General features: G+C 46.7%; 2 protein-coding genes across 3 annotated transcripts; one reads left to right on the top strand and one right to left on the bottom strand.

Moving 5' to 3' along the window:
* Positions 1–1,458: 1,458 nt before the first annotated feature.
* ebp (EBP cholestenol delta-isomerase) lies at positions 1,459–19,164 on the bottom strand. 2 transcript variants are annotated; one of them, XM_021617037.3, is made up of 5 exons: positions 18,929–19,164; positions 12,948–13,275; positions 12,702–12,738; positions 2,295–2,425; positions 1,459–1,948 (listed from the first exon to the last, which is right to left on the bottom strand). In XM_021617037.3, exons 2-5 carry the CDS (start codon positions 13,273–13,275, stop codon positions 1,734–1,736), a joined length of 711 nt encoding a protein of 236 aa, XP_021472712.2. In that variant the 5' UTR covers positions 18,929–19,164; the 3' UTR covers positions 1,459–1,733. The 2 variants fall into 2 exon arrangements, with proteins under 2 accessions (XP_021472712.2, XP_036845052.1); XM_036989157.2 differs by lacking the exon at positions 1,459–1,948 and adding an exon at positions 2,025–2,161 and having other exon boundaries at positions 18,929–19,148.
* Positions 19,165–37,384: 18,220 nt separating this feature from the next.
* On the top strand, positions 37,385–56,694 carry LOC110531303 (E3 SUMO-protein ligase ZBED1). The gene is made up of 6 exons (XM_036989156.2): positions 37,385–37,972; positions 45,461–45,703; positions 51,664–51,935; positions 52,747–53,305; positions 53,403–53,561; positions 55,314–56,694. The coding sequence occupies exons 1-6, from the start codon at positions 37,823–37,825 to the stop codon at positions 55,992–55,994; spliced, it is 2,064 nt and encodes a 687-aa protein (XP_036845051.2). The 5' UTR covers positions 37,385–37,822; the 3' UTR covers positions 55,995–56,694.
* The last annotated feature ends 4,254 nt before the right edge of the window (positions 56,695–60,948 follow it).

Genomic DNA, 60,948 nt, shown 5'->3' with positions numbered 1-60,948 from the left:
GGGGGGCGTTGCTGCACAGCTATTTTCAGGTCTCTCCAGAGATGTTCTTTCGCGTTCAAGTCCGGTCTCTGGCTGGGCCACTCAAGGACATTCAGAGACTTGTCCCGAAGCCACTCCTGCGTTGTCTTGGCTGTGTGCTTAGGGTCATTGTCTTGTTGGAACGTGAACCTTCGCCCCAGTCTGAGGTCCTGAGCGATATGAAGCAGGTTTTCATCAAGGATGTACTTTGCTCCATTCATCTTTCCCTTGATCCTGACTAGTCTTCCAGTCCCTGCAGCTAAAAAACATCCCCACAGCATGATGCAGCCACCACCATGCTTCACCATCATGGTGCCAGGTTTCCTACAGATGTGACACTTGGCATTAAGGCCAAAGAGTTAAAAATGTATTTCTTCAGACCATTGAATCTTGTTTCTCATGGACTTAAGAGTCCTTTAGGTGCATTTTGGCAAACTCCAAGTGGGCTGTCATGTGCCTTTTACTGAGGAGTGGTTTCCGCCTGGCCACTCTACCATAAAGGTATTGGTAGTTTATTAGGATCCCCATTAACTGTTGCAAAAGCAGCAGCTACTCTTCCTGGGATCCACACAAAACACTAAAACATGACATAATACAGAACATTAATAGACAAGAACAGAACTACATTATTATTATTATTTTTTAAGGCACACGTAGCCTACATATCAATATATACACAACCTATCTAGACCATAAAGGCCTGATTAGTGGAGTGCTGCAGAGATGGTTGTCTTTCTGGGAGATTTTCCCATCTCCACAGAGGAACTCTGGAGCTGTCAGTCATCATCAGGTTCTTGGTCACCTCCCTGACCAATGCCCTTCACCCCGATTGCGCAGTTTGGCCAGGCAACCAGCTCTAGGAATAGTCTGGGTGGCTCCAAACTTCTTCCACTTAAGAATGATGGAGGCCACCGTGTTCTTGGGGACCCACAATGCTGCAGACATTTTTTGGCACTCTTCCACAGATCTGTGCCTCGACACAATCCTGTCACTGAGCTCTACGGACAATTCCTTCAACCTCATGGCTTGGTTTTTACTCTGCCATGCACTGTCAACTGTGAGACCTTATATAGACTGGTGCCTTTCCAAATCATGTCCAAATAATTGAATTTACCACAGGTGGACTCCAATCAAGTTGTAGAAACATCAAGGATGATCAATGGAAACAGGATGCACCTGAGCTCAATTTCAAGTCTCATAGCAAAGGGTCTGAATACTTGTAAATAAGGTATTTCAGTTTTTTTAAATGTATACATTTCCAAACATTTCTAAAAACCTGTTTTCGCTTTGTCATTATGGGGTAGTGTATGTAGATTGATGAGGAAAACAATTAATTCAAGCCATTTTAGAATAAGGGTGTAATATAAACAAAATGTTGAGAAAGTGAAGGGGTCTGAATACTTTCTGAATGCATTGTACACAACAGATAAGAGTCAAGCACCACGTCGTCATGTGTTTAATCAGTTTAGAAAAAGGGAAAATTCACATTGCATAATGCCACCAAATTATGAAAAATATTCAATACAAACCACACATACATGATACAGCGTATATATATATATCAACATTATTTTGTTTGGTCAGTTCACAAACACTACTATTATTAATAATCAGAGTTAAAAGTATCAACCTTCCTCCGTCTAGCTACTTTGATTTTTATTTATTTTTTTAATAGCCCCCCACCCCTCTGCTGCTCTCCCACCCACCCCTGCTCATCAGTTGGTCTTCTCCTTCTGGGCCAGGTCAGTGTGTGTCTGGGCCTGCTGCAGGTGTCTCCATGCATCCAGTATGAGGACCAGAGGAATGATGATCCACAGGATGTTCATGAAGACAAAATAGAACCAAAAGTACAGAGGATGACCCATCTGACTGTGGCTGTACCCATCACGGTGCTCAGTGTAGAAATACAGCACCGCCCCATACAGCTGACCTGGAGACAGAGGACAGGGGTTAAGACACACAGAACTGTGTAGAAATACAGCACCACCCCATACAGCTGACCTGGAGACAGAGGACAGGGGTTAAGACACACAGAACTGTGTAGAAATACAGCACCACCCCATACAGCTGACCTGGAGACAGAGGACAGGGGGTAAGACACACAGAACTGTGTAGAAATATAGTGCCACCCCATACAGCTGACCTGGAGACAGGGGACAGGGGTTACCTGACCTGGAATAAGATAATATAATGTCAGCCTTAAAAACACACAGATCAGAATCAGCTCATAGGGTTTCCACCCCCCCCCCCCCCCGGTACTGTATCAGTGTACCTACCAAGAGAGACCATGAGTTGCAGGACAAAGCGGCATGGTTTGTTGGCCAGGAAGGCAAACACCGTCCACAAACTCAATGGACCCCAGAACCAGGCTGTTACTGTCTCCATACACACCGTGAAGTTATCAGCTCTACACAGAGAGGGAGGAGATGAGGGAGGAGGAGAGTGATTGAACAGGAGGAGAGAGAGAACACTCAGCAGTTGATTGAATTGTTCTCAGACTACAGTTACTAAACAAAAATATAAACACACAAAATGTAACAATTTCAAAGATTTTACTGAGTCACAGTCCATATGAGGAAATCAGTCAATTGAAAGAAATTCATTAGGCCCTAATCCATGGATTTTGGGAATACAGATATACATCTGTTGGTCAGACACCGTAGCTTAATAAAAAAAAAAAAGTAGGGGTGTGGATTTAAAAAAAAAAAAAAAAAAAAAAAAAAAAAAAAGTGTCAGTAGTGCTTTGAAAGGCTGGTCAAAGATCATATCACCTCCTCGACACACTCCACTCTCTCCAGTCACCTCCTCGACACACTCCACTCTCTCCAGTCACCTCCTCGACACACTCCACTCTCTCCAGTCACCTCCTCGACACACTCCACTCTCTCCAGTCACCTCCTCGACACACTCCACTCACCTCCTCGACACACTCCACTCACCTCCTCGACACACTCCACTCTCTCCAGTCACCTCCTCGACACACTCCACTCTCTCCAGTCACCTCCTCGACACACTCCACTCTCTCCAGTCACCTCCTCGACACACTCCACTCTCTCCAGTCACCTCCTCGACACACTCCACTCTCTCCAGTCACCTCCTCGACACACTCCACTCTCTCCAGTCACCTCCTCGACACACTCCACTCTCTCCAGTCACCTCCTCGACACACTCCACTCTCTCCAGTCACCTCCTCGACACACTCCACTCTCTCCAGTCACCTCCTCGACACACTCCACTCTCTCCAGTCACCTCCTCGACACACTCCACTCTCTCCAGTCACCTCCTCGACACACTCCACTCTCTCCAGTCACCTCCTCGACACACTCCACTCTCCTCCAGTCACCTCCTCGACACACTCCACTCACCTCCTCGACACACTCCACTCTCTCCAATCACCTCCTCGACACACTCCACTCTCTCCAGTCACCTCCTCGACACACTCCACTCACCTCCTCGACACACTCCACTCACCTCCTCGACACACTCCACTCTCTCCAGTCACCTCCTCGACACACTCCACTCTCTCCAGTCACCTCCTCGACACACTCCACTCTCTCCAGTCACCTCCTCGACACACTCCACTCTCTCCAGTCACCTCCTCGACACACTCCACTCTCTCCAGTCACCTCCTCGACACACTCCACTCTCTCCAGTCACCTCCTCGACACACTCCACTCTCTCCAGTCATCTCCTCGACACACTCCACTCTCCTCCAGTCACCTCCTCGACACACTCCACTCACCTCCTCGACACACTCCACTCTCTCCAGTCACCTCCTCGACACACTCCACCCTCTCCAGTCACCTCCTCGACACACTTCACTCTCTCCACTCACCTCCTCGACACACTCCACTCTCTCCAGTCACCTCCTCGACACACTCCACTCACCTCCTCGACACACTCCACTCTCTCCAATCACCTCCTCGACACACTCCACTCTCTCCAGTCACCTCCTCGACACACTCCACTCACCTCCTCGACACACTCCACTCACCTCCTCGACACACTCCACTCTCTCCAGTCACCTCCTCGACACACTCCACTCTCTCCAGTCACCTCCTCGACACACTCCACTCTCTCCAGTCACCTCCTCGACACACTCCACTCTCTCCAGTCACCTCCTCGACACACTCCACTCTCTCCAGTCACCTCCTCGACACACTCCACTCTCCTCCAGTCACCTCCTCGACACACTCCACTCACCTCCTCGACACACTCCACTCTCTCCAGTCACCTCCTCGACACACTCCACCCTCTCCAGTCACCTCCTCGACACACTCCACTCTCTCCACTCACCTCCTCGACACACTCCACTCTCTCCAGTCACCTCCTCGACACACTCCACTCACCTCCTCGACACACTCCACTCTCTCCAATCACCTCCTCGACACACTCCACTCTCTCCAGTCACCTCCTCGACACACTCCACTCACCTCCTCGACACACTCCAGTCACCTCCTCGACACACTCCACTCTCTCCAGTCACCTCCTCGACACACTCCACTCTCTCCAGTCACCTCCTCGACACACTCCACTCTCTCCAGTCACCTCCTCGACACACTCCACTCTCTCCAGTCACCTCCTCGACACACTCCACTCTCTCCAGTCACCTCCTCGACACACTCCACTCTCTCCAGTCACCTCCTCGACACACTCCACTCTCTCCAGTCACCTCCTCGACACACTCCACTCTCTCCAGTCACCTCCTCGACACACTCCACTCTCTCCAGTCACCTCCTCGACACACTCCACTCTCTCCAGTCACCTCCTCGACACACTCCACTCTCTCCAGTCACCTCCTCGACACACTCCACTCTCTCCAGTCACCTCCTCGACACACTCCACTCTCTCCAGTCACCTCCTCGACACACTCCACTCTCTCCAGTCACCTCCTCGACACACTCCACTCTCCTCCAGTCACCTCCTCGACACACTCCACTCACCTCCTCGACACACTCCACTCTCTCCAGTCACCTCCTCGACACACTCCACCCACTCCAGTCACCTCCTCGACACACTCCACTCACCTCCTCGACACACTCCACTCTCTCCACTCACCTCCTCGACACACTCCACTCTCTCCAGTCACCTCCTCGACACACTCCAGTCACCTCCTCGACACACTCCACTCACCTCCTCGACACACTCCAGTCACCTCCTCGACACACTCCACTCTCTCCAGTCACCTCCTCGACACACTCCACTCTCTCCAGTCACCTCCTCGACACACTCCACTCTCTCCAGTCACCTCCTCGACACACTCCACTCTCTCCAGTCACCTCCTCGACACACTCCACTCTCTCCAGTCACCTCCTCGACACACTCCACTCTCTCCAGTCACCTCCTCGACACACTCCACTCACCTCCTCGACACACTCCACTCACCTCCTCGACACACTCCACTCACCTCCTCGACACACTCCACTCTCTCCAGTCACCTCCTCGACACACTCCACTCTCTCCAGTCACCTCCTCGACACACTCCACTCTCTCCAGTCACCTCCTCGACACACTCCACTCTCTCCAGTCACCTCCTCGACACACTCCACTCTCTCCAGTCACCTCCTCGACACACTCCACTCACCTCCGACACACTCCACTCTCTCCAGTCACCTCCTCGACACACTCCACCCTCTCCAGTCACCTCCTCGACACACTCCACTCTCTCCACTCACCTCCTCGACACACTCCACTCACCTCCTCGACACACTCCACTCTCTCCAATCACCTCCTCGACACACTCCACTCTCTCCAGTCACCTCCTCGACACACTCCACTCACCTCCTCGACACACTCCACTCACCTCCTCGACACACTCCACTCTCTCCAGTCACCTCCTCGACACACTCCACTCTCTCCAGTCACCTCCTCGACACACTCCACTCTCTCCAGTCACCTCCTCGACACACTCCACTCTCTCCAGTCACCTCCTCGACACACTCCACTCTCTCCAGTCACCTCCTCGACACACTCCACTCTCTCCAGTCACCTCCTCGACACACTCCACTCTCTCCAGTCACCTCCTCGACACACTCCACTCTCTCCAGTCACCTCCTCGACACACTCCACTCTCTCCAGTCACCTCCTCGACACACTCCACTCTCTCCAGTCACCTCCTCGACACACTCCACTCTCTCCAGTCACCTCCTCGACACACTCCACTCTCTCCAGTCACCACCTCGACACACTCCACTCTCTCCAGTCATCTCCTCGACACACTCCACTCTCCTCCAGTCACCTCCTCGACACACTCCACTCACCTCCTCGACACACTCCACTCTCTCCAGTCACCTCCTCGACACACTCCACCCTCTCCAGTCACCTCCTCGACACACTTCACTCTCTCCACTCACCTCCTCGACACACTCCACCCTCTCCAGTCACCTCCTCGACACACTTCACTCTCTCCACTCACCTCCTCGACACACTCCACTCTCTCCAGTCACCTCCTCGACACACTCCACTCACCTCCTCGACACACTCCACTCTCTCCAATCACCTCCTCGACACACTCCACTCTCTCCAGTCACCTCCTCGACACACTCCACTCACCTCCTCGACACACTCCACTCACCTCCTCGACACACTCCACTCTCTCCAGTCACCTCCTCGACACACTCCACTCTCTCCAGTCACCTCCTCGACACACTCCACTCTCTCCAGTCACCTCCTCGACACACTCCACTCTCTCCAGTCACCTCCTCGACACACTCCACTCTCTCCAGTCACCTCCTCGACACACTCCACTCTCTCCAGTCACCTCCTCGACACACTCCACTCTCCTCCAGTCACCTCCTCGACACACTCCACTCACCTCCTCGACACACTCCACTCTCTCCAGTCACCTCCTCGACACACTCCACCCTCTCCAGTCACCTCCTCGACACACTCCACCCTCTCCAGTCACCTCCTCGACACACTCCACTCTCTCCACTCACCTCCTCGACACACTCCACTCACCTCCTCGACACACTCCACTCTCTCCAATCACCTCCTCGACACACTCCACTCTCTCCAGTCACCTCCTCGACACACTCCACTCACCTCCTCGACACACTCCACTCACCTCCTCGACACACTCCACTCACCTCCTCGACACACTCCACTCACCTCCTCGACACACTCCACTCTCTCAAGTCACCTCCTCGACACACTCCACTCTCCTCCAGTCACCTCCTCGACACACTCCACTCTCTCCAGTCACCTCCTCGACACACTCCACTCACCTCCTCGACACACTCCACTCACCTCCTCGACACACTCCACTCACCTCCTCGACACACTCCACTCACCTCCTCGACACACTCCACTCACCTCCTCGACACACTCCACTCACCTCCTCGACACACTCCACTCACCTCCTCGACACACTCCACTCACCTCCTCGACACACTCCACTCACCTCCTCGACACACTCCACTCACCTCCTCGACACACTCCACTCACCTCCTCGACACACTCCACTCTCTCCAGTCACCTCCTCGACACACTCCACTCATCTCCTCGACACACTCCACTCATCTCCTCGACACACTCCACTCTCTCCAGTCACCTCCTCGACACACTCCACTCTCTCCAATCATCTCCTCGACACATTCCACTCTCTCCAGTCACCTCCTCGACACACTCCACTCTCTCCAGTCACCTCGACACACTCCACTCTCTCCAGTCACCTCCTCGACACACTCCACTCTCTCCAGTCACCTCCTCGACACACTCCACTCTCTCCAGTCACCTCCTCGACACACTCCACTCCTCGACACACTCCACTCTCTCCAGTCACCTCCTCGACACATTCCACCCTCTCCAATCACCTACCACACCGACAGATCACCTGACAACGCACTGAACAATGCCCTTACCCACCTGGACAAAAAAAAAATGCATGTGTGAGGATGTTGTTCATCGACTATAGCTCAGCCTTCAATACCATAGTGTCCTATAGGCTCATTACAAAGCTCACAGCCCTGGGTCTGAACTCCTTCCTATGCAACTGGGTTCTGGACTTCCTGACGGGCCGCCCCCAGGTGGTGAACGTAGGCAACATTACCCCCTCCACAACACTGGAGCCCCACAAGGGTGCGTCCTCTGTCCCCTCCTGTACTCCCTGTATACCCATGACTGTGTGGCCTCACACAGTTCCAACTCCATCAAGTTAGCTGACGACATGACAGTAGGTCTGATCACCTCCATTTGTTTTTACACTGCTGCTACTCGCTGTTTATCTATACAGTCACTTCACCCCTAAATACATGTACAAATTACCACTAACCTGTACCCCCACACACTGACTCTGTACCGGAATCCCCTGTATATACCCCCACACACTGACTCTGTACCGGTACCCCCTGTATATACCCCCACACACTGACTCTGTACCGGTACCCCCTGTATGTACCCCCACACACTGACTCTGTACCGGAATCCCCTGTATATACCCCCACACACTGACTCTGTACCGGTACCCCCTGTATATACCCCCACACACTGACTCTGTACCGGAATCCCCTGTATGTACCCCCACACACTGACTCTGTACCGGAATCCCCTGTATGTACCCCCACACACTGACTCTGTACCGGAATCCCCTGTATATACCCCCACACACTGACTCTGTACTGGTACCCCCTGTATGTACCCCCACACACTGACTCTGTACCGGAATCCCCTGTATATACCCCCACACACACTGACTCTGTACTGGTACCCCCTGTATGTACCCCCACACACTGACTCTGTACCGGTACCCCCTGTATGTACCCCCACACACTGACTATGTACCGGTACCCCCTGTATGTACCCCCACACACTGACTCTGTACCGGTACCCCCTGTATGTACCCCCACACACTGACTCTGTACCGGTACCCCCTGTATGTACCCCCACACACTGACTCTGTACCGGTACCCCCTGTATGTACCCCCACACACTGACTCTGTACCGGTACCCCTGTATATACCCCCACACACTGACTCTGTACCGGAATCCCCTGTATATACCCCCACACACTGACTCTGTACCGGTACCCCCTGTATATACCCCCACACACTGACTCTGTACCGGAATCCCCTGTATATAGCCTCCACACTGACTCTGTACCGGTACCCCCTGTATGTACCCCCACACACTGACTCTGTACCAGAATCCCCTGTATGTACCCCCACACACTGACTCTGTACCGGAATCCCCTGTATATAGCCTCCACACTGACTCTGTACCGGTACCCCCTGTATGTACCCCCACACACTGACTCTGTACCGGAATCCCCTGTATATACCCCCACACACTGACTCTGTACCGGTACCCACTGTATGTACCCCCACACACTGACTCTGTACCGGTACCCCCTGTATGTACCCCCACACACTGACTCTGTACCGGAATCCCCTGTATAAAGCCTCGTTATTGTCATTTTATGGTCTTACTTTTTATTTTATTTTACTTTATTTGGTAAATATTTTCTTAACTCTTCTTGAACTGCACTGTTGGTTAAGGGTGTGTGAGTAAGCATTTAACAGACTACATGTATTCAGGGCATGTGACAAATAAAGTTTGATTTAAAGACCATTACAGACCCCCCAATGTTCACAAAAGTCAGTATCTGGTGTGGCCACCAGCACTGCAGTACTTAATGCAGCATCTCCTCCTCATGGACTGCACCAGATTTGCCAGTTCTTGCTGTGAGATGTTACCCCACACTTCCACCAAGGCACCTGCAAGTTCCCAGACATTTCTGGGGGGGGGGGGGGGGGGTGGCCCTAGCCCGCATCCTCCGATCCAACAGGTCCTAGATGTGCTCAATGGGATTGGGATCCGGGCTCTTCGCTGGCCATGGCAGAACACTGACATTTCTGTCTTGCAGGAAATCATGCACAGAACGAGCAGTATGGCTGGTGGCAATGTCATGCTGGAGGGTCATGTCAGGATGAGCCTGCAGGAAGGGTACCACATGAGGGAGGAGGTCTTCCCTGTAACGCGCAGCGTTGAGATTGCCTGCAATGACAACAAGCTCAGGCCGATGATGCTGTGACACACCACCCCATACGATGACAGACCCTCCACCTCCAAATCGATCCCGCTCCAGAGTACAGGCCTCGGTGTAAAGCTCATTCCATCGACGATAAACGCGAATCCGACCATCACTCCTGGTGAGACGAAACCGCGACACCTGTGATGTCTGGTGAGGACCTGACATCCATAAACATCAATGCCATTCTTAAAATCAACACACAAGTATATATTTTAACCTGCATATTTAGTTAAAAGAAATTGTTAGCCGGCAATATTAACTCAGGAAATTGTGTCACTTCTCTTGCGTTCTGTGCAAGCAGAGTCAGGGTATATGCAGCAGTTTGGGCCGCCTGGCTCGTTGCGAACTGTGTGAAGCCCATTTCTCCCTAACAAAGACCTTAATTAACTTGCCAGAATTGTACATAATTATGACATAACATTGAAGATTGCACAATGTAACAGCAATATTAAGATGTAGGGATGCCACCCGGTACCGTTCCGTATTTCACTGAAAGAATAAACGTTTTGTTTCCGGATTTGAACATATTAATGTCCTACGGCTCGTATTTCTGTGTGTTATTATATTATAATTAAGTCTATGATTTGATATTTGAGAGAGCAGTCTGCCTGAGCGGTGGTAGGCAGCAGCAGGCTCGTAAGCATTCATTCAAACAGCACTTTCCTGCATTTGCCAGCAGCTCTTCGCTGTGCTTCAAGCATTGAGAGGCTTTATGTCATAAACAGCGCAACTCCCGAGTTTAGGCTGGCAATACTATAGTGCCTATAAGAACATCCAATAGTCAAAAGGTATATGAAATACAAATGGAAAAGAGAGAAATAGTCCTATAATAACCACAACCTAAAACTTCTTACCTGGGAATATTGAAGACTCATGTTAAAAGGAACCACCAGCTTTAATATGTTCTCATGTTCTGAGCAAGGAACTTAAACGTTAGCTTTCTTACATGGCACATATTGCACTTTTACTTTCTTTTCCAACACTTTGTTTTTGCATTATTTAAACATGTTCCATTATTTATTTGAGACTAAATAGATTTTATTGATGTATTATATTAAGTTAAAAAAATAAAAAAAATAAAAGTGTTCATTCAGTATTGTTGTGTCATTGTTTTTTTAAAATAAAAAGTTGTCCAATAAATCAGTATCTGCGTTGAAAAAAAATCAGAATCGGTCAAGAAGCTCTTTTTGTACATAAGAGACGGTAGCAGCAACATTGTAGAAAATAAGTTGTAAAAAAGCGAAAAAAAAATAAAAACAAATAGCACAGTTGGTTAAGAGCCCATTAAATGGCAGACATCCTCTCCGGCAGTCATTCCCCCACTCAATGGTCACGCCGATCCCCCATGGTCATTCCACCTGCTACAGTGCTCTCTCTATTATAGTTTTTATATAACCATTTTCACACTTTTATTTCCTGTATGTTAGAGCTCGGAGCCTAAGATTTTCACTGTACCCTGCAATCACGCCTGCAACCCTGTAGAAGTGATTATTAAAACAGTCTGAATCTGAGAATCTCAGTATCTGGTGTGGCCACCATTTGCCTCACGCAGTGCAACATCTCCTTTGCATAGAGTTGATCAGGCTGTTGATTCTGGAATGTCCCACTCTTCAAAAGGCTGTGCTGGGTATTGGTGGGAACTGGAGCACACGGTTGTACACTTCGATCCAGAGCATCCCGAACATGCTCAATGGCCATTATCATGCTGAAACATGAGGTGATGGCGACAGATGAATGGTATGACAATGGGCTTCAGGATTTCGTCACGGTATCTGTGCATTCAAATTGCCATTTATAAAATGCAATTGCGTTCGTTGTCCGTAACTTATGCCTGCCCAGACCATAACTCCACCATGGGGAACTTTGTTCACAACGTTGACATCAGCAAACCGCTCGCCCACACGACACCATACACTCTGTCTGCCATCCGCCCGGTAGAGTTGAAACCGGGATTAATCCATCTAGAGTACACTTCTCCAGTGTGCCAGCGGCCATCGAAGGTGAGCATTTGCCCAATGAAGTCTGTAACGACCCTGAACTGCAGTCAGGTCAAGACGACGAGCATGCAGTTGAGCTTCCCGGAGACTGTTTCTGACAGTTTGTGCAGAAATGCTTCAGTTGTGCAAACCCACAGTTGTATCAGCTGCCCGGGTGGCTCGTCTCAGACCATCCCACAGGTGAAGAAGCTGGATGTGGAGATCCTGGGCTAGCATGGTTATACATGGTCTGCGGTTGCGAGGCCAGTTGGACATACTGACAAATTCTCTAAAATAAACATTAGCTTACGGTAGAGAGATGAACATGAAATGCTCTGGTGGACATTCCTGCAGTCAGCATGACAATTGCACGCTCCCTCAACTTGTGGCATTGTGTTGCGTGACAAAACTGCACAATTTAGAGTTGCCTTTCATTGTCCCCCACACAAGGTGCACTTGTGTAATGATCATGTTGTTTAATCAGCTTATTGATATGCCACACCACAAATGTGTGCACAAAATTTGAGAGCAATACATTGCGCGTATGGATGATTTCTAGGATTTTTTATCTCAGCTAAAACAGATCAACACTTGACATGTTTTATTTATATTTTTGTACAGTATAAAAAAAGAAAACGACAGTAAATAAATCAAATAAAACAATTTAAAACACTTACATGACATATCGGCTGTCTCCTCTGGAGTACTCCTTCCCTGAGGACAATGAGAGAAGACAACGTTCTGTTAGTTACATTCTGCTTGTTGTGGGTTCTCATTTCCGTTTTCTTGCAGTAGGAGGGTTCTAGAAGAGAATTGAGGTTCTACTGGAGGGTTCTAGTACTACTAGGTTCTACTAGAGAGTCCAAGGTCCTAGTAGTGAATGGAAGTTCTACCATAGGGTTCCAGCACTAGGTTCTACTTACACAGCTGAGACAGGAAGCTCTGGTCTGAGGGGATGACGTCATAGTACAGAGAGAACCATCCCTCAACGACCCCGTGGATGAACCCACAGACAGCAAACCAGCAGATAGCCAGCCGCCTGGCCACCCCGAACTCCTGACCACGGCCATCCCTGGCCCACTTCCTGCCCGTCAGGACCCAGGTGGACAGCAGGAAGAGACCCGACACAGAGAAGAGGAAGGACAGGATCTCATGCATTGACCTATCGTTCGCCACGTAGCCTGGGATGGACAGGTTCCGCGGCCAATAGGGGTGGGGGACGCCAGCGGCTCGGACGGGGCTTTTCGCCATCTGCCAATCAGTGAGACATGTTACCAGCTGCCCCTTCATAGAGGCTAGGGCTGTGTTCCAATTCTCGATCCTTCTACTGAAGTGTGCACTCATTCACTGCCTTACATTACATTTAAAACACTGGATTGGTGAAAACGTAACTGGAGAGATTTTCCAACATATTGTTCACACACCAGTTTCAACAGTGAAGAAGCGACTTCGGGATGCTGCAAAGAAAAACCCATATCTCAGACTGGCCAATAAAAATAAAATATTAATATGGGCAAAAGAACAGACACTGGACAGAGATATGGCTTTTTCTTTGCAACTCTAATTAGAAGGCCAGCATCCCGGAGTCACCTCTTCACGGTTGACGTTGAGACTGGTGTTTTGCGGGTACTATTTCATGAAGCTGCCAGTTGAGGACTTGTGAGGCATCTGTTTCTCAAACTAGACACGAATGTACTTGTCCTCTTGCTCAGTTGTGCAACGGGGCCTCGCACTCCAATTTCTATTCTGGTTAGAGCCAGATTGCGCTAATCTGTGAAGGGAGTAGTACACAGCGTTGTACGAGATCGTCAGTTTCTTGGAAATTTAATCGCATGGAATAGCCTTAATTTCTCAGAACAAAAATAGACTGACGAGTTTCAGAAGAAAGTTATTTGTTTCTGGCCATTTTGAGCCTGTAATCAAACCCACAAATGCTGATGCTCCAGATACACAACTAGTCTAAAGAAACCCAGTTTTATTGCTTCTTTAAAATCAGCACAACAGTTTTCAGCTGTGCTAACATTTTCAAAAGGGTTTTCTAATGATTAATTAGCCTTTTAAAATTATAAACTTGGATTAGCAAACACAATGTGCCATTGGAACACAGGAGTGGTGGTTGCGGATAATGGGCCTCTATACGACTGGGTAGATTCCATAAAAATATATATTTTAAAATCAGCCGTTTCCAGCTACAATAGTCATTTACAACATGAACAATATTGTACACTGTATTTCTGATCAATTTGATGTTATTTCAAATGGACAATTTTTTTTTGATTTTCTTTCAAGAACAAGGACATTTCTAAGTGACCCCAAACTTTTGAACAATAGTGTAGGTCCTGGATGTCAGGAAGCTTGGCCACCATAATCTACTGGGCGGACTACCCTCTGTAGCACCTTATGACGAGCAGTCTGATGCCGAGCAGTTGCCATACCAGGCGGTGATGCAAACGTTCAGGACGCTCTCGATAGTGCAATTGTATAATTGTTTGTGGATATGAGGACCCATGCCAAATCTTTTCAGTCTCCTGAGGGGGAAAAGGTGTTGTCGTGACCCCCCTCACGACTGTCTTGGTGTGTTTGGACCATGATAGTTTGTTGGTGATGTGGACACCAATGAACTTGAAACTCTCGACCCGCTCCACTTCAGCTCCGTCGATGTTAATGGGGGCCTGTTCGGACGGGGCTGTAGTCCACGATCAGCTCCTTTGTCTTGATCACGTTGAGGGAGAGGTTGTTGTCCTGGCACCACACTGTCAGGTCTCTGACCTCCTCCCTATAGGCCGTCTCATCGTTGTCTGATCACTGTTGTGTAATCAGCTAACTTAATGATGGTGTTGGAGTCGTGCCTAGCTATGCAGTCGTGGGTGAACAGGTAGTACAGGAGGGTACTGAGCACACACCCCTAAGGAGCCCCAGTGATGAAGATCAGCGTGGCAGATGTGTTGTTGCCTACCCTCACCACCTGGGGCGGCACATCAGGAAGTCCAGGATCTAGTTGCAGAAGGAGGTGTTTAGTCCCAGGGTCCTTAGCTCAGTGATGGGCTTTGAGGGCACTATGGTGTTGAACGCTGAGCTATAGTCAATAACTCCCAAGTTGCACAGCGGTCTAAGGCACTGCATCTCCGTGCTAGAGGCGTCACTACATACCCAGTTTCGATTCCAGGCTGTATCACAACCGGCCGTGATTGAGAGTTCCATAGGGCGGCGCACAATTGGCCTAGCGTCGCCCGGGTCAGGGTTTGGCCTGGGTAGGCTGTCAATGTAAATAAGAATTTGTTCTCAACTGACTTCGCTAGTTAAATAAAGGTTAAATAAAATAAAAATAACAGCATTCTCACATAGGTGTTCCTTTTGTCCAAGTGGGAAAGGGCTAAACTTGTCATTGCACATCTCACACTACAAGAGCATTGCAGATTGTGCCGATAAAATCAAAAGTTTGGAAATATCTGGACTGCTTAAAGACGAGATCGGTAGCACCCAGATTGCATCTCAGTCCCGCTTACATTAAACAAGCGCCGGAGACGGTTGCGTGCCCCGAGTAAACAGACATTGGGATTTTGTCTCCGATCTCAAACTTGTCTGGGACAGAAACTCTACCAAAATCTTATAGTGAAAGTAGATTTTTTTTGTTTTACTACAGAAATTACAGGGTAGCCTACTCAACTGACACTGCCAAACAGATCAATAAAAACGACGTTGTCTGATCCATATAATAGGCCTACGAGAAAGGGAGACAAATAGAAAATGACTTCCATCTAACCTGGAGGAGGAATGTATTGTCCAAAAACAAAAACAAAAAATGGCACCGACCCAATGATAAAGACCTTGAACATGCACACCTACTGGGGATATGGCCAATGTTCTCCGCTGGTGCCAATACAACAGGCTACTAGTTTGCTCAATTAAGTTAAGAAATTTGATCACATAAAGACAGATTGGAGTCTTTTCGTCATCTCTTTACAGCAACAGTAATTTGCTTTCCGCCATTGTATTGTAAAGAAACAGCAGGGAGCAGGTCTCGAACCCTCGACCTTCTGGCCCCGAGGTCCGGTGCGCTAAAGCATGCTCGTGCAGCAGAGTAGATTTCCGCGAATATAAACCCAGGGTCATTACACTACTCCCCCCTTTCAAAGAGCACGTCCTCGCGCTAGCTTGTGACTCTACGTCTTACAGGAACGCGCTCACCGGCCAAGCACACGCACTGTCGTGGATGGGAGGTCCAATCACTTCTGACACCAATGTAATGACCTGACTAGATCATAAAGGAACAATTGTCCAGACAAAGGGTTGAGTTTACGAATTGACGGTTTAGTAACCCAGCTATACACAGGCTACTGTTTGGCCATAGCACCACGTCAAATAAACGAAAGATACCCTACAAGCCAACCGTGACCTTCTCTTGTGAAGCCCAGACGTAAGAGAGAGAACAAAGGCTAAACCTGGTCTTAACTTCCAATGCACCATCCCCCTGCCCAACCCCCCTCCACTCCACTCAGCCAACTGCCAGGATGCCCGGCATCAGAACATTCCAGGCATTCCCGTGATTGCAGATAGCAGGTTTATTGGCATGTCGGACCCCGCGGACACAGGGTACTGATAAGTACACTGCTCAAAAAAATAAAAGGGAACACTTAAACAACACAATGTAACTCCAAGTCAATCACACTTCTGTGAAATCAAACTGTCCACTTAGGAAGCAACACTGATTGACAATACATTTCACATGATGTTGTGCAAATGGAATAGACAACAGGTGGAAATTATAGGCAATTAGCAAGACACCCCCATTAAAGGAGTGGTTCTGCAGGTGGTGACCACAGACCACTTCTCAGTTCCTATGCTTTCTGGCTGATGTTTTGGTCACTTTTGAATGCTGGCGGTGCTTTCACTCTAGTGGTAGCATGAGACGGAGTCTACAACCCACACAAGTGGCTCAGGTAGTGCAGCTCATCCAGGATGGCACATCAATGCGAGCTGTGGCAAGAAGGTTTGCTGTGTCTGTCAGCGTAGTGTCCAGAGCATGGAGGCGCTACCAGGAGGCCAGTACATCAGGAGACGTGGAGGAGGCCGTAGGAGGGCAACAACCCAGCAGCAGGACCGCTACCTCCGCCTTTGTGCAAGGAGGAGCACTGCCAGAGCCCTGAAAAATGACCTTCAGCAGGCCACAAATGTGCATGTGTCTGCTCAAACGGTCAGAAACAGACTCCATGAGGGTGGTATGAGGGCCCGACGTCCACAGGTGGGGGTTGTGCTTACAGCCCAACACCGTGCAGGACGTTTGGCATTTGCCAGAGAACACCAAGATTGGCAAATTCGCCACTGGCGCCCTGTGCTCTTCACAGATGAAAGCAGGTTCACACTGAGCACATGTGACAGACGTGACAGAGTCTGGAGACGCCGTGGAGAACGTTCTGCTGCCTGCAACATCCTCCAGCATGACTGGTTTGGAGGTGGGTCAGTCATGGTGTGGGGTGGCATTTCTTTGGGGGGCTGCACAGCCCTCCATGTGCTCGCCAGAGGTAGCCTGACTGCCATTAGGTACAGAGATGAGATCCTCAGACCCCTTGTGAGACCATATGCTGGTGCGCTTGGCCCTGGGTTCCTCCTAATGCAAGACAATGTTAGACCTCATGTGGCTGGAGTGTGTCAGCAGTTCCTGCAAGAGGAAGGCATTGATGCTATGGACCACGTTGCACCACAGACTGTCCAGGAGTTGGCAGATAATTTAGTCCAGGTCTGGGAGGAGATCCCTCAGGAGACCATCCGCCACCTCATCAGGAGCATGCCCAGGCGTTGTAGGGAGGTCATCCAGGCACGTGGAGGCCACACACACAACTGAGCCTCATTTTGACTTGTTTTAAGGACATTACATGAAAGTTGGATCAGCCTGTATTGTGGTTTTCCTTTAATTTTGAGTATGACTCCAAATCCAGACCTCCATGGGTTGATCAATTTGATTTCCATTGAGAATTTGTGTGATTTTGTTGTCAGCACATTCAACTATGTAAAGAAAAAAGTATTTAATAAGAAGATTTCATTCATTCAGATCTAGGATGTGTTATTTTAGTGTTCCCTTTATTTTTTTGAGCAGTGTACAACACAACCACCTGCTAGCCTAACACATAACACACAGCTGTCTGTGTGGGTCGCTACAGTATTTTTTAAATATTGCAATATGCTAGGCTGGGTCTCTCTGCTTTTCACTGACAGTCCCAACTCAATGATCTATTTTGGTATTTACTTTCTGGTGTAGTAGCCGATTGAATGATTATACATAAATAAAGACTATTTTTGGCAATTTAATTGACTTAATGGACACACCGCCTATGCCTTTTAATGTGGCATAAACACAACCAGTCATCTGCTGGTCAAACAATCACTAAATAAAGCAGCTCCTGTAGACTACCCGCGCACGTTAGTCCACTCACAAAATAATTTCAACATCCAAACCCCAACAGTGCACTATGCACCCGCAATTGGATAAATGGGGAAAAAAACATGATACAAAACACCTACGTGTATTGTAACATTACCCGCCTTGACAAAATGTAAGCGGTCTCCTCAAACCACAACGCAATGTGGGGTTTATACCACCCGGTTTCCAGTCAACTCGCACATTTTTCATGCGGCTAACATGCAGTTGTTTAAATAATGGTATAATAGCCTATATATTTTTGTTGTATTAAATTGTGATAGGCTCACGCTTTACCGGAATCGCGTACTCTAACATTTTATTTTTTGTTGCCGGGACGCCATACCGGACCGCATTACCTCTGAGTGTCCACTCGGCTTTACTGGCACATCCATTTTAACCGCTAAACTCATCATCATTCCGACAGTGAAAGCTGTCTTGAGTAATTTAATTTTCTATCATTTCTCTGTGTAACGTTAGCCAACTTACTGTGAAGGTAGAGATGAAGACGCTAGCTAAAGCTGAATAGAGAAGCCAAGTTCCTCAAACCTCGATTTCCAATGGGACGAAAGATCTGACAGCAATATGAGATAGATATTCCTACAGGTTCCACTCAGCTACCTTATTCTTACTCCAATCAAGTGGATACATAGAAAATCATTCAGACTTCGGCACCTCCATTTGTGGCTCGGGAATAAGGGGTTAAAAGTAGGCGGACCCTTGTGATAACAATAGCCAATCAAACAGCTAACATTATGTGCCGAAGCCACACACGTGAGATTTTAGAAACTGTCGATTGGTTAGCCGTCTCGGAACATGGATGTTGTCACAAGTCGTCGGCCAATGAAATGTATCACAAAGATCACACACGGAAGTGTGACAAGTTACCGTCAACGAATGAATCAAATGAACAAAGCTGATGTGTGAATGTCCTAAAGTACTAAAACCATATTGATAAACTATTTTGCTAAATGCTGTAGTTTCAAAGAATATGATACGGTCGTTTATGAAAAATACATCTCCAAATCGTGTCAGGGATTATAGAACGGTGGTCTATTCCACAAATTACCACCTGCTAAATCTATGAATTGAAATGCCTATTTACTCTGTTCCATCTCACTGCTCAATCCACTGTTTTATCAGCCCAGCTAGAAAAGTTATACACTTCATTTCCACGAAAAAAGCATCTAGACATTGTCTCTTAAGACTATTTCTTTAAGACTCGTAATTGCTTTTCAACAGTGGAATTTTGAATAGGTGTTGCTGTCTGTCTCTCCGACATTTGCAACATTGTTTTAATGTTGAAATTCGATCTCCACCTGCACTATTGTAAGGGATAAATCTATATTTACTGAAGTGTTACCTGGAGGAAAATGGGGGAGGTCATGCTTTTTCAGTTTCTGTCAATTGGAGGTTTTACTATTTTTTTAATCTATTCCAGGGGAGGGTCATGTAATTTGTGACATTTCTACATTTGTCAGTGTTTTAGACTTAGATGTTTATTAGGCTATATATTGATGTGTGCCCGATGCCGCACCTCGTCTCTGAATCTCTGCTGGGCGTGCAATATCAAGTGTGCCTATAGGCTTTGTAGAGTGGTCTCAATCAAATGATCCATAGCCTATAGGCTATAGACTACAAAGTGTATGCTCGGATAAGCAGAGAGAAAAGTTATATTTCTAAGATAGCTGCTGGGATGGTGAAAATAAAACTAGGCATCATTACACACCGCAATGGATATTCCAAGTCTGAGCCTGGCATGCTCTGCTCTTGCTGATCAAAAACGTGTTTGTGTGCTGCCTAACCAATGGCTGTTCTGTGTAGGCTTAAGGTGGAAGTTCAGGAGGAGAGTCAAAGGCTTCTTCCGGGAAAAAAATTTAGTAGGCCCTCTCCAAAAAATGCACTATCTTCAGTGTGGACTAGCCTTTAGTACAGCCTATGTTCTGTTCAATTTTAGAAGTAAAGTGCAAAGATAAGAACGAGGACCGTAATGATGGTGCCAGGTTTCCTCCAGGTTTCCTCCAGAGGTCAATATTGGTATCATCAGACCAGAGTATCTTGTTTCGTATGGCCTGAGAGTCATTTTGCTTTGTCATTATGGGGTATTGTGTATAGATTGATGTGTAATAATAACAATTTAATCAATTTTAGAATGAGGCTGTAACTTAACAAAAAAGGGTCTGAATACTTTCTGAATGCACTGCACACTAAATCATATGTTTACATATGATTTATTTAGAATTCAAGGCACACTTAACCAGCATGGCTCCCACAGCAATCAACAGTGATACGCCATCCAATCTGGTTTGTGCTTAGAGGGACTATCATTTGTTTTTTCAACAGGACAATGACCCAAATCACTTCCAGGCTTTGTATGGGCTATTTAACCAAGAAGGAAAGTGATGGAGTGCTGCATCAGATGACCTGGCCTCCACAATCAACCGACCTCAACCCAATTGCGATGGTTTGGGATGAGTTGGACCGCAGAGTGAAGGAACAGCAGTGCTCAGCATGTGTGCAAACTCCTTCAAGACTGTTGGAAAAGCATTCCAGGTGAAGTTAGTTGAGAGAATGCCAAGAGTGTGCAAAGCTGTCATCAAGGCAAAGGGTGGATACTGGAGAATCTCAAATCTAAAATATATTTGATTTGTTTAACACTTTATTGGTTACTACATGATTCCATATGTGTTCTTTCATAGTTTTGATGTCTTCACTATTATTCTACAATGTAGAAAATGTAAAAAAAGAAAGAAAAACCCTTGATTGAGTTGGTGTGTCCAAACCTTTGACGGGTACTGTAGGACAGAATTTTTTTAACAAACTACCTTTAGATTTTGTGGGGGGACTATCTGTTGTTCAATGTGAATCAAATCAAATTTTATTGGTCACATACACGTGGTTAGCAGATGTTATTGCGGGTGTAGCGAAATGCTTGTGCTTCTAGCTCCGACAGTGCAGTAATATCTAACAAGTAATATCTAACAAATTACACAACATATACCCAATACACACAAATCCAAGTAGGAATGAATTAAGACTATGTACATATGGACGGGCGATGTCAGAGCAGAACGGACTAAGATACAGTAGAATAGTATAGAATACAGTATATACATATGAGATGAGTAATGCGAGATATGTAAACATTATTAAGTGACTAAGATATTGTAGAATAGTATAGAGCGTTTTCAGCTATACCTTTCGTGGCTGTTTATTTACCACCACAGACAGATGCTGGCACTAAGACCGCACTCAGTCAACTGTATAAGGAAATAAGCAAACAGGAAACCACTCACCCAGAGGTGGCGCTCCTAGTGGCCGAGACTTTAATGCAGGGAAACTTAAATCAGTTCTACCAAATTTCCATCAACTCCCTCGCCCTCCATTTGGTAAAACCGACCACAACTCTATCCTCCTGATTCTTGCTTACAAGCAAAAATTAAAGCAGGAAGCACCAGTGACTCGGTCTATAAAAAAGTGGTCAGATGAAGCAGATGCTAAACTACAGGACTGTTTTGCTAGCACTGACTGGAACATGTTCCGGGATTCTTCCGAGCTGTAGTCCACAGCTTTGATGCACATGTACTGACCTCGCCTTCTGGATGATAGCGGGGTGAACAGGCAGTGGCTGGGGTGGTTGATGTCCTTGATGATCTTCTTGGTCTTCCTGTGACGTCGGGTGCTGTAGGTGTCCCGGAGGGCAGGTAGTTTGCCCCCAGTAATGCATTGGGCAGACCGCACCACCGTCTGGAGAGCCTTGCGGTTGTGGGCGGTACAGTTGCCGTACCAGGCGGTGATACAGCCCGACATGATGCTTTCAATTGTGCATCTGTAAACATTTGGGAGGGTTTTAGGTGACAAACCAAATTTCTTCAGCCTCCTGAGGTTGAAGAGGCACTGCTGCCCCTTCTTCACCACACTGTCTGTGTGGGTGGACCATTTCAGTTTGTTTGTGATGTGTATGCTGAGAAACTTGCTGCTTTCTACCTTCTCCACTGCGGACCTGTCGATGTGGATAGGGGGGTGCAATATACAGGGACTACCAGTACTGAGTGGATGTGCAGGGGTACGAGATAATTGAGGTAGCTATGTATATATAGGTAGGGGTAAAGTGACTAGGCAACAGCATATATCATAAACAGTAGAAGCAGTGTATGTGGTGAGTGTGAAAGTGTGTGAGTGTGTGTGGCATCAGTATGCATGTGTGCGTGTGTTATGTGTGGGCATGTGTAGTTTGTGTATGTGTGCGTTGGGGTTTAAGTATGTGTTAGTGTGTGGGTAGAGTCCAGTGTTTTTGCATAGAGTCAGTGCAAGAGAAGTCCAGGGAGCTATGCTTAGCCACAGATTCTGAACCATTTCTACTTAGCTATAGTCTTCTGAGATGAGACAGGTGGAGGACAATGGACCTAAAGACTAGGAGGGTCTGAAGTCTCCTGAGGAGAGACAGGTGGAGGACAATGGACATAAAGACAAGGAGGGTGTGATGTCTCCTGAAGAGAGACAGGTGGAACAACGGACCTAAAGACAAGGAGGGTCTGAAGTCTCCTGAAGAGAGAAAGGTGGAGGACAACCTCCAGCCGAGCTTCAACGCCATACAACTCTCCTTCCGTGGCCTCCAACTGCTCTTAAACGCAGGGGAAACTCAATGCTTGCTATTCAACCGATCACTGCCCGCACCTGCCCGCACGTCCAGGATCACTACTCTGGACGGCTCTGACTTAGAATACGTGGATAACTACAAATACCTAGGTGTCTGATTAGACTGTAAACTCTCCTTCCAGACTCACATTAAGCATCTCCAATCCAAAATTAAATCTAGAATTGGCTTCCTATATCGCAACAAAGCATCCTTCACTCATGCTGCCAAACATACCCTCGTAAAACTGACCATCCTACCGATCCTCGACTTCGGTGATGTCATCTATAAAATAGCCTCCAACACTCTACTCAGCAAACTGGATGCAGTCTATCACAGTGCCATCCATTATGTCACCAACGCCCCATACACTACCCACCATTGCGACCTGTACACTCTCGTTGGTTGGCCCTCGCTTCATACTCGTCGCCAAACCCACTGGCTCCAGGTTATCTACAAGTCTCTGCTAGGTAAAGCCCCGCCTTATCTCAGCTCACTGGTCACCATAGCAGCACCGACTCGTAGCACGCGCTCCAGCAGGTATATCTCACTGGTCACCCCCAAAGCCAATTCCTCCTTTGGTCGTCTTTCCTTACAGTTCTCTGCTGCCAATGACTGGAACAAACTGCAAAAATCTCTGAAGCTGGAGACTCATATCTCCCTCACTAGCTTTAAGCACCAGCTGTCAGAGCAGCTCACAGAACACTGCACCTGTACATAGCCCATCTATCTACCTCATCCCCATACTGTATTTATTTATGTATCTTTCTCCTTTGCACCCCAGTATCTCTACTTGCACATTCATCTTCTGCACATCTACCATTTCAGTGTTTATTTTCTATATTGTAATTACTTCGCCACCATGGCCTATTTATTTCCTTAACTCCCTTATCTTACCTCATTTGCACTCACTGTATATAGACTTTTTGTTTCCTTTTGTTCTACTGTATTATTGACTATGTTTTGTTTATTCCATGTGTAACTCTGTGTTGTTCTATGTGTCGAACTGCTTTGCTTTGTCTTGGCCAGGTCACAGTTGTAAATGAGAACTTGTTCTCAACTGGCCTACACAAATAAATAAATAAATAAATAAAGGTGAAAAAAAGCACAAAAAAACAACGGACCTAAAGACAAGGAGGGTGTGATGTCTCCTTTTGTTTACTGGCCCAACGCTCTAAACTCTAGACTATCTGTGCTATGTAATGTACATTATGGATTTTATTTGTTGTTTCCTGTTTGGAACCCAGGAAGAGTTTCCCCCTAACCCTAAGGCTAGTGCTATGTAATGTACATTATGGATTTTATTTGTCGTTTCCTGTTTGGACCCCAGGAAGAGTAGCCACTGCCTTGGCAACAGCTATTTGGGGATCCTAATACATTCCTGGAGGAGGAATGTATTGTCCAAAAACAAAAACTGGCACCGACCCAATGATAAAGACCTTGAACATGCACACCTACTGGGGATATGGCCAATGTTCTCCGCTGGTGCCAATACAACAGGCTACTAGTTTGCTCAATTAAGTTAAGAAATTTGATCACATAAAGACAGATTGGAGTCTTTTCGTCATCTCTTTACAGCAACAGTAATTTGCTTTCCGCCATTGTATTGTAAAGAAACAGCAGGGAGCAGGTCTCGAACCCTCGACCTTCTGGCCCCGAGGTCCGGTGCGCTAAAGCATGCTCGTGCAGCAGAGTAGATTTCCGCGAATATAAACCCAGGGTCATTACACTACTCCCCCCTTTCAAAGAGCACGTCCTCGCGCTAGCTTGTGACTCTACGTCTTACAGGAACGCGCTCACCGGCCAAGCACACGCACTGTCGTGGATGGGAGGTCCAATCACTTCTGACACCAATGTAATGACCTGACTAGATCATAAAGGAACAATTGTCCAGACAAAGGGTTGAGTTTACGAATTGACGGTTTAGTAACCCAGCTATACACAGGCTACTGTTTGGCCATAGCACCACGTCAAATAAACGAAAGATACCCTACAAGCCAACCGTGACCTTCTCTTGTGAAGCCCAGACGTAAGAGAGAGAACAAAGGCTAAACCTGGTCTTAACTTCCAATGCACCATCCCCCTGCCCAACCCCCCTCCACTCCACTCAGCCAACTGCCAGGATGCCCGGCATCAGAACATTCCAGGCATTCCCGTGATTGCAGATAGCAGGTTTATTGGCATGTCGGACCCCGCGGACACAGGGTACTGATAAGTACACTGCTCAAAAAAATAAAAGGGAACACTTAAACAACACAATGTAACTCCAAGTCAATCACACTTCTGTGAAATCAAACTGTCCACTTAGGAAGCAACACTGATTGACAATACATTTCACATGATGTTGTGCAAATGGAATAGACAACAGGTGGAAATTATAGGCAATTAGCAAGACACCCCCATTAAAGGAGTGGTTCTGCAGGTGGTGACCACAGACCACTTCTCAGTTCCTATGCTTTCTGGCTGATGTTTTGGTCACTTTTGAATGCTGGCGGTGCTTTCACTCTAGTGGTAGCATGAGACGGAGTCTACAACCCACACAAGTGGCTCAGGTAGTGCAGCTCATCCAGGATGGCACATCAATGCGAGCTGTGGCAAGAAGGTTTGCTGTGTCTGTCAGCGTAGTGTCCAGAGCATGGAGGCGCTACCAGGAGGCCAGTACATCAGGAGACGTGGAGGAGGCCGTAGGAGGGCAACAACCCAGCAGCAGGACCGCTACCTCCGCCTTTGTGCAAGGAGGAGCACTGCCAGAGCCCTGAAAAATGACCTTCAGCAGGCCACAAATGTGCATGTGTCTGCTCAAACGGTCAGAAACAGACTCCATGAGGGTGGTATGAGGGCCCGACGTCCACAGGTGGGGGTTGTGCTTACAGCCCAACACCGTGCAGGACGTTTGGCATTTGCCAGAGAACACCAAGATTGGCAAATTCGCCACTGGCGCCCTGTGCTCTTCACAGATGAAAGCAGGTTCACACTGAGCACATGTGACAGACGTGACAGAGTCTGGAGACGCCGTGGAGAACGTTCTGCTGCCTGCAACATCCTCCAGCATGACTGGTTTGGAGGTGGGTCAGTCATGGTGTGGGGTGGCATTTCTTTGGGGGGCTGCACAGCCCTCCATGTGCTCGCCAGAGGTAGCCTGACTGCCATTAGGTACAGAGATGAGATCCTCAGACCCCTTGTGAGACCATATGCTGGTGCGCTTGGCCCTGGGTTCCTCCTAATGCAAGACAATGTTAGACCTCATGTGGCTGGAGTGTGTCAGCAGTTCCTGCAAGAGGAAGGCATTGATGCTATGGACCACGTTGCACCACAGACTGTCCAGGAGTTGGCAGATAATTTAGTCCAGGTCTGGGAGGAGATCCCTCAGGAGACCATCCGCCACCTCATCAGGAGCATGCCCAGGCGTTGTAGGGAGGTCATCCAGGCACGTGGAGGCCACACACACAACTGAGCCTCATTTTGACTTGTTTTAAGGACATTACATGAAAGTTGGATCAGCCTGTATTGTGGTTTTCCTTTAATTTTGAGTATGACTCCAAATCCAGACCTCCATGGGTTGATCAATTTGATTTCCATTGAGAATTTGTGTGATTTTGTTGTCAGCACATTCAACTATGTAAAGAAAAAAGTATTTAATAAGAAGATTTCATTCATTCAGATCTAGGATGTGTTATTTTAGTGTTCCCTTTATTTTTTTGAGCAGTGTACAACACAACCACCTGCTAGCCTAACACATAACACACAGCTGTCTGTGTGGGTCGCTACAGTATTTTTTAAATATTGCAATATGCTAGGCTGGGTCTCTCTGCTTTTCACTGACAGTCCCAACTCAATGATCTATTTTGGTATTTACTTTCTGGTGTAGTAGCCGATTGAATGATTATACATAAATAAAGACTATTTTTGGCAATTTAATTGACTTAATGGACACACCGCCTATGCCTTTTAATGTGGCATAAACACAACCAGTCATCTGCTGGTCAAACAATCACTAAATAAAGCAGCTCCTGTAGACTACCCGCGCACGTTAGTCCACTCACAAAATAATTTCAACATCCAAACCCCAACAGTGCACTATGCACCCGCAATTGGATAAATGGGGAAAAAAACATGATACAAAACACCTACGTGTATTGTAACATTACCCGCCTTGACAAAATGTAAGCGGTCTCCTCAAACCACAACGCAATGTGGGGTTTATACCACCCGGTTTCCAGTCAACTCGCACATTTTTCATGCGGCTAACATGCAGTTGTTTAAATAATGGTATAATAGCCTATATATTTTTGTTGTATTAAATTGTGATAGGCTCACGCTTTACCGGAATCGCGTACTCTAACATTTTATTTTTTGTTGCCGGGACGCCATACCGGACCGCATTACCTCTGAGTGTCCACTCGGCTTTACTGGCACATCCATTTTAACCGCTAAACTCATCATCATTCCGACAGTGAAAGCTGTCTTGAGTAATTTAATTTTCTATCATTTCTCTGTGTAACGTTAGCCAACTTACTGTGAAGGTAGAGATGAAGACGCTAGCTAAAGCTGAATAGAGAAGCCAAGTTCCTCAAACCTCGATTTCCAATGGGACGAAAGATCTGACAGCAATATGAGATAGATATTCCTACAGGTTCCACTCAGCTACCTTATTCTTACTCCAATCAAGTGGATACATAGAAAATCATTCAGACTTCGGCACCTCCATTTGTGGCTCGGGAATAAGGGGTTAAAAGTAGGCGGACCCTTGTGATAACAATAGCCAATCAAACAGCTAACATTATGTGCCGAAGCCACACACGTGAGATTTTAGAAACTGTCGATTGGTTAGCCGTCTCGGAACATGGATGTTGTCACAAGTCGTCGGCCAATGAAATGTATCACAAAGATCACACACGGAAGTGTGACAAGTTACCGTCAACGAATGAATCAAATGAACAAAGCTGATGTGTGAATGTCCTAAAGTACTAAAACCATATTGATAAACTATTTTGCTAAATGCTGTAGTTTCAAAGAATATGATACGGTCGTTTATGAAAAATACATCTCCAAATCGTGTCAGGGATTATAGAACGGTGGTCTATTCCACAAATTACCACCTGCTAAATCTATGAATTGAAATGCCTATTTACTCTGTTCCATCTCACTGCTCAATCCACTGTTTTATCAGCCCAGCTAGAAAAGTTATACACTTCATTTCCACGAAAAAAGCATCTAGACATTGTCTCTTAAGACTATTTCTTTAAGACTCGTAATTGCTTTTCAACAGTGGAATTTTGAATAGGTGTTGCTGTCTGTCTCTCCGACATTTGCAACATTGTTTTAATGTTGAAATTCGATCTCCACCTGCACTATTGTAAGGGATAAATCTATATTTACTGAAGTGTTACCTGGAGGAAAATGGGGGAGGTCATGCTTTTTCAGTTTCTGTCAATTGGAGGTTTTACTATTTTTTTAATCTATTCCAGGGGAGGGTCATGTAATTTGTGACATTTCTACATTTGTCAGTGTTTTAGACTTAGATGTTTATTAGGCTATATATTGATGTGTGCCCGATGCCGCACCTCGTCTCTGAATCTCTGCTGGGCGTGCAATATCAAGTGTGCCTATAGGCTTTGTAGAGTGGTCTCAATCAAATGATCCATAGCCTATAGGCTATAGACTACAAAGTGTATGCTCGGATAAGCAGAGAGAAAAGTTATATTTCTAAGATAGCTGCTGGGATGGTGAAAATAAAACTAGGCATCATTACACACCGCAATGGATATTCCAAGTCTGAGCCTGGCATGCTCTGCTCTTGCTGATCAAAAACGTGTTTGTGTGCTGCCTAACCAATGGCTGTTCTGTGTAGGCTTAAGGTGGAAGTTCAGGAGGAGAGTCAAAGGCTTCTTCCGGGAAAAAAATTTAGTAGGCCCTCTCCAAAAAATGCACTATCTTCAGTGTGGACTAGCCTTTAGTACAGCCTATGTTCTGTTCAATTTTAGAAGTAAAGTGCAAAGATAAGAACGAGGACCGTAATGATGGTGCCAGGTTTCCTCCAGGTTTCCTCCAGAGGTCAATATTGGTATCATCAGACCAGAGTATCTTGTTTCGTATGGCCTGAGAGTCATTTTGCTTTGTCATTATGGGGTATTGTGTATAGATTGATGTGTAATAATAACAATTTAATCAATTTTAGAATGAGGCTGTAACTTAACAAAAAAGGGTCTGAATACTTTCTGAATGCACTGCACACTAAATCATATGTTTACATATGATTTATTTAGAATTCAAGGCACACTTAACCAGCATGGCTCCCACAGCAATCAACAGTGATACGCCATCCAATCTGGTTTGTGCTTAGAGGGACTATCATTTGTTTTTTCAACAGGACAATGACCCAAATCACTTCCAGGCTTTGTATGGGCTATTTAACCAAGAAGGAAAGTGATGGAGTGCTGCATCAGATGACCTGGCCTCCACAATCAACCGACCTCAACCCAATTGCGATGGTTTGGGATGAGTTGGACCGCAGAGTGAAGGAACAGCAGTGCTCAGCATGTGTGCAAACTCCTTCAAGACTGTTGGAAAAGCATTCCAGGTGAAGTTAGTTGAGAGAATGCCAAGAGTGTGCAAAGCTGTCATCAAGGCAAAGGGTGGATACTGGAGAATCTCAAATCTAAAATATATTTGATTTGTTTAACACTTTATTGGTTACTACATGATTCCATATGTGTTCTTTCATAGTTTTGATGTCTTCACTATTATTCTACAATGTAGAAAATGTAAAAAAAGAAAGAAAAACCCTTGATTGAGTTGGTGTGTCCAAACCTTTGACGGGTACTGTAGGACAGAATTTTTTTAACAAACTACCTTTAGATTTTGTGGGGGGACTATCTGTTGTTCAATGTGAATCAAATCAAATTTTATTGGTCACATACACGTGGTTAGCAGATGTTATTGCGGGTGTAGCGAAATGCTTGTGCTTCTAGCTCCGACAGTGCAGTAATATCTAACAAGTAATATCTAACAAATTACACAACATATACCCAATACACACAAATCCAAGTAGGAATGAATTAAGACTATGTACATATGGACGGGCGATGTCAGAGCGGAACGGACTAAGATACAGTAGAATAGTATAGAATACAGTATATACATATGAGATGAGTAATGCGAGATATGTAAACATTATTAAGTGACTAAGATATTGTAGAATAGTATAGAGCGTTTTCAGCTATACCTTTCGTGGCTGTTTATTTACCACCACAGACAGATGCTGGCACTAAGACCGCACTCAGTCAACTGTATAAGGAAATAAGCAAACAGGAAACCACTCACCCAGAGGTGGCGCTCCTAGTGGCCGAGACTTTAATGCAGGGAAACTTAAATCAGTTCTACCAAATTTCCATCAACTCCCTCGCCCTCCATTTGGTAAAACCGACCACAACTCTATCCTCCTGATTCTTGCTTACAAGCAAAAATTAAAGCAGGAAGCACCAGTGACTCGGTCTATAAAAAAGTGGTCAGATGAAGCAGATGCTAAACTACAGGACTGTTTTGCTAGCACTGACTGGAACATGTTCCGGGATTCTTCCGAGCTGTAGTCCACAGCTTTGATGCACATGTACTGACCTCGCCTTCTGGATGATAGCGGGGTGAACAGGCAGTGGCTGGGGTGGTTGATGTCCTTGATGATCTTCTTGGTCTTCCTGTGACGTCGGGTGCTGTAGGTGTCCCGGAGGGCAGGTAGTTTGCCCCCAGTAATGCATTGGGCAGACCGCACCACCGTCTGGAGAGCCTTGCGGTTGTGGGCGGTACAGTTGCCGTACCAGGCGGTGATACAGCCCGACATGATGCTTTCAATTGTGCATCTGTAAACATTTGGGAGGGTTTTAGGTGACAAACCAAATTTCTTCAGCCTCCTGAGGTTGAAGAGGCACTGCTGCCCCTTCTTCACCACACTGTCTGTGTGGGTGGACCATTTCAGTTTGTTTGTGATGTGTATGCTGAGAAACTTGCTGCTTTCTACCTTCTCCACTGCGGACCTGTCGATGTGGATAGGGGGGTGCAATATACAGGGACTACCAGTACTGAGTGGATGTGCAGGGGTACGAGATAATTGAGGTAGCTATGTATATATAGGTAGGGGTAAAGTGACTAGGCAACAGCATATATCATAAACAGTAGAAGCAGTGTATGTGGTGAGTGTGAAAGTGTGTGAGTGTGTGTGGCATCAGTATGCATGTGTGCGTGTGTTATGTGTGGGCATGTGTAGTTTGTGTATGTGTGCGTTGGGGTTTAAGTATGTGTTAGTGTGTGGGTAGAGTCCAGTGTTTTTGCATAGAGTCAGTGCAAGAGAAGTCCAGGGAGCTATGCTTAGCCACAGATTCTGAACCATTTCTACTTAGCTATAGTCTTCTGAGATGAGACAGGTGGAGGACAATGGACCTAAAGACTAGGAGGGTCTGAAGTCTCCTGAGGAGAGACAGGTGGAGGACAATGGACATAAAGACAAGGAGGGTGTGATGTCTCCTGAAGAGAGACAGGTGGAACAACGGACCTAAAGACAAGGAGGGTCTGAAGTCTCCTGAAGAGAGAAAGGTGGAGGACAACCTCCAGCCGAGCTTCAACGCCATACAACTCTCCTTCCGTGGCCTCCAACTGCTCTTAAACGCAGGGGAAACTCAATGCTTGCTATTCAACCGATCACTGCCCGCACCTGCCCGCACGTCCAGGATCACTACTCTGGACGGCTCTGACTTAGAATACGTGGATAACTACAAATACCTAGGTGTCTGATTAGACTGTAAACTCTCCTTCCAGACTCACATTAAGCATCTCCAATCCAAAATTAAATCTAGAATTGGCTTCCTATATCGCAACAAAGCATCCTTCACTCATGCTGCCAAACATACCCTCGTAAAACTGACCATCCTACCGATCCTCGACTTCGGTGATGTCATCTATAAAATAGCCTCCAACACTCTACTCAGCAAACTGGATGCAGTCTATCACAGTGCCATCCATTATGTCACCAACGCCCCATACACTACCCACCATTGCGACCTGTACACTCTCGTTGGTTGGCCCTCGCTTCATACTCGTCGCCAAACCCACTGGCTCCAGGTTATCTACAAGTCTCTGCTAGGTAAAGCCCCGCCTTATCTCAGCTCACTGGTCACCATAGCAGCACCGACTCGTAGCACGCGCTCCAGCAGGTATATCTCACTGGTCACCCCCAAAGCCAATTCCTCCTTTGGTCGTCTTTCCTTACAGTTCTCTGCTGCCAATGACTGGAACAAACTGCAAAAATCTCTGAAGCTGGAGACTCATATCTCCCTCACTGTCACGTTCTGACCTCTATTTCCTTTGTTTTGTATGTAGTTAGTATGGTCAGGGCGTGAGTTGGGTGGGCAGTCTGTTTGTTTTTCTATGATTTGGGTATTTCTATGTTTCGGCCTAGTATGGTTCTCAATCAGAGGCAGGTGTCATTAGTTGTCTCTGATTGAGAATCATACTTAGGTAGCCTGGGTTTCACTGTGTGTTTGTGGGTGATTGTTCCTGTCACTGTGTTTGTTGTCACAGGATAGGACTGTTTTGCGTTTGCACATTTCTTGTTTTTGTTAGTTTGTTCATGTGTAGGGATTTATTAAAACATGAATAACCACCACGCTGCGCTTTGGTCCGCTTCTCTTCCTCCTACAGACGAACGCCCTTACAGAATCACCCACCACCAACGGACCAAGCAGCGTGTTAACAGACAGGAGCCACAGGAGAGGCAACAGAGGCAGCAGCAGCAGGAGCAGCAGCAGCTGCAGTGGGAGAGGCTGCACCACCTGGAGAAATGGACATGGGAGGAAGAACTGGACGGTAAAGGACCCTGGGCTCAGCCCGGAGAATATCGCCGCCCCAAGGAAGAACTGGAGGCGGCGAAAGCTGAGAGGCGCAGATATGAGGAGGCAGCACGGCGTAGCGGATGGAAGCCCGGGAGTCAGCCCCAAAAATTTCTTGGGGGGGGGCTAACAGGGAGTATGGCTACGCCAGGTAGGAGACCTGAGCCAACTTCCTGTGGTTACCGGGGGGCTAGAGAGACCGGGCAGGCACCGTGTTATGCTGTGGAGCGCACGGTGTCCCCAGTGCGGGTGCACAGCCCGGTGCGGTACATTCCAGCTCCGCGTATCGGCCGGGCTAGAGTGGGCATCGAGCCAAGTGCCATGAAGCCGGCTCTACGCATCTGGTCTCCAGTGCGTCTCCTTGGGCCGGCTTACATGGCACCAGCCTTGCGCACGGTGTCCCCGGTTCGCCTGCATAGCCCAGTGCGGGCTATTCCACCTCGCCGCACTGGCAGGGCGACCGGGACCATTCAACCGGGTAAGGTTGGGCAGGCTCGGTGCTCAAGAGCTCCAGTGCGCCTGCACGGCCCGGTCTATCCGTCACCACCTCCACACCCCAGCCCTCCGGTGGCAGCTCCCCGTACCAGGCTGTCTCTCCGGCCCATCCGTCCAGAGCCTTCCTCCTCTCCAGCGCTGCCGGAGTCTCCCGCCTCTCCGGCGCTACCAGAGCCTTCCTCCTCTCCAGCGCTGCCGGAGCCTCCCGCCTGTCCGGCGCCTCTGCCGGAGCCTCCCGCCTGTCCGGCGCCTCTGCCGGAGCCTCCCGCCTGCCCGGCGCCGCTGCCGGAGTCTCCCGCCTCTCCGGCGCTACCAGGGCCTTCCTTTTCTCCAGCGTTGCCGGAGCTTCCCGTCTGCCCAGCGCCAGCTGAGCTTCCCGTCTGCCCAGCGCCGCCAACGCCGCCCGTCTGCCCAGCGCCGCCAACGCCGCCCGTCTGCCCAGCGCCGCCAACGCCGCCCGTCTGCCAGGAGCCGCCAGTGCCGCCCGTCTGCCAGGAGCCGCCAGTGCCGCCCGTCTGCCAGGAGCCGCCAGTGCCGCCCGTCTGCCAGGGGCCGCCAGTGCCGCCAGTCAGCCAGGGGCCGCCAGTGCCGCCAGTCAGCCAGGGGCCGCCAGTGCCGCCAGTCAGCCAGGGGCCGCCAGTGCCGCCAGTCAGCCAGGGGCCGCCAGTGCCGCCAGTCAGCCAGGGGCCGCCAGTGCCGCCAGTCAGCCAGGGGCCGCCAGTGCCGCCAGTCAGCCAGGGGCCGCCAGTGCCGCCAGTCAGCCAGGGGCCGCCAGTGCCGCCAGTAAGCCAGGGGCCGCCAGTCAGCCAGGGGCCGCCAGTAAGCCAGGGGCCGCCAGTGCCGCCAGTAAGCCAGGGGCCGCCAGTGCCGTCAGTCAGCCAGGGGCCGCCCGAGCAGCTGCCCCTCTGTCCAGAGCAGCTGTCGCCCCTCTGTCCCAAGCTGCTGCCGCCCCTCTGTCCCGAGCAGCTGCCCCTCTGTCCCGAGCAGCTGCCGCCCCTCTGTCCCGAACTGCTATCGCCCCTCTGTCCCGAGCAGCTATCGCCCCTCTGTCCCGAGCAGCTATCGCCCCTCTGTCCCGAGCTGCTATCGCCCCTCTGTCCCGAGCTGCTATCGCCCCTCTGTCCCGAGCTGCTGCCGCCCCTCTGTCCCGAGCAGCTGCTCCTCTGTCCCGAGCAGTTGTCCCTCTGTCCCGAGCAGCTGTTTCACCTCTGTCCCGAGCTGCCCCTCTGTCCCAAGCAGCCCCTCTGTCCAGTGGGGTCATTGAGAGGGGTGGCCATGGTGAGAAGGCCACGGAGGCGGACAATAAGGCGGACTAAGACAATGGTGAAGTGGGGTCCGCGTCCCGCGCCAGAGCCGCCACCGCGGACAGACGCCCACCCAGACCCTCCCCTATAGGTCAAGGTTTTGCGGCCGGAGTCCGCACCTTTGGGGGGGGGTACTGTCACGTTCTGACCTCTATTTCCTTTGTTTTGTATGTAGTTAGTATGGTCAGGGCGTGAGTTGGGTGGGCAGTCTGTTTGTTTTTCTATGATTTGGGTATTTCTATGTTTCGGCCTAGTATGGTTCTCAATCAGAGGCAGGTGTCATTAGTTGTCTCTGATTGAGAATCATACTTAGGTAGCCTGGGTTTCACTGTGTGTTTGTGGGTGATTGTTCCTGTCACTGTGTTTGTTGTCACAGGATAGGACTGTTTTGCGTTTGCACATTTCTTGTTTTTGTTAGTTTGTTCATGTGTAGGGATTTATTAAAACATGAATAACCACCACGCTGCGCTTTGGTCCGCTTCTCTTCCTCCTACAGACGAACGCCCTTACACTCACTAGCTTTAAGCACCAGCTGTCAGAGCAGCTCACAGAACACTGCACCTGTACATAGCCCATCTATCTACCTCATCCCCATACTGTATTTATTTATGTATCTTTCTCCTTTGCACCCCAGTATCTCTACTTGCACATTCATCTTCTGCACATCTACCATTTCAGTGTTTATTTTCTATATTGTAATTACTTCGCCACCATGGCCTATTTATTTCCTTAACTCCCTTATCTTACCTCATTTGCACTCACTGTATATAGACTTTTTGTTTCCTTTTGTTCTACTGTATTATTGACTATGTTTTGTTTATTCCATGTGTTGTTCTGTGTCGAACTGCTTTGCTTTGTCTTGGCCAGGTCACAGTTGTAAATGAGAACTTGTTCTCAACTGGCCTACACAAATAAATAAATAAATAAATAAAGGTGAAAAAAAGCACAAAAAAACAACGGACCTAAAGACAAGGAGGGTGTGATGTCTCCTTTTGTTTACTGGCCCAACGCTCTAAACTCTAGACTATCTGAGCTATGTAATGTACATTATGGATTTTATTTGTTGTTTCCTGTTTGGAACCCAGGAAGAGTTTCCCCCTAACCCTAAGGCTAGTGCTATGTAATGTACATTATGGATTTTATTTGTCGTTTCCTGTTTGGACCCCAGGAAGAGTAGCCACTGCCTTGGCAACAGCTATTTGGGGATCCTAATAAATAGGCAATACTGAACCCAATCCCCAGCAGGACCATCTGAAGTAGTTTGGAATCAGACCCTCAAACAGGCCCAGGCCTCATTCTAACAAGGTAGGCTAGTTTTCTGTTTGTCTGTCTGCCAGTCTGCCTGACTGGTAGGATAGATGAAACATAGTAGGGTATCTTTCCTTCTGCTTGCACACACCAGTATGGATGAAACATGAACCACATTCAGAAAACATTTAAAAATGTTAATAGATGTGTTTTAGGACTTGATAAATGGTAGTCTTCAAATGAAGCTCTTGTCACTCGTTCGCTCTCCTCTTTCTGTCTTCCTCTGTGGCCATACAGCTGTCTGTCTGTCTCTCTGCATGCACGCTACTATGTTGTAATGGGGAAAACTCCTCTCTCCATAGTCGTACAGTTGTTAGCGCAAATGGTTGATCTACAGTTTGCAGTCCTGACCACCAGAGAACAGCTGCAGCTCCAGCTGAACAGCAACCAGGACCAGACTGAAAGACAGACTGGCCAGATCATGGTTTAGATCTGACGCAGACTAGACACACTGGCTACATTCTCCAGAAGTGTGCACTCATATTATCCCCCTCATGGATATAAATGAATGGACTGGTGTGAGGAAGGTATTTGAGGTAGATATGTACACGAAGGCAGGGTAAAGTGACTAGACATCAGGATAGATAATAATAAGGTATTTGAGGTAGATATGTACATGAAGGCAGGGTAAAGTGACTAGACATCAGGATAGATAATAATAAGGTATTTGAGGTAGATATGTACATGAAGGCAGGGTAAAGTGACTAGACATCAGGATAGATAAGGTATTTGAGGTAGATATGTACATGAAGGCAGGGTAAAGTGACTAGACATCAGGATAGATAAGGTATTTGAGGTAGATATGTACATGAAGGCAGGGTAAAGTGACTAGGCATCAGAATAGATAATAATACGGTATTTCAGGTAGATATGTACATGAAGGCAGGGTAAAGTGACTAGGCATCTGGGATAGATAATAATAAGGTATTTGAGGTAGATATGTACATGAATGCAGGGTAAAGTGACTAGGCATCAGGATAGATAATAATAAGGTATTTGAGGTAGATATGTACATGAATGCAGGGTAAAGTGACTAGGCATCAGGATAGATAATAAAAGTTAAAAAAGGCTGTGTTTTTTACAGACAGTCCAATTTTATTGAGCAATCTGATCAGCTCTGAAAAAAATCTGATGTGAAAAGATCTGATTTGATTGGTCATAAAACCAATTAGTGGAATTGGGCTGCCTGTGTATACTAAAAGCAATCCAATTAAAGGAAATTTGACTATAAAATATAGCGTCTACGGTGGGGGAATTATACTGAACGATATATTGAGTTGATCCGGCCGAGCGTTGCCGATAACTGCCGAAGTGTTTCGGAAACGCGTATCTGGTTTACTTCCTGGACCAATGGTGGCCGCCATCCTCTGCTAGCCCGAAAGCCCAGCCTCCTCGAGTAGCTGGTGCAGTTTGATAACACGGACCAGGCAGGACTGGATAGCTACAGGATTTCAGTGTTTGCAGCGATACTAGATACTTTGTTTAATAGCATGATTCGTGTACGAGCATCGTAGCTAGCTGAAACGCGATAGCTCCAAGACGCTGTTTTGGCAAGTCGCCTGTTTTAACCCATCTATTGTTGCGCGCGTCTGCCAGCGTTTTGATTACAGTGAGTAGGAAGGAAGAAAACGCACACACCCCTCCGCTCTTATGGTAGTGACTAGAGGGAGGCTCGGGAAAAAGAAAGAATAGGTAGAGAGATCTCGATTGTTGTCTTTTGGAAAGTTGAATCTACTTCCGAGGATAAAGGTTGGTCATCCCAATGGCGTCAATTTCGAAGGTGTCCATTCTGGATTACTTCAACATCGTGTTCGAGGGGGAGAACGGCAAGATCGAGTCCAACTGTAAAGCATGCGGCACCAGGATACAGGCGAAGAGGAGCGTCACATCCAACTTCGTCACACATCTCAAGGTACCGTATAGATCTGTTTTAACTAAGCTATAGATCTGTCTGACCGTAGGTGACAGTAGGCTATAGGCAGGGTTGGGTGAGTTATTTTCGAAATGTAATCCGTTACTAGTTACCTGTCAAATTGTAATCAGTAAGGTACTTTTTGGATTATCCAAACCCAGTAATGTAATCTGATTACATGTAGTTTTACATTACTTTCAACCTTAAGAGGCATTTTGAAGAAGACAAATGTATGTTACCAATTTAATGACGTCTATTGCAGGATAAGTCCATGTTAAAGATTACATAACTGGCCATATTTGGATGTTACATTTTATTTTATGGGTTGGTAATGTAGGCGTCTTCTAACCCATCGCTTTCTACTACATATAATATGATTAAATTGTATCTTTATATTAAAAACCAAAGTCCATCAGAATTCCAATCAATCAATCAAATGTATTTATAAAGCCCTTTTTACATCAGCTGTTGTCACAAAGTGCTGTACAGAATTTAAGAGCTGGAGTTACTATACAATTTTACCTTTATTTAACTAGGCAAGTCAGTTAAGAACAAATTCTTATTTTCAATGACGGCCTAGGAACAGTGGGTTGTTCCTGTTCAGGGGCAGCTTTGTACCTTGTCAGCTCGGGGATTTGAACTTGCAACCTTTCGGTTACTAGTCCAACTCTCTAACCCTGCCCCAATCATTCCAAACATTGTATACCCTGGGATCTTCAAGAACAGGACTTGGAAATATGGAAGTATAGATTATCCAAATTTATTTAACTGAGCATAACCCAAAACTATAGATTTATTAGCCAGCCCTACTCTGTTGTTTATGATTTTGTTGTCATAGAGGGCTGATTTGGCTCATTGATTTAAGTTTAAAAATAAATGCTGCCCTTATGGAATGGCATGCTTTGAGCACTACTGAAAAGTGCTATTTACATGTGAAAAATGAATGCCATATTCTGCATTTGCTAAAGGCCTATTGTTTACCTTTTTCTTGGTGACAATTTGATATCTTGGTAATATGCAGCTGTTTAACGGGCAAATCCACAGAAGTAACAGAAGCAACAAAGATACAATAACAAAACGGTCTCTGTTTTGGTGAAAAACTGAGGGATGGGCAAGGAGAAATGTAACCACTCTCAGAGTAATAGACAGAGCTGTGAATGTAAGGACTGACCATCCATGATATCAACACTATTGTTTTAACCATGCTATGAGGCTATACAGTGTTTGTTTACATTTACAGTGTTTACAAACATTGGAGTAAAACAAGCATATATTTTGGGTTCTCATGGAGTTTGACAGTTGAACTAAGCTCATGAGGCTAATAATAAGTTATATTCTTCAAGAATCAATGGACATGTATACAGTACCAGTCAAAAGTTTGGACACATCTACTCATTCTAGGATTTTTCTTTATTTTTAATATTTTCTACATTGTCGAATAATAATGAAGACATCAAAACTATGAAATAACACATGGAATCATGTAGTAACCAAAGATTCACCGTCTTCTAAACTTCTTCTAAACGGTGGCTAAACGGTGGCTACTTCTTCTAAGTAGCCACCGTTTGCCTTGATGACAGCTTTGCACACTGTTGGCATTCTCTCAACCAGCTTCATGAGGTAGTCACCTGGAATGCGTTTCAATTAACAAGTGTGCGTTGTTAATTTGTGGAAATCCTTTCCTTAATGCGTTTGATCCAATCACTTGTCTTGTGACAAGGTAGGGGTGGTATACAGAAGGTAGCCCTATTTAGTAAAATAACAAGTCCATATTATGGCAAGAACAGCTCATAGAAGCAAAGATAAATGACAGTCCATTATTACTTTAAAACATGAAGGTCAGTAAATCTGGAAAATGTCAAGAACTTTGAACATTTCTTCAAGTGCAGTCGCAAAAACCATCAAGCGCAATGATGAAACTGGCTCTCACGAGGACCACCACAGGAATGGAAGACCCAGAATTACCTCTGCTGCAGAGGATACGTTCATTAGAGTTAACTGCATCTCAGATTGCAGCCCAAATAAATGCTTCACAGAATGCAAGTAAGACACATCTCAACATCAACTGTTCAGAGGAGATTGTGTGAATCCCGCTTTCATTGTTGAATTGCTGCAAAGGAACCACTACTAAAGGACATCAATGAGAAGAAGAGACTTACTTGGGCCAAGAAACATGAGCAATGGACATTAGACTGGTGGAAGTCTGTCCTTTGGTCTGATGAGTCAAAATGTGAGATTTTGGATTCCAACCACCATGTCTTTGAGACGCAGAGTAGGTAAACGACTGATGGCATGTGTGGTTCCCACTGTGAAGCATGGAGGAGGAGGTGTGATGTTGTGAGAGTGCATTGCTGCCTACACAGTCAGTGATTTTATTTAGAATTCAAGGCACACTTAATCAGCATGCCTACCACAGCATTCTGCAGCGATACTCCATGCCATCTGGTTTCCGCTTAGTGGGACTATCAGTTGTTTTTCTACTGGACAATGACCCAACACACCTCCAGGTTGTGTAAGAGCAATTTTACCAAGTGATGGAGTGCTGCATCAGATGACTTGGCCTCCACAATCACCCGACCTCAACCCAATTGAGATGGTTTGGGATGAGTCTTGGGAACTAATTCAAGACTGGTGGGAAAGCATTCCAGGTGAAGCTGGTTGAGAAAATGCCAAGAATGTGCAAAGCTGTCATCAAGCCTAATGGTGGCTACTTTGAAGAATCTAAAATATAAGGCAGATTTTGATTTGTGTAACACCATGGATTACAGGCAACATCCGCATCGAGCTAAAGGCTAGAGCTGCCACTTTCAAGTAGCGGGACACTAATCCGGACGCTGATAAAAAATCCTGCTACACCCTCAGAAGAACCATCAAACAGGCAAAGCATGGATACAGGATTAATATTGAATCCTACTACACCGGCTCTGACGCTCGTCGGATGTGGCAGGGCTAGAAGAATATTCCGGACTACAAATGGAAAGCCAGCCGCGAGCTGCTTTGACATGTTAATAGATTATATTTATTAATTAACATAATGCAAAGGGAGTGAACAGAAAAAAAATCTAAATCAAATCCGTATTTGGTGTGACCACACTTTGCTTTCAAAACAGCATCAATTGTTGTAGGTACACTTGTGCAAAGTCAGGGATTTTGTAGGCATACAGTGCCTTGCGAAAGTATTCGGCCCCCTTGAACTTTGCGACCTTTTGCCACATTTCAGGCTTCAAACATAAAGATATAAAACTGTATTTTTTTGTGAAGAATCAACAACAAGTGGGACACAATCATGAAGAGGAACGACATTTATTGGATATTTCAAACTTTTTTAACAAATCAAAAACTGAAAAATTGGGCGTGCAAAATTATTCAGCCCCCTTAAGTTAATACTTTGTAGCGCCACCTTTTGCTGCGATTACAGCTGTAAGTCGCTTGGGGTATGTCTCTATCAGTTTTGCACATCGAGAGACTGACATTTTTCTCCTTGTATGAGCTGAAAGTTTAGAGGGACGGCCAGGTCTTGGTAGATTTGCAGTGGTCTGATACTCCTTCCATTTCAATATTATCGCTTGCACAGTGCTCCTTGGGATGTTTAAAGCTTGGGAAATCTTTTTGTATCCAAATCCGGCTTTAAACTTCTTCACAACAGTATCTCGGACCTGCCTGGTGTGTTCCTTGTTCTTCATGATGCTCTCTGCGCTTTTAACGGACCTCTGAGACTATCACAGTGCAGGTGCATTTATACGGAGACTTGATTACACACAGGTGGATTGTATTTATCATCATTAGTCATTTAGGTCAACATTGGATCATTCAGAGATCCTCACTGAACTTCTGGAGAGAGTTTGCTGCACTGAAAGTAAAGGGGCTGAATAATTTTGCACGCCCAATTTTTCAGTTTTTGATTTGTTAAAAAAGTTTGAAATATCCAATAAATGTCGTTCCACTTCATGATTGTGTCCCACTTGTTGTTGATTCTTCACAAAAAAATACAGTTTTATATCTTTATGTTTGAAGCCTGAAATGTGGCAAAAGGTCGCAAAGTTCAAGGGGGCCGAATACTTTCGCACGGCACTGTATGTAACAGTATAATTTTAGACCGTCCCCTCGCCCATACCCGGGCGCGAACCAGGGACCCTCTGCACACATCAACAACAGTCACCCACGAAGCTTCGTTACCCATCGCTCCACAATGCAGCGCAAGGGGAACCACTACTTCAAGGTCTCAGAGCAAGTGACGTCACCGATTGAAACACTATTTAGCGCGCACCACCGCTAACTAAGCTAGCGTTTCACATCCGTTACACATATGGTCAGGTGTATATTTAAACAATTATACCAAACAGGTGCTAATGATCATCAATTCATTATGTAGGTTGAAACACAGTCATTAACTGAAACAGCTGTGTAGGAGGAATAAAATTGGGTGAGGAACAGCCAAACTCAGCTAACAAGGTGAGGTTGCTGAAGACAGTTTACTGTCAAAGTCAAGACTGAGTACAGCAACAAGACACAGGGTAGTTATACTGCCTCAGCAAGGTCTCTCCCAGGCAGACATTTCAAGGCAGACAGGGGTTTCCAGGTGTGCTGTCCAAGCTCTTTTTGAAGAAGCACAAAGAAACGGGCAACGTTGAGGACCATAGACGCAGTGGTGAGCCAAGGAAACTTACTGCAGCAGATGAAAGACACATCATGTTTACTTTCCTTTGCAATTGGAAGATGTCCAGCAGTGCCATCAGCTCAGAATTGGCAGAAAACAGTGAAACTCTGGTACACCCATCTACTGTCCAGAGAAGTCTGGTCAGAAGTGGCCTTCATGGAAGACTTGCGGCCAAAAATCCATACCTCCGACGTGGAAACAAGGGCAAGCGACTCAACTATGCACGAAAACACAGGAACTGGGGTGCAGAAAAATGGCAGCAGGTGCTCTGAACTGATGCGTCAACATTTGAAATATTTGGCTGTAGCAGAAGGCAGTTTGTTCGCTGAAGGGCTGGAGAGCACGAATGAGTGTCTGCAGGCAACAATGAAGCATGGTGGAGGTTCCTTGCATGTTTGGGGCTGCATTTCTGCCAATGGAGTTGGGGATTTGGTCAGAATTAATGGTATCCTCAATGCTGAGAAGTACAGGCAGATACTTATCCACCATGCAATACCAATAAGGAGGCATCTGATTGGCCCAAAATGTATTCCTGCAGCATGACAACAACCCCAAACACAGTTCTTAATTGACTTTCGCTGTATCTTCAGCGTAAAGAAGAACAATGAGTCCTGGATGTGATGGTATGGCCCCCACAGCCGTGACATCAATGAGTTTGTCTGGGATTACACGAGGAGGGAGTTGCAGAGGGAGGTGTTTATTGCCAGAGTTCATAGCTTAGTAATGAGCATTTAGAGCACTATGGTGTTGAACGCTGAGCTGTAGTTAATGAATAGCATTGCAGGATTTCTTATAAGCTTCCAGGTTAGAGTCCCGCACCTTGAAAGCGGCAGCTCTACCCTTTAGCTCATTGCGAATGTTGCCTGTAATCCATGGCTTCTAGTTGGGGTATGTACGTACGGTCACTGTGGGGACAACGTCCTCGATGCACTTATTGATAAAGCCAGTGACTGATGTGGTGTACTCCTCAATGCCATCAGAATAATCCCGGGAACATATTCCAGTCTGTGATCGCAAAACATTCCTGTAGTTTAGCATCTGCTTCATCGTTTGTTATAAACCAAGTCACTGGTGCTTCCTGCTTTCATTTTTTTTTTGTAAGCAGGAATCAGGAGGATAGAGTTGTGGTCGGTTTTACCACCTGGAGGGTGAGGGAGAGCTTTGTTTCGATGAAACATGAGATATTACAGTTTTTGATGTCCTGTTGGTAGGATATTCGTGATCGTACCTCGTCTAATTTGTTGTTTAATGATTGTACGTTGGCAAGTAATACCGATGGTAAGGGCAGATTTCCCACTCGCCACCGGCAGATCCTCACAAGGCAACCAGGCCTGTGTCCTCTATACCTCCGTCTCTTTCTCCTGCCAATGACGGGGTTTTCGGCGTTGTCGGGTGTCTGAAGTACGTCCTGCGCATCCTGTTTGTTGAAGAAAAAAAATCTGTCTAATCCGAGTTGAGTGATCGCTGTCCTGATATCCAGAAGCTCTTTGTCTAATCCGAGTTGAGTGATCGCTGTCCTGATATCCAGAAGCTCTTTGTCTAATCCGAGGTGAGTGATCGCTGTCCTGATATCCAGAAGCTCTTTGTCTAATCCGAGGTGAGTGATCGCTGTCCTGATATCTAGAAGCTCTTTGTCTAATCCGTGGTGAGTGATCGCTGTCCTGATATCCAGAAGCTCTTTGTCTAATCCGAGTTGAGTGATCGCTGTCCTGATATCCAGAAGCTCTTTGTCTAATCCGAGGTGAGTGATCGCTGTCCTGATATCCAGAAGCTCTTTGTCTAATCCGAGGTGAGTGATCGCTGTCCTGATATCCAGAAGCTCTTTTTTGCCGTAAAATACGGTGGCAGAAACATTATGTACAAAATAAATGACAAATAACGCACAAAACCCCCCACATAATAGCACAATTGTTTAGACGGCCGTGAAACTGCTGCCATTTCTTCCACCACCATCCATTAGGGATTATTTATTTTATCAGAGTGAAATAGATTGAGCAATAAAAGCTCCACTTTTATTCCATAGGCTGGGATCTGCACTGTGCAGCTGTTGCAAGAGTGCATTTTTCACTTGCTGTCCACTGGTTTCAAAAACAATGATTTGATGGGCATCATAAACGTTTTCAATTCAACCATTATTGGGTTCAAATACATATTTGCATTTGTGAACAGCCATCCACAACAACCACAATGCGCAAATAGCTAAATGAGACAGCGCATTGATGTGAATTACACTGCTGCTATGTAGATATCAATAATAAGTGATATCCGTATTTCCGTAGACCACACTGCTGTCATCCTTTACCTCTAAACGTTTATTAAAGTTGGATAATCTTTGGATGCCAATAGCAGTCGCATCATTGGAAGACATAGCCTTAGCACACATAGCACTGTAGCCTTCAAAAGCCTTTTCCTGCTCTTTCCCCGCGATCCATCAAACAAAAAAGTAATCCTCAAAGTAATCAAGTTTTTCAAAAGTATCTTAACTAAGGTATAGATCTGGGTGTCTGACAGTAGGAGACAACAGGTACAGCAGGTTATAGGTCTGTCTTAACTAAGGTATACATCTGTCTGTCTGGGTGGCTGACAGAAGGTGACAACAGGTACAGTAGGCTACTGGCTGTGATAGATACAGTATTGTCTGTGTATGAAACTGATTGCACATTGTATTCCATAGGGATAGGTAGAAGCAGGCTGAGGCTGAATTATACAGTTCTTGTTTGTCTCTGTGTGAAATTCTATTTTATTAATCAATATCAAATCTAAAACATTGCAATAGGTAGTCTGTCTGACATTTGATCATCAGAATTACACACTCTCTCTCGTTTCTACAGAGGAAGCACCAGGCGATGTACGATGAGTTTGTAAAGAAGAAGGATATGAAGCGAGAAGCCTACTCCTCATCTTCCTCCTCCCTCCATCCCTACTCCTCATCCTCCCTTCACAGCCTGGCCAACGGAGGAGGCCATCGCTGCAGTCACTCCATCACCGCTGGAGGGGTGGGAGTAGGGGGAGGGGGAGGAAGAGAGGGAGCAGGAGAAGGGGTGACGAAGTTCCACAGACACGACCCTCGCCAGGTGTGTGTGTGTGTTTTAGTAAATTTAGTGTCAGAACTATGCAAACTTATAGTTAAAATCAGTTTTTTTGTGCAACCACATTTTCCAAAAAAGTATTTGCTCTGAATTAATATTCAAAGATGTCTGCAGAAATAATGGGGTGTCAGCTATTACATGGCACCGTGAGTATTCTCTTTTGGCTATTGAACTACAATTAGTGAAGTGGATCGACACCCGCTAACAGAATGACGTCATGGGTCCCTGATCTGTACAATACAGAAATGCATCATTATGGCTTCAATGTTGTTCTCCTCATGTTCCATAAGATTGGACATCACAGTTTTGGTCAGTACAGTAGGGTAGAGGTCAGTAGAGTTCAGTACGGCAGGCTAGGATTCAGTACAGTAGGCTAGCATTCAGTACAATAGGGTAGTGTTCAGTACGGTGGAGTTCAGTACGGTAGTGTAGAGTTTAGTGCAGTAGACTAGGATTCAGTATGGTAGAGGTCAGTACGGTAGGGTAGAGGTCAGTACGGTAGGGTAGAAGTCAGTACTAGGGTTCAGTACGGTAGGCTAGGATTCAGTTCGGTAGGATAGAGTTTAGTACAGTAGACTAGGATTCAGTATGGTGGGGTAGGATTCAGTATGGTAGGGTTAGGTACGGTAGGGTACAGTTCAGTACGAGGGTTCAGTACGGTAGGGTAGAGTTCAGTACGAGGGTTCAGTACGGTAGAGTTCAGTACGGTAGGGTAGAGTTCAGTACGGTAGGGTAGAGTTCAGTACGGTAGACTAGGATTCAGTACGGTGGGGTAGGATTCAGTATGGTAGGGTTCAGTACGGTAGGGTAGAGTTCAGTACGGTAGGGTACAGTTCAGTACGAGGGTTCAGTACGGTAGGGTAGAGTTCAGTACGAGGGTTCAGTACGGTAGGGTAGAGTTCAGTACGAGGGTTCAGTACGGTAGGGTAGAGTTCAGTACGAGGGTTCAGTACGGTAGGGTAGAGTTCAGTACGAGGGTTCAGTACGGTAGGGTAGAGTTCAGTACGAGGGTTCAGTACGGTAGGGTACAGTTCAGTACGAGGGTTCAGTACGGTAGAGTTCAGTACGGTAGGGTAGAGTTCAGTACGGTAGGGTAGAGTTCAGTACGGTAGACTAGGATTCAGTACGGTGGGGTAGGATTCAGTATGGTAGGGTTCAGTACGGTAGGGTAGAGTTCAGTACGGTAGGGTACAGTTCAGTACGAGGGTTCAGTACGGTAGGGTAGAGTTCAGTACGAGGGTTCAGTACGGTAGGGTAGAGTTCAGTACGAGGGTTCAGTACGGTAGGATAGAGTTCAGTACGAGGGTTCAGTACGGTAGGGTAGAGTTCAGTACGAGGGTTCAGTACGGTAGGGTAGAGTTCAGTACGGTAGGTACCGTAGGGTAGAGTTCAGTACGGTAGGGTAGAGTTCAGTATGATGGTTCAGTACGGTAGGGTAGAGGTCAGTACGAGGGTTCAGTACAGTAGGGTAGAGGTCAGTACGGTAGGGTAGAGGTCAGTACGGTAGGGGTCAGTACGCTAGGGTAGAGGTCAGTACGGTAAGGTAGGGGTCTGTAGGGTAAGGATCAGTACAGTAGGGGTCAGTACTTGGAGGTCGGTAGGGGTCAGTAGGGTAGGGGTCAGTAGGGTAGGGGTCAGTCCGTTAGGATAGGGGTCAGTCCGTGAGGGGTCAGTACAGTAGGGTAAGGGTCTGTACGGTAGAGGTCTGAACAATAGGGGTCGGTAGGGTAGGGGTCACTACGGTAAGGTAGGGTACAGTAGGGGTCAGTATGGTGGGGTAGGTACGGTAGGGGTCAGTACGGTAGGGGTCAGTGCGGTAGGGGTCGGTACGGTAGGGTAGGGGTCAGTACGGTAGAGTAGGAGTCGGTAGGTTAGGGGTCAGTACGGTAAGGTAGGGTTCAGTACGGTAGGGTACAGTTCAGTACGAGGGTTCAGTACGGTAGGGTAGAGTTCAGTACGAGGGTTCAGTACGGTAGGGTAGAGTTCAGTACGAGGGTTCAGTACGGTAGGGTAGAGTTCAGTACGAGGGTTCAGTACGGTAGGGTAGGGTTCAGTACGGTAGGGTAGAGTTCAGTACGGTAGGGTAGAGTTCAGTACGGTAGGGTAGAGTTCAGTATGATGGTTCAGTACGGTAGGGTAGAGGTCAGTACGAGGGTTCAGTACAGTAGGGTAGAGGTCAGTACGGTAGGGGTCAGTACGCTAGGGTAGAGGTCAGTACGGTAAGGTAGGGGTCTGTAGGGTAAGGATCAGTACAGTAGGGGTCAGTACTTGGAGGTCGGTAGGGTAGGGGTCGGTAGGGTAGGGGTCACTACGGTAAGGTAGGGGTCAGTATGGTAGGGTAGGGGTAGGTAGGGTAGGGGTCAGTGCGGTAGGGGTCGGTACGGTAGGGTAGGGGTCAGTACGGTAGAGTAGGAGTCGGTAGGTTAGGGGTCAGTACGGTAGGTTAGGGGTCAGTATGGTAGGGTATGGGTCATTAGGGTAGGGGTCAGTAGGGTAGGGGTCAGTACGGGAGGGTAGGGGTCATTAGGGTAGGGGTCAGTACGGGAGGGTAGGGGTCATTAGGGTAGGGGTCAGTCCGGGAGGGTAAGGGTCAGTACGGTAGGGGTAAGGGTCAGTACGGTAGAGGTCTGAACAGTAGGTGTCAGTACGGTAGGGGTCAGTACGGTAGGGTAGGGGTCTGAACAGTAGGGGTCACTACGGTGGGGTAAGGGTCACTACGGTAGGCTAGGGGTCAGTACGGTAAGGGTCAGTACGGGAGGGTAGGGGTCAGTAGAGTAAGGGTCAGTACGGGAGGGTAGGAGTCAGTAGGGTAAGGGTCAGTACGGGAGGGTAGGGGTAAGTAGGGTAAGGGTCAGTACGGGAGGGTAGGAGTCAGTAGGGTAAGGGTCAGTACGGTAGGGTAGGGGTCAGTAGGGTAAGGGTCAGTACGGTAGGGTAGGGGTCAGTAGGGTAAGGGTCAGTAGGGTAGGGTAAGGGTCAGTAGGGTAAGGGTCAGTACGGTAGGGTAGGAGACGCTATATGAGCTGAACATAACAGTATGTCAGTGGAAGAGAGGACAGTAACAAACTGGTTTGTGATGATTTCCCATTGTAGCCAGTTCAGTTGCAGTAATTCCACTAAAGATGTTTTTGGTATTTACGGGTTTTAATCACTTACCAATTTTGTTTATGAATTATTCTCAGTAAATTCACCACCATTAAATGTTACTTCTGTGAACGTTCATTATCCTCCCTCATGAGGGAGAAAAATTTGACAATATCTTCAGAATATTTAGGTTGTTGGTAACGGAATTACAAGGCAAGGATATATTTCAGGTTAACATTAAGTGTTGATGTTATTTGGCAGGGGTCTTAGCATCTACGTTAAGTGTTGATGTTAGTTGGTGGAGGTCTTAACGACGATGTTATTGTGTTGATGTTAGTTGGCGGAGGTCTTAACGTCAACGTTATTGTGTTGATGTTAGTTGGTGGAGGTCTTAACGTCAACGTTATTGTGTTGATGTTAGTTGGCGGATGTCTTAACGTCAACGTTATTGTGTTGATGTTTGTTGGCGGAGGTCTTAACGTCAACGTTATTGTGTTGATGTTGGTGGAGGTCTTAACGTTGACGTTATTGTGTTGATGTTAGTTGGCGGATGTCTTAACGTCAACGTTATTGTGTTGATGTTTGTTGGCGGAGGTCTTAACGTCAATGTTATTGTGTTGATGTTAGTTGGCGGAGGCCTTAACGTCGACGTTATTGTGTTGATGTTAGTTGGCGGCGGTCTTAACGTCGACGTTATTGTGTTGATGTTAGTTGGCGGAGGTCTTAACGTCGACGTTATTGTGTTGATGTTGGCGGAGGCCTTAACGTCGACGTTATTGTGTTGATGTTAGTTGGCGGAGGTCTTAACGTCGACGTTATTGTGTTGATGTTAGTTGGTGGAGGTCTTAACGTCGACGTTATTGTGTTGATGTTAGTTGGTGGAGGTCTTAACGTCAACGTTATTGTGTTGATGTTGGCGGAGGCCTTAACGTCGATGTTATTGTGTTGATGTTGGCGGAGGCCTTAACGTCGATGTTATTGTGTTGATGTTAGTTGGCGGAGGCCTTAACGTCGACGTTGATGTTAGTTGGCGGAGGCCTTAACGTCGACGTTATTGTGTTGATGTTAGTTGGCGGAGGTCTTAACGTCAACGTTATTTTGTTGATGTTAGTTGGCGGAGGTCTTAACGTTGACGTTATTGTGTTGATGTTGGCAGAGGCCTTAACGTCAACGTTATTGTGTTGATGTTAGTTGGCGGAGGTCTTCACGTTGACGTTATTGTGTTGATGTCAGTTGGCAGAGGTCTTAACGTCAACGTTATTGTGTTGATGTTGGCGGAGGTCTTAACGTCGACGTTATTGTGTTGATGTTAGTTGGAGGAGGTCTTAACGTCGACGTTATTGTGTTGATGTTAGTGGGCGGAGGTCTTAACGTCGATGTTATTGTGTTGATGTTAGTTGGCGGAGGTCTTAACGTCGATGTTATTGTGTTGATGTTAGTTGGCGGAGGCCTTAACGTCGACGTTATTGTGTTGATGTTAGTTGGCGGAGGTCTTAACGTCGACGTTATTATGTTGATGTTAGTTGGCGGAGGTCTTAACGTCGATGTTATTGTGTTGATTTTAGTTGGCGGAGGTCTTAACGTCGACGTTATTGTGTTGATGTTAGTTGGCGGAGGTCTTAACGTCAACGTTATTGTGTTGATGTTAGTTGGCGGAGGTCTTAACGTCGACGTTATTGTGTTGATGTTAGTTGGCGGAGGTCTTAACGTCGACGTTATTGTGTTGATTTTAGTTGGCGGAGGTCTTAACGTCGATGTTATTGTGTTGATGTTAGTTGGCGGAGGCCTTAACGTCGACGTTATTGTGTTGATGTTAGTTGGCGGAGGTCTTAACGTCGACGTTATTGTGTTGATGTTAGTTGGCGGAGGCCTTAACGTCGACGTTATTGTGTTGATGTTGGCGGAGGCCTTAACGTCGACGTTATTGTGTTGATGTTAGTTGGAGGAGGTCTTAACGTCGACGTTATTGTGTTGATGTTAGTTGGCGGAGGTCTTAACGTCGACGTTATTGTGTTGATGTTAGTTGGAGGAGGTCTTAACGTCGACGTTATTGTGTTGATGTTAGTTGGCGGAGGTCTTAACGTCGACGTTATTGTGTTGATGTTAGTTGGAGGAGGTCTTAACGTTGACGTTATTGTGTTGATGTTAGTTGGAGGAGGTCTTAACGTCGACGTTATTGTGTTGATGTTAGTTGGCGGAGGTCTTAACGTCGACGTTATTGTGTTGATGTTAGTTGGCGGAGGTCTTAACGTCGACGTTATTGTGTTGATGTATTTCTAATACCTTATAAAACTTTCTGGTAGATGTTTTCTAAGATCCATCTGTCTATCCAGAAATCAAAGCCTTTCTTATGCCTATGGGTCCTTTTCGATTGAAATTCCTGTGTTGTGTAGTTTTAGTGTGTTATAGACCGTGCTGTGTTTGACTTCATCTTGTTCATTGTATTATTAAGCAATGAGGTCCGAGAGGGTTTGGTATATGGCCAATATACCACGGCTAAGGGCTGTTCTTAGGCACGACTCATCGAGGTGCCTTGTTGCTATTATAAACTCGTTACCGATGTAATTATGGTGCAGCAGGTAGCCTAGTCAAATGAAATCAAATTTATTTATATAGCCCTTCGTACATCAGCTGATATCTCAAAGTGCTGTACAGAAACCCAGCCTAAAACCCCAAACAGCAAGCAATGCAGGTGTAGAAGCCTCTAGGGTGAGCTGATATCTCAAAGTGCTGTACAGAAACCCAGCCTAAAACCCCAAACAGCAAGCAATGCAGGTGTAGAAGCACGGTGGCAAGGACAATCTTTGAATGTGTGTGTGTGTTGTAGTTTGTGTGTAATGGACAGTATTATGTTTGACCAGGTGCTGATCTCGGAGGCGATAGCGAAGATGCTGGTCCAGGACCTCCAGCCTGCCTCCCTGGTGGATCTCAGAGGATTCAGAGAGTTACTGCAGCTGTTAGAGCCTCGCTATACCCCCGAGCCCCCCCGATACCTCCACACCCAGCTCCTCCCAGCCTACGCCTACCAGGCCCAGCTGGCCACCAGACAGGCCCTGGCCTCAGCCCTCTCTCTCAGCCTCTCTGTCTCCCTCTGGAGGGGTTTCCTTGGGACCACAGCAGGGGTTAACACTGGGTATGTACTCTAAGCCTAACTCTAGGGTACGGGCAGGTCTCAGGTTTCACTAAATTGATCACTAACATTTTGAAGCTGAGCTCTTTCCTCGTCCTCTGCTGCACAGTACAGTCATATCTGATCATAACATGGTGTCAGAAGTGCTTCAACCTCATTAAATATCAGACAGGAGAGATTATTTCACAGGAAATGTTGCTGGACTCTTAGTTTAGAGTGATAAAAAGTAGCTAACAGCTCTCATCATTGAGCAGCCCGAGCAGAGCTGTTGCTATGGATACTCAGACTCAGAGCCTCCATGAGCAGAATGCATGCAGAGTGAGCTCCCTGAGCACAGGGAGCGAGTGACAGACAGAGAGGAGCAGCTAATGGATTTACTAACAGGAAGTTATTTCGGTCTTCGGGCAGGGCCGGGCCTTAAATTTGGCTGAAACAATCGGGCCTGAATGTCGCGGGTAGGGCTTGGGCTTAAAATTCATACTCGTGCATGGCTCTACTGTGCATGGCTAAAATCACCATCTCTGTGTTTTAATATGTCTGGCCTACTGGCCTACTGTCCTACTCAGGGTGCCATTTGGAACCCATACCTAATATTTTCCTATATAGTGCACTAGTTTATAACACCTTATTTCCTATGTAGTGCACTAGTTTGACACCCTATTTCCTATGTAGTGCACTAGTTAATGACACCCTATTTCCTATATAGTGCACTAGTTTGACACCCTATTTCCTATATAGTGCACTAGTTTATGGGAATAGCATGCCGTCATCTAGGGTTGTTCATTATGACATCGCTGTGTCCTCCTACCTGCAGGTACCTGGGGGTGACCTGCCACTTCCTGTCGTCTGATTGGCAGATGCGTTCCGCCCTGCTGGCCTGCCTCCCTCTGGTTGGTGGGCTCTCGGCCAATCGCGTGCTAGCAGAGTTCGAGGAGGTGTGTGTGGCGCACGGCGTTTCGGGCCGAGCGTTCCGTGTCGTGGCTGACCCATTTCCCGCTGAAACTCACCCCTCATGCCGCCTACCAGGGTTCTGTATCCACGGCAACCCGGGAGATGATGCTGACGAGGAAGAGGAGGAGAGTGGGGATGAAGGAGGAGAGAGGGAAGGAGAGGTAGAACAGGAGGACTGGTGGGAGGGAGGTCTGGGGTCTGGCAGGATAGACTGTTTCTGTTGTTCTCTGGGTCAGTGTGTGAGAGATGGACTGCTCTCCTCCTCTCCTCTCCTCTCCTCCACCCTGGCTAAAGCCTCATCCTTCTATAACTATGTCACCTCCGCCGTGCCACACGACAAACTGGTGGGCCTGTTGGGAGGGGGGTTGGGGGGGGCAGGGAGCAGCAGGGCTGGAGAGCGAGACTGGGCCGTACAACTCAAGGTAAGAAGGACTTAATATAGTCTAGTTACAACAACCTGCTGGTTTAAAAGTGTAAATTGTAACAATGCTCTTTTGATTCCATTTTCCTCTCCTCCAGGTGTTGCGTGGTCTTCTGGACTCAGCAGAGTTCTTGGAGGATGTGTCTGACCGGGCTGACCTGGTGCTGAGTGGCCAGGAGGTGGCGCTGCTCAGAGAACTGACAGACACACTGGAACCCTTTACTGAGGCCTGGGACATGGTGCACACGCACAGACAGGTGAGAGACAGACAGACAGACACACGCACAGACAGGTGAGAGACAGACAGACAGACACACGCACAGACAGGTGAGAGACAGACACACGCACAGACAGGTGAGAGACAGACACACGCACAGACAGGTGAGAGACAGACAGACAGACACACGCACAGACAGGTGACAGACAGACAGACAGACGCACAGACAGGTGAGAGACAGACAGACAGACAGACAGACGCACAGACAGGTGTGAGACTCACAGACGGGTGAGACGCACAGACGGGTGAGATGCACAGACGGGTGAGACGCACAGACGGGTGAGACGCACAGAGAGACAGACAGACAGACAGGTGAGATACAGACACACACACAGACAGGTGAGAGACACACAGACAGACAGGTGAGAGACACACAGACAGACAGACAGGTGAGACAGACAGGTGAGAGACACACAGACAGACAGACAGGTGAGAGACACACATACAGACAGACAGACAGACAGGTGAGAGACACACAGACAGACAGACAGACAGGTGAGAGACACACACACAGACAGACAGACAGACAGACAGACAGGTGAGAGACACACAGACAGACAGACAGGTGAGAGACACACAGACAGACAGACAGACAGACAGGTGAGAGACACACAGACAGACAGGTGAGACACACAGACAGACAGGTGAGAGACAGACAGACAGACAGGTGAGAGACAGACAGACAGACAGGTGAGAGACAGACAGACAGACAGGTGAGAGACAGACAGACAGACAGGTGAGAGACAGACAGACAGACAGGTGAGAGACAGACAGACAGACAGGTGAGAGACAGACAGACAGACAGGTGAGAGACAGACAGACAGACAGGTGAGAGACAGACAGACAGACAGGTGAGAGACAGACGGACAGACAGGTGAGAGACAGACGGACAGACAGGTGAGAGACAGACGGACAGACAGGTGAGAGACAGACGGACAGACAGGTGAGAGACAGACGGACAGACAGGTGAGAGACAGACGGACAGACAGGTGAGAGACAGACGGACAGACAGGTGAGAGACAGACGGACAGACAGGTGAGAGACAGACGGACAGACAGGTGAGAGACAGACGGACAGACAGGTGAGAGACAGACGGACAGACAGGTGAGAGACAGACGGACAGACAGGTGAGAGACAGACGGACAGACAGGTGAGAGACAGACGGACAGACAGGTGAGAGACAGACGGACAGACAGGTGAGAGACAGACAGACAGACAGGTGAGAGACAGACAGACAGACAGGTGAGAGACAGACAGACAGACAGGTGAGAGACAGACAGACAGACAGGTGAGAGACAGACAGACAGACAGGTGAGAGACAGACAGACAGACAGGTGAGAGACAGACAGACAGACAGGTGAGAGACAGACAGACAGACAGGTGAGAGACAGACAGACAGACAGGTGAGAGACAGACAGACAGACAGGTGAGAGACAGACAGACAGACAGGTGAGAGACAGACAGACAGATAGACAGGTGAGAGACGCACAGACAGACACGTGAGAGACGCACAGACAATTACGTGAGAGACGCACAGACAGACACGTGAGAGACGCACAGACAGACACGTGAGAGACGCACAGACAGACACGTGAGAGACGCACAGACAGACACGTGAGAGACGCACAGACAGACACGTGAGAGACGCACAGACAGACACGTGAGAGACGCACAGACAGACACGTGAGAGACAGACAGACAGTTTAATGGTTGTGTTCTTGTCTCCTGACAGGGTGACAGACACGTCTCCATCAGTCTGGCTCTGCCCTGTGTCCTGGGGCTCCGTAAGCACCTGTCAGAGTGCGTCTCCCCCCAGCTACCCTGCCTGCTGCTGGGCTTGTCTCAAGCCGTAGAGCGCCGCCTGGCTCCCATCCTGGAGGACCCTCTGTACGTCACCGCCACCACCCTGGACCCACAGTTCAAACTCACCTGGAGCTCAGACCCTGACTGGCACAGACAGGTCCTCCTGGACGAGGTCACCAAACACACACAAACACAGGGCCCCAGCATGGAGCTCACCCCCCAGGCCCAGTCCCCTGACGCAGCTTTGTCCCCAGCCTCGTCCCCTCTTCCTTCCTCCACTTCGCTCAGCAGGCCCTGCAAGCTGTTCTCCTTCATCAAGCAAAGGCCCACGGCGCAGGCAAAGAGTGTGGAGCAGGAGCTGGCAGGGTACCTGCGTGAGGAGCCCACTGAGGAGGAGCCTCTCCACTACTGGAGACGAAAGACTATAGACTTCCCTCAGCTCAGCCAGGTGGCCAAGCGGGCGTTTACTGTGCCGGCTGGGACCTCCACCGTGGAGACCATCTTTACCTCGGCCAGACACTGGCTCCAACCCGGCAGAGGCAGGGCTCTCCCCAAAAACCTTGAGACACTCATCTATCTCAAAACCAACTATAGGTTACTGTGGACTTAATGGATCAGCCCTACACCCGAGGCACAAACAGAGCTACAGAGGCACTAACAGAGCTACAGAGACACAAACACAGCTACAGGCTGGTAATGTTGTCCATGTAACCCGATGGAGACTCAAAAACTTGAAGACCAATTACAGACTACTGTGGACTTCGACACAGACCGCTATGGACCGAAACACTATAGTCCATGTAGCCTACAGGTTTCAGACCTAACCACTATAGTCCATGTAGCCTACAGGTTTCAGACCTAAACACTATAGTCCAATTAGCCTACAGGTTTCAGACCTAAACACTATAGTCCAATTAGCCTACAGGTTTCAGACCTAAACACTATAGTCCAATTAGCCTACAGGTTTCAGACCTAACCACTATAGTCCATGTAGCCTACAGGTTTCAGACCTAAACACTATAGTCCAATTAGCCTACAGGTTTCAGACCTAAACACTATAGTCCAATTAGCCTACGGTTTCAGACCTAAACACCATAATCCATGAAGCCTACAGGTTTCAGACCTACAGTGCCTTGCAAAAGTATTCACCCCCCTTGGTGATTTGCCTACTTTGTTGCATTACAACCTGTCATTTAAAGATTTTTATTTGGATTTCATGTAATAGACATATACAAAATAGTACAAATTGGTGAAGTGAAATGAAAAAAATTACTTGTTTAAAATAATTCAATAAAATTACAAACTGAAAAGTGGTGCGTGCATATGTTTTCACCCCCTTTGCTATGAAGACCCTAAATAAGAACTGGTGCAACCAATTATCTTCAGAAGTCACATAATTAGTTAGATTGTACACAGGTGGACTTTATTTAAGTCACATGATCTCAATATATATACACCTGTTCTGAAAGGCCCCAGAGTCTGCAACACCACCAAGCAAGCGGTACCATGAAGACCAAGGAGCTCTCCAAACAGGTCAGGGACAAAGTTGTGGAGAAGTACAGATCAGGGTTGGGTTATAAAAAAAAATATCTGAAACTTTGAACATCCCACGGAGCACCATTAAATCCATTATTAGAAAATGGAAAGAATATTGCACCAAAACTCACAGTCCAGGCAAGGAGGGCATTAATCAGAGAGGCAACAAAGAGACCAAAGATAACCCTGAAGGAGCTGCAAAGCTCCACAGTGGAGATTGGAGTATCTGTCCATAGGACCACTTTAAGCTGTACACTCCACAGAGCTGGGCTTTACAGAAGAGTGGCCAGAAAAAAGCCATTGCTTAAAGAAAAAAAATAAGCAAACACGTTTGGTGTTCGCCAAAAGCCATGTGGGAGACTCCCCAAACATATGGAAAAAGGTACTCTGGTCAGATGAGACTCAAATTGAGCTTTTTGGCTATCAAGGAAAACGCTATGACTGGCACAAACCCAACACCTCTCATCACCCCGAGAACACCATCCCCACAGTGACGCATGGTGGTGGCAGCATCATGCTGTGGGGATGTTTTTCATCGGCAGGGACTGGGAAACTGGTCAGAATTGAAGGAATGATGGATGCCGCTAAATACAGGGAAGTTATTGAGGGAAACCTGTTTAAGTCCTCCAGATATTTGAGACTGGGACAGAGGTTCACCTTCCAGCAGAACAATGATCCTAAGTACACTGCTAAAGCAACACTTGAGTGGTTTAAGGGGAAACATTTAAATATCTTGGAATAGCCTAGTCAAAACCCAGACCTCAATCCAATTGAGAATCTGTGGTATGACTTAAAGAGAGCTGGAGCAGTTTTGCCTTGACGAATGGACAAAAATTACAGTGGCTAGATGTGCTAAGCTTATAGAGACATATTCCAAGAGACTTGCAGCTGTAATTGCTGTTAAAGGTGGCTCTACAAAGTATTGACTTGGGGGGGGGGGATAGTTATGCACGCTCAAGTTTTGTGTTTTCTTGTCTTATTTCTTGTTTGATAAATATGTTGCATCTTCAAAGTGATTGGCAGGTGTTTAAATCAAATGATACAAACCCCCTGAAAATCTATTTTCATTCCAGGTTGTAAGGCAACAAAATAGGAAAAATGCCAAGGGGGGTGAATACTTTCGCAAGCCACTGTAAACACTATAGTTCATGAAGCCTACAGGTTTCAGACTGCTATGGACGTAAACACTATAATCCATGTTCCCTACAGGTTTCAGACCTGAACACTATAGTCCATTTAGCCTACAGGTTTCAGACTGCTTTGTACCTAAACACTGTACCCAGCTGACAACGAACATTCCCACAACTTTAGAAAACGAGTCTCATTAGGTCATTAAATAATGTTTTTAATACAAATGTTCCTGTGATGTGCAAGGAATGTTTTCAAAAGACAATTCATTTTAATGTCCAATAGAACGTGATTACCATGTTCTCAGAACTTAATATTTCCCCAATTCATTTTAATGTTCAATAGAACGTGGTTACCATGTTCTCAGAACTTAATATTTCCCCAATTGTTTTATTTATTACACATCAAGGCCCTGCTTGGTGAACCACTGATCCACTCATAGCTATTTGTCTGTTGTCAAGGAGACTCACACACACAGTGCTTTTAACATACTGTTTTCAACAAACATATTTGACACATTTTGACAAACGTGATTACATAGTGCATGTTCATTTTTTACATTATTATTCTCACCTGGGATTTGAACTCACAACCTCTTGGTTCATCGTACTCTGATCTTCCTGCTTCGCCTCCATGTTGGGTCTCAGTTAATCTGACTATTCTCTCATAATTTATTTGATATACTTATTTCAGCAATTTAATGGCTTTCTGTATAATTGTCTAACTTTGGGTCATTTTAACCTGTATTAAATGATACTCCTGAAACACTAGTATGATTATTATAATATTTTCTCGAGTGTATTTTCAACAGAGCTGAGATTCCACCTATCAGGTTGTTTCAGATCAAATGCCTAGGGAGGAGGGGTTAAGGTTTCTTCAGGACAGGGCTATACTGGCCCAATAAGTACATGTCCTAGAGATATCCCTTACTGGGGTAGTGGTTAGGACTTTCATCATTGGTGCTGGTGGCCTGGGTTTGAGACCCTCTAATAGCAGTTATATATTGTTACAACACACCTCTCTGATCTAATGAGTTAAAAGGGAGTCTGTAAGTACTCCTTGAGCACCAACTATGACTGCTTTTCCTTTACCTCCTGTTCAGTATTCATTCTATAAAGATGAGCATCATGGTTTTCTGGAAATCTACTATATCATTCAAGTTCTAAAATGGCTGCAGCAACTGCAGATGTCTCCTTTAACAAAGTCTTTCTGTGACTGGTCCCAAGTTATTCTGGTGTGTATTTATCCACATTAAAACTTGGAGACGGAACTCTGTTGTTTTGGTATAACTGACATCATCGTTGCTTAAATGGTCAATTTGGGAAAGTAAAGACATGCGGCTGTAAATATAGAATATGAAAATGACATTAACGTATATTGCTAAGAATGTGACAGTTCCCTTCCCCCTCCTCACTAGATCTGAAACAACTTGATAGGTGGAAGCAATAGGGTGAATGCACTGAAGTAAATCTCAGCTGTGTTAAGACTACACTCAATAAATGCTTTTATTGATTAAAGTGATTCAGGAGTATTATTAAAACAGGTCAATATGCCTCACCAACATTGGACAACTATACACAAAAGCCCTTCAGTAAATCAAATCAATGATGAGAGCTATATGGTTAAGAGGATTCTGAGATAATTGTATTTTAAAGTTTCTAACCCTCATTGGTGTCAGCCAGTTTTATCTTGTATTCTTTTGAATTTAGCAACATGAATTCGAGTACTATATGCACTGAACTAAAATATAAACGCAACATGTAAAGTATTGGTCCCATGTTACATGAGATTAAATAAAAGATCCCAGAAATCTTCCATTCGCACAAAAAGCTTATTTCTTTCAAATTTTGTTTACATCCCTGTTAGTGAGCATTTCTGCTTGGTCAAGATAATTCATACACCTGACAGGTCTGGCATATCAAGAAGCTGATTAAACGGCATTATCATTACACAGGTGCACCTTGTGCTGGGGACAAAAAGCCACTGTAAAATGTGCAGTTTTGTCATACACAATGTCACACGTCTGAAGTTTTGAAGAAGCATGCAATTGGCATGTTGACTGGAGGAATCTCCACTAGTGCTGTTGCCAGATAATTTAATGTTAACTTCTATACCATAAACCGGCACCAACATAATTTTAAGGAATTTGGCAGTACGTCCAACTGGCCTCAACTGCAGACCATGTGTATGGTGTCGTGTGGGTGAGCAGTTTGCTGATGTGAACGTTGTGAACAGAGTGCCCCATGGTTGCAATGGGGTTATGGTATGGGCAGGTACAAGCTATGGACAAAGAACGCAATTGCATTTTATCGATGGCAATTTGAATACACTGTGACGAGATCCTCTGGCACCATTGTCATGCCATTCATCAGCCTCTATCATCCCATGTTTCAGCATGATAATGCACGGCCTCATTGTCACAAAGATCTGGACACAATTGCTGGAAGCTGAAAATGTCCATAGCCTGCATACTCACATTGAGCATGTTTGGGATGCTCTGGATCGGCGCGTATGACAGCGTGTTCCAGTTCCCGCCAATATTCAGCAATTTCACACAGCCATTGAAGAGGAGTGGGACAACATTCCACAATCAACAGCCTGATCAACTCTGCGAAGGAGATGCTACCGTGCTACATGAGATGCTGCCGTGCTACATGAGGGAAATGGTGGTCATACCAGATACTGACTCTGTGACTAGAGGTCGACTAATTATGATTTTTCAACACTGATACCGATTATTGGTGGCAAAACGTATATTCTTTCAGTGAAATACGGAACCGTTCCATATTTTATCTAATGGGTGGCATCCCTAAGTCTAAATATTGCTGTTACATTGCACAACCTTCAATGTCATGTCATAATTATGTACGATTCTGGCAAATTAATTACGGTCTTTGTTA

This window comes from Oncorhynchus mykiss, chromosome 9 (assembly GCF_057628025.1).
Source record: "Oncorhynchus mykiss isolate SJ-2025 chromosome 9, ASM5762802v1, whole genome shotgun sequence".
Taxonomy (NCBI): Eukaryota; Metazoa; Chordata; class Actinopteri; order Salmoniformes; family Salmonidae; genus Oncorhynchus; species Oncorhynchus mykiss.
The sequence above is the reverse complement of the archived record's forward strand: the minus strand, read 5'-3'. Positions and strand labels throughout refer to the sequence as shown.

What these genes read in the sequence shown, in the direction of transcription:
- LOC110531303 (XM_036989156.2), top strand. Translation starts at nt 37,823, where the DNA reads ATGGCGTCAATTTCGAAGGTGTCCATTCTGGATTACTTCAACATCGTG. An exon ending in ACAGACACGACCCTCGCCAG is followed by an intron (nt 45,704 to 51,663) that starts GTGTGTGTGTGT and finishes ATGTTTGACCAG; the next exon opens with GTGCTGATCTCGGAGGCGAT. An exon ending in TGGTGCACACGCACAGACAG is followed by an intron (nt 53,562 to 55,313) that starts GTGAGAGACAGA and finishes GTCTCCTGACAG; the next exon opens with GGTGACAGACACGTCTCCAT.
- ebp (XM_021617037.3), bottom strand. Translation starts at nt 13,275, where the DNA reads ATGGCGAAAAGCCCCGTCCGAGCCGCTGGCGTCCCCCACCCCTATTGG. An exon ending in GGAGACAGCCGATATGTCAT is followed by an intron (nt 2,426 to 12,701) that starts GTAAGTGTTTTA and finishes CTCTCTGTGTAG; the next exon opens with AGCTGATAACTTCACGGTGT. An exon ending in GCAACTCATGGTCTCTCTTG is followed by an intron (nt 1,949 to 2,294) that starts GTAGGTACACTG and finishes CTCTGTCTCCAG; the next exon opens with GTCAGCTGTATGGGGCGGTG.